This window comes from Hyperolius riggenbachi, chromosome 1, assembly GCF_040937935.1.
Source record: "Hyperolius riggenbachi isolate aHypRig1 chromosome 1, aHypRig1.pri, whole genome shotgun sequence".
NCBI lineage: Eukaryota > Metazoa > Chordata > Amphibia > Anura > Hyperoliidae > Hyperolius > Hyperolius riggenbachi.
In genome coordinates this window covers 16,246,134-16,318,222 of record NC_090646.1, presented here as the reverse complement: position 1 = coordinate 16,318,222, position 72,089 = coordinate 16,246,134, and the positions used below count along the sequence as shown (strand labels likewise).

General features: G+C 47.1%; 4 protein-coding genes across 5 annotated transcripts in view; 1 reads left to right on the top strand and 3 right to left on the bottom strand.

Moving 5' to 3' along the window:
* The window catches only part of LOC137545051 (probable N-acetyltransferase camello), a 47,103-nt gene extending 40,410 nt beyond the window's left edge, over nucleotides 1-6,693 (bottom strand). Inside the window, exon 1 of the mRNA XM_068266159.1 lies at nucleotides 6,410-6,693. The gene's annotated coding sequence lies outside the window, so the exon portion shown is untranslated. The remainder of the gene's footprint in view (nucleotides 1-6,409) is intronic.
* A 5,223-nt stretch (nucleotides 6,694-11,916) lies between these two features.
* On the bottom strand, nucleotides 11,917-18,726 carry LOC137545037 (probable N-acetyltransferase camello). The gene is made up of 2 exons (XM_068266143.1): nucleotides 18,444-18,726; nucleotides 11,917-12,789 (listed from the first exon to the last, which is right to left on the bottom strand). Exon 2 carries the CDS (start codon nucleotides 12,760-12,762, stop codon nucleotides 12,103-12,105), a length of 660 nt encoding a protein of 219 aa, XP_068122244.1. The 5' UTR covers nucleotides 12,763-12,789; nucleotides 18,444-18,726; the 3' UTR covers nucleotides 11,917-12,102.
* Nucleotides 18,727-26,287: 7,561 nt separating this feature from the next.
* LOC137545026 (probable N-acetyltransferase camello) lies at nucleotides 26,288-45,799 on the bottom strand. Of its 2 annotated transcripts, none has more exons than XM_068266140.1 (2): nucleotides 45,749-45,799; nucleotides 26,288-27,173 (listed from the first exon to the last, which is right to left on the bottom strand). In XM_068266140.1, exon 2 carries the CDS (start codon nucleotides 27,143-27,145, stop codon nucleotides 26,486-26,488), a length of 660 nt encoding a protein of 219 aa, XP_068122241.1. In that variant the 5' UTR covers nucleotides 27,146-27,173; nucleotides 45,749-45,799; the 3' UTR covers nucleotides 26,288-26,485. The 2 variants fall into 2 exon arrangements, with proteins under 2 accessions (XP_068122241.1, XP_068122238.1); XM_068266137.1 differs by lacking the exon at nucleotides 45,749-45,799 and adding an exon at nucleotides 30,881-30,970.
* Nucleotides 34,965-36,290, top strand: LOC137545022 (uncharacterized). The gene has a single exon (XM_068266133.1). It carries the CDS (start codon nucleotides 35,038-35,040, stop codon nucleotides 36,133-36,135), a length of 1,098 nt encoding a protein of 365 aa, XP_068122234.1. The 5' UTR covers nucleotides 34,965-35,037; the 3' UTR covers nucleotides 36,136-36,290.
* Nucleotides 45,800-72,089: the final 26,290 nt, after the last annotated feature.

The following is a 72,089-nucleotide window of genomic DNA, read 5'->3' as shown; positions in this document are numbered from 1 at the left end:
GACCTGCCCGGTGACTCCGGCTCCTCTAGAGACGTCGTTGTCACTCTTCTCTGCTCTCCGTGGACTTTACTTCATCTTCCTGAGGCCTCTGTTGTGTCCTGACTCCTGGTGACTCCGGCTCCTCTACAGACGTCGCTGTGTCACCCTTATCTGCTCTCCGTGGACTTTACCTCATCTTCCTGAGGCCTCTCTATTGCCCTGACCTGCCTGGTGATTCCGGCTCCTCTACAGACGTCGCTGTGTCACTGCGTGTCACCCTTATCGGTTCTCTGTGGACTTTACCTCATCTTCCTGAGGCCTCTGTAGTGCCCTGACTGCTGGCCATATCACATTACACTGCCTGGGAGCTGTGTGACAGCAACAGAACGCATTTTCATACCTGATTTCCGGTTTCCCTTCTTATAAATGTGCTTGATGGGGCAGAGGTGGCCTGTACATGCAGACAGGCACCCAGTATAACGAGTTAGAACTCTTTACTGAGGAAAAACATGCAGATATATATTGTACACCACCATCAGGAAACACAGCTTACTGAGAACGGAGAGGCACACAGAGTGAACACAGGAAATAACAATACCAAAGAGATCATCATCACATTTTAAAGACAGTGACATCTAGTGGCCGTCTTACTATACTGCAGTTTAGGTAATAATCCGTTTCTACTTTCAGCAGTGCTTACAGATGGCTTCTGTACTGTAATAACAGCAGAATTACGTTTTATGCAAATCGCACAGGGTCCCAAAACTCAAACATTTGTCAAAAATGGATTTACACTTTAATTTTTATAGATACAGTCCCCGCCTCCTTGCTCTTACTGGTCCTCCTGTGTGGAGGGGCTCCCTTGTGCCCCCCCCCCCCCCGCTTGTGCACGGGAGACATTTATGGAGCACGCATGCACAGAACGCCCCAGCCATGGCTGCTTTGCACAGTGGGGGTGTGGCCATACAGGGAGGGCGGAGTGGACGGAGCATGCTCTGCTTCTTTGTCTTCTGATCCACTGTCTCCAGTCACAGCTGCGATTGGGGAGGGCGGGTCAGAAGGGTAGCATAACGTGTCAGCGCATAAAGCAGTACAAGATATTTGGCTTCATCGATGCTCACTTGATTCCTGATAAAACCTACTGAACTTGGGCAGGTGGGAAATGCAGAAACAATTACAACAGACGTGACCTGAATCTCTTGCCCTAACAATGTGCATGGTTAGTGGGCGTGTTTGTGGATGAGGGAAGTTGTTGATATTTATATTGTGTGTGTGTGTCTGCCAGCAGTAAAGATGCTCACCAGGATCAAATAACATGAATGAATTATATATTATATATTATATATTCTCTAACTTCTCGGTTTGCAACAAATGGATTATTTTTTTTCCCCTCTACTACTACCTTTCAGTAAAAGTCCTTTTTTAGCATTCATAAGTTAGTGGGTAATGTTGGCTGTTGGGTCAATTCTGTTGCAAAACACAAGAAGTACCGTATATACCGGCATATAAGAGAACTGGGCGTGTAAGACGACTCGGCGTATGACGACCCCGCAACTTTTCCAGTTAAAATATAGAGTTTTGGATATACTTGCCGTATAAGACTCTTCAAACGCACACCAAATAAAAATTTAAAAACATATACTGGTGCTATGTATGAACAGATACTGGTGCTGTACTGTATGTGGTACCCAGTATATAACAGTATACAGGCGACTGACTGGTTGGATTGGTCAACTCTCCCTCTCCCTAAGTGGATTGGTCAGCTCTCTGGGTCTCCCTGTTTATCAGAGCGGTATGGAAGAATAGAACGTGCCGTGCCCATAAAACACGCCTCTTTCACCCGTCTGGCCCCGCCCTTGTATCCTATTTACCTCCTTCTCTGCCTCTCAGATCTCGCACATATGCGCCTGCGCCGCTTCACTACAGTCCTCAGCAGCGAGATCTGAGAGGCGGTAACAGGATAAGATCTCGCACATGTGCGCCTGCGTCGATTCACTACAGTCCTCAGCAGCGAGATCTGAGAGGCGGTAACAGGATAGGATCTCGCACATATGCGCCTGCGCCGCTTCACTACAGTCCTCAGCAGCGAAATCTGAGAGGCGGGGTAACAGGATAGGGCGAATCACCCGGCATCAATGACACCCCCTGACTTTTCAGAAGATTTTCAAGGGTTAAAAAGTAGTCTTTTACACCAGAGTAAACAGTAAATGCTCACTTCAAGAACAGAAAATTGCAATTTAAATTTGTCAGCAGACAGCCTGTCAGCCAATGAAAAGATGCAAATACTTGCACCGTGTCTGAGGTACTAAATCTAGCAAGAGCTGAAAAATATGGCCATAGACAGGAGAGGGAGCTCAGTCGCACACAATCATAGTATATTATGTGACCAGCAGGGGGCACCGTGTGCAGGTATCCCTCTCACACACCCCTCCCTATCACTGACCTGCACACGGGGAGGCTTGAAGTATCTCACATTGCATGTAAGGAGTCTATTTCACTGATTAGTTTCACCTTTTAAGTTGAATTACTGAAAAAAATTGACTTTCAAACGATATTCAAAGTTTTCGAGTTTCATCTGTATATGAAATAACAGAGAGCCAGTGTCCACTATAGCAGTGTGCCCATCCTAGGCTGCCTATGGCTGGCTGGAGTAAGGATTTCACACTGCAGTCCTGATTCAATGGAGAATCTCAAAATGGCTCCAGAATACATAATACAAGTTTATTCTGCGTTATTTATCATCAGGGCCCATCTTCTGATATCTACGCCACACCTTTGTTATGTAACAGCTACACCGTGACGGACTGTTTGCTCTGATACGGATCATCTCCTGATCCAAAGTCCACCTTGTCAGTGACTCTGCGGCACCGAGCCATCAGTGAGGGAATCTGAGGTCACACGGAACTCGTCACTATTTATTCAGCCTTGATTGTGCTACAGAGTATTTAGCTGAGCCATGGAGAACCAAAGTCTCTAAGATTTACAAAGGGGCCCAGAAAGGACCCACAGCTCCTGATGTTGGACTACAGTGGCTTGCAAAAGTATTCGGCCCCACTTGAAGTTTTCCACATTTTGTCACATTACTGCCACAAACATGAATCAATTTTATTGGAATTCCACTTGAAAGACCAACACAAAGTGGTGTACATGTGAGAAGTGGGTCGAAAATCATACATGATTCCAGGGGCAAACCCAGGATTTTCAAGGGGGGGATTCCTGAAAGGTCTCTTTTGGCAAGCTGTGCACTACAGCGCATGCGTTTTCCTACAAAATACACACGATGGGCAGTGTTTCCCTACAAAATACACACGATGGGCAGTGTTTCCCTACAAAATACACACGATGGGCAGTGTTTCCCTACAAAATACACACGATGGGCAGTGTTTCCCTACAAAATACACACGATGGGCAGTGTTTCCCTACAAAATACACACGATGGGCAGTGTTTCCCTACAAAATACACACGATGGGCAGTGTTTCCCTACAAAATACACACGATGGGCAGTGTTTCCCTACAAAATACACACGATGGGCAGTGTTTCCCTACAAAATACACACGATGGGCAGTGTTTCCCTACAAAATACACACGATGGGCAGTGTTTCCTACAAATACACACGATGGGCAGTGTTTCCCTACAAAATACACACGAATGGGCAGTGTTTCCCTACAAATTACACACGATGGAGTAGTATTTTGCCGAAATATATATAACCTGCCACCTAAACCCTAAATTAAAGTAACCCTGTGGTGGAGTGTTGGTAGGCATTGAGGATCTGCACGCAAGGCGGACATCTGAACCATAAAAGTGACTGGTGGGGGAGGGGCATGTGGGGATATGCATGAAAGATGAACTTGCAGCCCAGTATCTAAATCCTAAAGTGAACCTGTAGTGTGTGTGTGTGTGTGTGTGTGTGTGTCTCCCCACTCCCACACACTACAGGGTCACTTTTAGGGCTATATAAATGCATAATAATATGGTAGGACATTACACTATGACTATGGTAGGATTAGACTGAGCTCCTCTGAGGACAGTCAGTGACATGACTATGTACTCTGTAATGTGCTGCAGGAGAAGTCAGTGCTATATAAATACATAATAATAATATGGTAGGACATTAGACTATGACTATGGTAGGATTAGAGTGTGAGCTCCTCTGAGGACAGTCAGTGACATGACTATGTACTCTGTAATGTGCTGCAGAATATGTCAGTGCTATATAAATACATAATAATAATATGGTAGGACATTACACTATGACTATGGTAGGATTAGAGTGTGAGCTCCTTTGAGGACAGTCAGTGACATGACTATGTACTCTGTAATGTGCTGCAGAATATGTCAGTGCTATATAAATACATAATAATAATATGGTAGGACATTATACTATGGTAGGATTAGAGTGTGAGCTCCTCTGAGGACAGTCAGTGACATGACTATGTACTCTGTAATGTGCTGCAGAAGATGTCAGTGCTATATAATACATAATAATAATATGGTAGGACATTATACTATGACTATGGTAGGATTAGACTGAGCTCCTCTGAGGACAGCCAGTGACATGACTATGTACTCTGTAATGTGCTGCAGGAGATGTCAGTGCTATATAAATACATAATAATAATAATATGGTAGGACATTAGACTATGACTATGGTAGGATTAGATTGTGAGCTCCTCTGAGGACAGTCAGTGACATGACTATGTATTCTGTAATGTGCTGCAGGAGATGTCAGTGCTATATAAATACATAATAATAATAATAATAATAATATGGTAGGACATTAGACTATGGTTATGGTGGGATTAGATTGTGAGCTCCTCTGAGGACAGTCAGTGACTTGAATATGTACACTGTAAAGTGCTGCTGAAGATGCCAGTGCTATATAAATACATAATATTAATATGGTAGGATACCATATATGACTATGGCAAGGACATGACTATGTACTCTGTGAAGTGCTGCTGAAAATGTCAATGCTATATAAATACATATTAATTATATGGTTTCATATTAGACTAGTAACACAGTTATGTACACTGCAAAGTGCTAGGGACATGTGCTTGTTTAGATGCATTTACAATGAGCCATTGCTGATTACTTTTTTCAAGATGGGGTGGGGGGGGGGGGGGCAATGGGAGGAGGATTGAGGAGGGTATAAGAGAGATAAAAAGAAATGGACAGAGTAGAGGAAGATAGTAAAGGTAGCCATACATCAGGCAACCTGTCGATCGACCATCCAATTAGATTATTGATTCAGATAAAAATCAAGAGCGTGTTCGATCGACGGACGATGTGTCCAATTTCTGTCCCAAATTGGTTGCATCTATCGGTCGGACATGCTGCATGACATAGGGCTGACATACTCGATCAGGTGCGTAACGGTATGCAATATCGGGATGAGCAACAAAACCCCCCTAATGTAAAAAGTGCCCACCCCATTCCCACCCCTGCAGTATACTTTACTTGGCGGTGTCCGCCGCTGGCTCCGGGTTTTGTCCTCAGACACACAACCCGCGTTGTTGCTGGCATATTTGTGACATTACACGCGCCCACATATATGCCGGCAACCACGTGGGGCGTGTGTTTTGGAGGCAGACAGAGCCATCGGCAGAAAACCACAAGTAAAGTATACAGCATGGGGCCCAGAGGGGGGGCACATTTTACCTCAAGGGTGGGGACAACGGTGAGGTGGCGGATGCAGCGTCACGAGGATGATTCCTAAGAGATTTCATACTGAAATCGATCAGAATTTTGGCCTGTGGTGTGTGGGCAGATAACAGATCTTTCTCCGATCAGAGAGAGATCTGTCTCTTGTCTTGGCCGCTCTGCCCATACATTGGCACCTCAATAATAATAATAGGGACTGTGTGAAAGTAAAGAGATATGAGAATTGGGAGGGAGATAGATGTGGAAAAGAGAAAAGGGGGGCATAAGAGAGAGGGGAAGATAAAGTTGAAGAGACACAAGAGAGCTTGAGAGGGAGATGAATAATGGCAGGGCGATTTCTAACCAGGCTCAGTCTTCAGCTCTCTAGGTCCGTACACACGCCGGACTTTAGGCAACGACGGGTCCGTCGTTGCCTCCCGCTGGATGGGCGTGCCAGCGACAGTCCGGCGTGTGTACGCTCTGTCGTCAGACTGATACGGCTGTTTCTGAGCGATCGCCGGGCGGATCGCTCAGAAACAGCCGTATCAGTCTGACGACAGAGCGTACACACGCCGGACTGTCGCTGGCACGCCACCCAGCGGGAGGCAACGACGGACCCGTCGTTGCCTAAAGTCCGGCGTGTGTACGGACCTTCTGTTTGGCTGGGACATGCAGAGGAAGCTAATTAAGACATGAAAGAGAGGGAGGGGGTCAGGGGGACACAGGCAGAGATAACAGATTAAAGTCAGACTGCAAATAAACAGTTAATGATCCAGCTTACACAGCGGGCTCTGCTCGGCTGTCACCTCTCCCTGCTAGAGACGCTCCCAGCTGCAGCACAGCACTCCCGACCATCTCTAACCCTTCTGCTCTGCAGATCCATTGCTAGACGAGCGAGTGGCTGTCTCTCAGAGAAATCCAAACTTGCCACTCTGCAGCCAGACGGGGGAGGGGCGTCACACAAAGAGCAGGAATTAGAACAGAGCTGAGCTGTGCTGTGCTCTGGCTGCGATGACTGTGACATGACCTTCTGGTCATACTTCATGGGCCCCTTTACAAAATGATCTTGCTGCACAGCCGTTTGTCTGCCCTGGGAGGCGATGCCCCATGGCTGCATACACGGCAGCCCCACTTCCGGTCTAAGTACAGGGGGGAGGTTCCAGACACCCGGAACAACCCCTTCGGTGCGCCAGTGGATTCCAAACATTTTTTACAAATAAATAACTGCAAAGTGGTGTGTGCGTAATTATTCAGCCCCCTTTGGTCTGAGTGCAGTCAGTTGCCCATAGACATTGCCTGATGAGTGCTAATGACTAAATAGAGTGCACATGTGTGTAATCTAATGTCAGTACAAATACAGCTGCTCTGTGAGGGCCTCACAGGGCCGGCCCGCTCATGAGGCGGGGTGAAACATTTGCCTCAGGCGGCAGATCTGGGGGGGCGGCACCCGCCCGTCCATGGACGCTGGGGCCGCCCACCGAGCTGGAGGGGTAGCGGGCAGAAAGGGGGTATTGGGCCTAGCGGCGGGGAGGGGGGTCGGACCCCCCCCCTCCCTCGCCTGGGTCCCCCGATCTGCGCTCCTCCTCCAGCGTAAAGTACCAGCCAGCGTGCATATGAGAAGAGGCAACGGGCGGGGGAATCACTCACCTTCCACGTTCCATCGCGTGCTCCACTGACGTCACTTCCGGCAACGCCGCCCACTGTATTGTAAGTGGACGGCCTTGCAGGAAGTGACGTCGGTGGAGCGCACGATGGAACGCGGAAGGTGAGTGATTCCCCCGCCCGTTGCCTCTTCTCATATGCAGGTTGGCTGGTACTTTACGCTGGAGAAGGAGCGCAGATCGGGGGACCCAGGCGAGGGAGGGGGGGGTCCGACCCCCCTCCCCGCCGCTAGGCCCAATACCCCCTTTCTGCTAGCTACCCCTCCAGCTCGGCGGCACCACCACCCCCCCCCCCCCCACCCACGGGGGGGGGGGGGGAGCGATTTTTTTTCTAATTTTGCCTCAGGCGGCAAAAAGTCTAGGGCCGGCCCTGGGGCCTCAGAGGTTGTATAAGAGAATATTGGGAGCAACAACACCATGAAGTCCAAAGAACACACCAGACAGGTCAGGGATAAAGTTATTGAGAAATTTAAAGCAGGCTTAGGCTACGAAAAGATTTGATTTCCAAAGCCTTGAACATCCCACGGAGCACTGTTCAAGCGATCATTCAGAAATGGAAGGATTATGGCACAACTGTACACCTACCAAGACAAGGCCGTCCACCTAAACTCACAGGCCGAACAAGGAGAGCGCTGATCAGAAATGCAGTCAAGAGGCCCATGGTGACTCTGGACGAGCTGCAGAGATCTACAGCTCAGGTGGGGGAATCTGTCCATAGGACAACGGTTAGTCGTGAACTGCACAAAGTTGGCTCTTATGGAAGAGTGGCAAGAAGAAAGGCATTGTTAACAGAAAGCATAAGAAGTCCCGTTTGCAGTTTGCCACAAGCCATGTGGGGGACACAGCAACCATGTGGAAGAAGGTGCTCTGGTTGGATGAGACCAAAATGGAACTTTTTGGCCAAAATGCAAAACGCTATGTGTGGTGGAAAACCAACACTGCACATCACTCCACACCATCCCCACTGTCAAATATGGTGGTGGCAGCATCATGCTCGGGGGCGCATCTCTTCAGCAGGGACAGGGAAGCTGGTCAGAGTTGATGGGAAGATGGATGGAGCCAAATACAGGGCAATCTTGGAACAAAACCTCTTGGAGTCTGCAAAAGACTTGAGACTGGGGCGGAGGTTCACCTTCCAGCAGGACAATGACCCTAAACATAAAGCCAGGGCCACAATGGAATGGTTTAAAAGAAACATACAGTATGTGTTAGAATGGCCCAGTCAAAGTCCAAATCTAAATCCAATCGAGAATCTGTGGCAAGATCTGAAAATTGCTGTTCACAAACGCCGTCCATCTAATCTGACTGAGCTGGAGCTGTTTTGCAAAGAAGAATGGGCAAGGATTTCAGTCTCTAGATGTGCAAAGCTGGTAGAGACACACCCTAAAAGACTGGCAGCTGTAATTGCAGCAAAAGGTGGTTCTACAAAGTATTGACTCAGGGGGCTGAATAATTACACACACCCCACTTTGCAGTTATTTATTTGTAAAAAATGTTTGGAATCATGTATGATTTTCCATCCACTTCTTACATGTACACCACTTTGTATTGGTCTTTCACGTGGAATTCCAATAAAATTGATTCAGGTTTGTGGCAGTAATATGACAAAATGTGGAAAACTTCAAGGGGGCCAAATACTTTTGCAAGCCACTGTATATATAATATAAATATTATTTGGACCCATCTGGACTGCCCTTGGCTTTGTCCCCTTTGAAACTGGTCCAACATGGCATCAGGCCCATCTGATAAGTCTGACTCGTTGATCGTCTCCAGTACCACGCTGCACCGTGTAATGGTGCATTATGGTGGTGTGCATTGCGGGGCAGAGTTAGAGTGTGCGTTTTGGCAACATCTTGAGTGATAGGTCACCTTCTCTCACTGGTACAAAGAAGTAGAGACCCCACCGGCTCTCCCTTGGCACAGCGTCTCATCAACACCTCCCCACACAGTGTATGGAAAAGGTAGAGCTGAGGAGATGTGGATGATGCTTGACATGGATTGGAGAGGGTCAATGTATAGAGGAAGACCACGGTTGCAGATGTTGTCCTACTATTTGCTTGCTGTGTGCACTAGAAGGCGGACCCACCAATGAAATAAAGGGGCTGTTCTTTAGAGAGTGGAGATATGAAAATAATTTAGGGAAAAGTGTCCACTGGACCTTCTGCAAGCTGCACATTCCTGAGGCAGAATAATGGCTCCAGGAAGGCCGAAGACCAGTGCTCTTCAACTTTCTATTAGACCCTAAGTTCACCACACATGGCACGTGTACCCCGAGGGGTTATTTAGTAGGCCTTGGGGGGTACTTGAACTTGTCAAAGTCAATCAACTATTTTAAGTTTTGAAATTGAAAAACATTATAAACCATATAAAAATTATCCTAAATAAGTCTTTATAATTAATTCATAGCATCAATGAATGCTTGAAAATGTCTTACACACAATTATAAAGTACTCCTAAGTACTCCTAAGCAATATGTATGTGTCAGGGGGTACTTGAGAGGATGTTGCTTAAAACAGAGGGTACTTGGCCAACACAGTCATTAATAAAGGGGTGCATGCTGTAATAATTGTTGAGAAGCACTGTATTGACAACCTGAATGCTGTTATTGTAGCTACAGACAAGTATGAAAAATTACGCTTTTCATCAACATTTTTTTATTTTTTTGTGCGATTTCATCATAATAATTATCAAAGTAGGGAAGTGAATTATTCTACTATATTTTTAAAGTGTACCTGAGATAGGGGTGGAGGGAACATTCATACATACCTGGGGCTTCCTCCAGCCTCCTTCAGACCTTGGCTCCTTCGCCATCCTCCCGGGCCACCTCGATCCTCCCCTAGTGTCCTCTGAAATTCCTCCAGTCGGGGCCAGTTGGTGCATGCGCAGTTCGGATGCATGTACACCCCCCTGCAGGTGCAGTACTCTCCTGGCAATGGGAGGGTGCTGGGACATGTGTGTGCGACCAAGCCACGTATGCTCAGTATGCCCCTACTGGAGGATTAAGGTAGCCTGGGAGGACGGTGAGGGAGCCAAAGATCTGAAGGTGGCTGGAGGAAGCCTCAGGTATGTATGAATTTCCCCCCACTCCCACCTAAGATTTCCTTTAAGGAATTAATTTGAAATGCACCAACAAGGTAGAACTGAAACAGGTGGAAACCGAATAAAAGTGGCCCCAATATGTTTAAATTAAGACAGGAAGGGAATTATTAGCAGGTGATTTCTGAATAAAATTATGTTCACCAATATCTGGTTACACAAGGCAGTGTTCTCCCCAGAGATTTTTTCCAGCCGGGTGGCATGCAAAAGTAGCCGGGTGGGGCCATATGAGAGAATGCAGAGTCGGTGCTTCTGTGCGCAACTCTGCTTACAGCATAGGAGGAGGTGAGCCGATGACAGCCAGGTGCTCACCAAAACTAGCCGGGTGCAGCATCCGGCTAAAAGAGCCTGGGGGGGGGGGGGGGGACACTGCAAGGACTAGGAGCCCTACATTTCACACAAAAGTATCTTAAAGAGACTCTGTAACCAAATTTTCAGCCTTATTTCTTCTATCCTATAAGTTTCTATACCTGTTCTAATGTGGTCTGTGTTAATGCAGCCTTTTCTAGTTGCACAGTGGCTGTGTTATCTCTGTTATATGATCTAATCTTCTCTCTTCTGTTGGGTCTGTCGGGCTGAGGCTGGAATGTGTGGAATGTGCTGCACTGCTTGTCATTGGCAGAAGCTATACACACCCTCTCCAAGCTCTGTATGAGTCAGAGACTGAGCTACTCTCAAGCCTATCACACTCTAGTTAGAAGCCATGTCTTTTGTTTGTAAACACTGCCTACAAATGGCAATTACAAGCCAGGATTGCAGCAGGGAGTGGCAGAAACAGCACAGAGGGGCCCAGGAGAACATAAGGAATAGAATGGTATGCTTTTTATTGTAAGAATTTTAGAGTACAGATTTTCTTTAAGGCCTTCCCAGCTGGAGGCAGTGAGGACTTAGATAGAAACATGGCAAAGACTATAAATCTACAGCTGATGTAAGGCGCATACACACATCCAATCTTGCTTGATCTTAATTGGCCAATTTTCCATTCCCATATAGTGTGAGAGCTTAAATATCCGAAGGGCCCAATCAAATTTACCTTTTCTCCTAAGTGATATTTTCACACCTTATCAATAAAAGAAAATAGTCAAAATAATTTTGACACTACTTTTTCACCTACTTGTTGGTACTTTTCAATTGCACAATGCTGAAAAGTTATTTTAAACAGAAGATAAAAAATGAAAAAGTGAATTGGTTTGGGCCCAATCTGTTCAAAGCATTCAAAATCAGTTGGACCTCATACTACATGGAAAAATGGTAAAATTTGCTTATCAAGATTGGATGTGTGTGCCAGGCCTTAGTGTGCAATTTTTTGTGAGACCTGGAACCCTCAGCTTGATCCCCTCCAAACCTTATACCTTATTCCAGAGCGTTGACTAGCTCACACAACTAGATAGAGCAACCAAAAGAAGTCCAGAGGTTCTGCCAAACTGAGACAATATTTGGAGGGAGTCATTGGACATCATTGCTTAATTCCCTAGCTTTTCAAATTCTTTGTTGGCATCTTCAAGATAAACAGACAAATTTAGAGGCACTCTTGGTAGTCTCATCATCTCATTTTAATACGGCCTTATAATACACTGGTAAAAGTGTCAGAACATTGTGAAAGCAGCTAATTACGCATTTTGAACATTTTCCATCTTCATATAAAAATAAGATCATTATAAGAGATACATAGATATTACTGAACAGGAAATCCTTTATCTGTCTCTATATCCACTGCTTAGTCATGAATTTTGAATTCGTAAGTCAGGACAGAAAACTTGGCAAATTTTCCAAAGAGGGTTGGAAGTATCTGAACGCTGGTCTTCCGAAACCCCATATTTTCATACAATCTTTGAGCAGCATATTGGACCATCGAGGTCTCCAGAGACACAGTTTTGTAGCCACGTTGACGAGCAAAGTCAATAACCTTTCTACACAAAGCTTTGGCGATGCCTTTTCCCCGCTGGTCCCTGGCCACCGACATACGCCTAAGCGTCATCACCTCGTTAGATAGCAGGGCTGACTGAGCTCCAACCATCCCAACAACCCGGTCATTGGACTCAGCCACCCAGAAGCAGGAGTTATCATTGGCCATGTAGGACTTCTCAATGTCCAGCAGGTCCTCCCTCTTACACTGCTCCACATATTCCTGGAACTCCTTGTTAAGTTGCCATCGGCCAGCCAGAAACAAAATGGCCAGGGTGACCAAAGACAGCAAGTAGGATTGGGAGACGAAGAGGACCCCGAGGAAGGAGATGAAGAAGAAAAACTGCACCTGAAATAACTTCAGCAAGTGGGTGCCAGTGGCTGGAAGATGCTCCATCATCCCTTCACCGAACATCCTCCGCACAGCATCGTAGTCTCTGTTCTTGTATTCCCGGATGGTGAAGTCAGCCATTGTCCCGAGCTCTGTAAACGGCCTGTCCTGCAAAGAGGTAACACACCCTATAAGATGGGGCATTACAGCAGATTCTGCACCAGAACTATGGGGAGCCTAAAAGTCCTCATAGACATGATACTTTGGATAACTGAAATGGACAACCAGTAGCAGAGGTGTAGTTAGGGTTTTCAGCAACCAGGTACAAAAAACGTTTTTTTGAGTTGTGACCCACATGCAAAAAAAATGGGTGTGGCCACATATCAAAATGTGGGTGTGGTCATGATGGGCAGAGCCAAATGTACAAATGCTGTTTAGATAGCCAAATGTGCCCCCTTTCCCCCGTTCAGATAGCTAGATGTGCCCCCCCCCCCCATTCCTTTTACATAGCCAGATGTTACAGCAGAAGACTCACTGGCTCCAACATTACATGGATTATGTCATTTCTCCTCTGTAGCACCCAGTGTCCTTTCCTTGGTAACAGTGGAGTCTTTTGTCTCATGACGTCGCTGTTACCAAGGAGAGGACAAATGGAGCTGGTGAGTTTTCTTCTGATATTAATGTTTCTGCACTCCTTTGCAGAGGGAGAGAAGCGGGGCGTGGCCAGCGTGCCATACTTCGGGAAGGCACTGAAGCAACCTGCCTCTCATGCATAGCATCCTCGAAGTGCTGCACCTGAGGATATATGTCCTCCCTTGCCCCCCAATAGCTACGCCTCTGAATAGGAGCAGCCAAAAACCAAATCACTAGACAGTGGCATAATCACTGAAGCACAGTTGGCCACCAGGAAGGACACAACGCCGCACAGAGGATACTTTGTTTTAGAATAGTTTTCCATCCCCTATGAGTCCCACAGGACCCAGTGGAACAGCGAGGACTGGAGGACCTGTCAGAATGTTCTGCATGGGCTAGTGTAGAGTGGAAACATGGATGTGACGTGTCCAGCTGCCAACCTGCTGTTGCGCATTTTCCTCCTTGTCTGTCATGGAAGGTGGAGACCCCAATATTCCGAGGAGATTGGGAGAAACTGTATGACACTGAGTGGGGGGTTTCTGCCTGAGGCTCAGGAGTGTAATCTGCTTGGCGCTAAGAAAGACACGTGGAGATTCTTCCTGACACCAAAGTGGACAATGGTGGAGCAGCCTAACACCAATGGGGATACCGAGGACACTAAAGACTCATACACACATATGAGGAATGTTGCCAGAGAGGGATTGGGATTTGGTCCACGGCCGAAGGTCCCGCTGTACTCTCACTAGGTTCTTGGCAAAGGCAGTCATTATTGGCCATGTCAGCTGAGTTTCATCGTAGTGTGTGTACACGCATTGTGCAAAACAAGAGGAACAGAGTCAGGCACCTTCCATGCAAGTAGCTGCTGCCGTTACCAATTCCATCCAGAGCAACCAATCACAGCCATGTGCTTATGCTAACATCGTGCTTGGAGACAGTGAGGGAGGAGGTGGGTGCACCGGGCACTAGGTGGATGAATCCTTCGCATCTATGCACACACCTAGTCATGTTGACAGGCCAGATAAGGATGTGAACTGCCAATGTGACCGAGCGTCTGCATAGACACAAAATGATCGTTGTTCGTCCACCTAGTGCCCGGTGCACTAACCTCCTCTCCCATTGTCTATCCAAAACACAGACTGATGCAATCGATAATACAATCGAATTGGAGAATCGATCATCCAAAGAGTCATATCTTTAATGGCCACCTTAGTAGTTACCTGTCTCGGCACCACCAAGATCATCCTAACTCTGTTGCACAGTTCATCAGTCTCACCTCTATGCCCCTCTAGTGGTGTCTCTCATTACTTGCACCACTGGAGGAGTCAGAGAGGAGAGGGAGGGACTGTTCAGAGAGGAGGAGTGGGAGGGACTGTGCAGCAGGTTGTAGAGGGATCCTGGCAGTGCCAGGCCAGGTAACTATTACAGAATGCTCTGCTTACCCAGCAGCTCTGCATATGCACAGGAGAAGATGGGTGAGGGGTCACTTAGCACCGGGGGAATACAAGTGACATTGGGGAGGGGGCTTCCTAATAACGGATAAACACCTGACGATCTATACTTTGAGGGGGGCTTCTTAATACTTGGTGAATATCTCATTATTATTTAGTAGTAGCTGATTGCCCAGCGTTGCCCGGGTATGTATTTGGCTGGTTTTGGCTACACCCACTTTTTCTAACCCTAACACACAATTACTCAATGACCAAGTTTGTGCGCTTTGTGGTCTTTGCATCAGTAATTTGCATTGAAATGAAACAAATCTGATTGGCTGTTTGTGGCTCCACCCCCTTTTCTGAATTTTAACGCCAGTCACCCAATGACCAACTGTACCAGATCTGAGGCTTGTGCCATTAACAGTGCAAGAATGGCAGCAATTAAATATTCCCCTTGAAAAGCAATAGGTGAATTTTGATTGGCTTTTTTAGGCTCCACCCACTTCTCTGAATATTAATCCATTCATCCAGTCACCAACTGTGCAAAGTTCGAGAACCCTACCATTAACAGTGTAAGAATGGCTGCTGTTTACTTTTTCCCAGAAAAATTTGTATTTGCCTCCGCCCACTTTTTAGTTATGGGAATAAAAAGTATCCTATACTTAATTCCAGGTAATGTACTATGTGTTTGCCAAATTTCATTCAAATCCGTTCAGCCATTTTTGTGTGATCAAGTAACAAACATCCAAACATCCGAACTTTCCCATTTATAATTAGGATTAGTAGGATTTACATAGCACTGACATGTTCTGAAGCACTTTACAGAGTACATAGTCATGTCACTGACTGTCCTCAGAGGCGCTCACACTCTAATCTCTACCATCAGGGATATAGCGGGTGCAGAGGTTGTGACCGCATTGAGGCCTTTGGGCCTGAGAGGCCCTCCCTCAACGGCAGTATTAGCTCTCTATTGGTCCTGTGTTTATAATAATCACTTCTATAGATACTTTGCATAGTGGTTATTATAAAACTGCTCCCCATCCCCTTCTTGCACCTCTGACACTGTAGTTGCCATTGGTAGGTTTTGGAGCGCTGTATCAATTGTTATGTATAGAGTGGTTGGGGGGCCCCAATGTAAACTTGCATCGGGGCCCACAGCTCCTTAGCTATGCCACTGTCTACCATAGTCATAGTGTAATGTCACTGACTGTCCTCAGAGGAGCTCACAATATAATCCTACCAAAATCATAGTCTAATGTCCTACCATAATATTATTATGCAATTATATAGCACTGACATCTTCTGCAGCACTTTACAGAGTACATAGTCATGACACTGACTGTCCTCAGAGAAGCTCACAATCTAATCCTACCAAAGTCATAGTCTAATGTCCTACCATAATATTATTATGCAATTATATAGCACTGACATCTTTTGCAGCACTTTACAGAGTACATAGTTATGTCACTGACTGTCCTCAGAGAAGCTCACAATCTAATCCTACCAAAGTCATAGTCTAATGTCCTACCATAATATTATTATGCAATTATATAGCACTGACATCTTCTGCAGCACATTACAGAGTACATAGTCATGGCACTGATTGTCCTCAGAGGAGCTCACAATCTAATTCCTACCATAGCCATAGTGTAATGTCCTACCATATTATTATTATTATTATTATGTATTTATATAGCACTGACATCTTCTGCAGCACTTTACAGAGTACATAGTCATGTCACTGACTGTCCTCGGAGGAGCTCACAATCTAATCCTATTATAGTCATAGTCTAATGTCCTACCATATTATTATTATGTATTTATAAAGCACTGACATCTTCTGCAGCACTTTACAGAGTACATAGTCATGTCACTGACTGTCCTCAGAGGGGATTACAATCTAATCCATCCATAGTCATACTGTATGTCCATCATAGTCTAGGGCCAATTAAGGGGGAAGCTGATTTACTTATCTGTATGTTTTTGGAATGTAGGAGGAAGCTGGAGTGCCTGGAGGAAACCCACACAGACATGAGGACAACATACAAACTCTGTGCAGATAGTGGGATATCTATCTATACTGGGCGGGGTCTACCTAATACTGGGAGCACATCTGGCTATACTGGGTGAGGGTCTTCCTAATACTGGGGGCACATCTGGCTATACTGGGCTGGGGTCTTCCTAATACTGGGGGCACATCTGGCTATACTGGCTGAGGGTCTTCCTAATACTGGGGGCACATCTGGCTATACTGGGTGAGGGTCTTCCTAATACTGGTAGCACATCTGGCTATACTGGGTGGGGGTCTTCCTAATACTGGGGGCACATCTGGCTATACTGGGTGGGGGTCTTCCTAATACTGGGGGCACATCTGGCTATACTAGGCGGGGGTCTTCCTAATACTGGAGGCACATCTGGATATACTGGGTGGGGGTCTTCCTAATACTGGGAGCACATCTGGCTATACTGGGCGGGGGTCTTCCTAATACTGGGGGCACATCTGGCTATACTGGGTGAGGGTCTTCCTAATACTGGGGGCACATCTGGCTATACTGGGCGGGGGTCTTCCTAATACTGGGGGCACATCTGGCTATACTGGGCGAGGGTCTTCCTAATACTGGGGGCACATCTGGCTATACTGGGTGAGGGTCTTCCTAATACTGGGGGCACATCTGGCTATACTGGGTGAGGGTCTTCCTAATACTGGGGGCACATCTGGCTATACTGGGTGAGGGTCTTCCTAATACTGGGGGCACATCTGGCTATACTGGGTGAGGGTCTTCCTAATACTGGGGGCACATCTGGCTATACTGGCCGGGGGTCTTCCTAATACTGGGGGCACATCTGGCTATACTGGGTGAGGGTCTTCCTAATACTGGGGGCACATCTGGCTATACTGGGCGGGGGTCTTCCTAATACTGGGGGCACATCTGGCTATACTGGGTGAGGGTCTTCCTAATACTGGGGGCACATCTGGCTATACTGGGTGAGGGTCTTCCTAATACTGGGGGCACATCTGGCTATACTGGGTGAGGGTCTTCCTAATACTGGGGGCACATCTGGCTATACTGGGTGAGGGTCTTCCTAATACTGGGGGCACATCTGGCTATACTGGGCGGGGGTCTTCCTAATACTGGGGGCACATCTGGCTATACTGGGCGGGGGTCTTCCTAATACTGGGGGCACATCTGGCTATACTGGGCGGGGGTCTTCCTAATACTGGGGGCACATCTGGCTATACTGGGCGGGGGTCTTCCTAATACTGGGGGCACATCTGGCTATACTGGGCGGGGGTCTTCCTAATACTGGGGGCACATCTGGCTATACTGGGCGGGGGTCTTCCTAATACTGGGGGCACATCTGGCTATACTGGGCGGGGGTCTTCCTAATACTGGGGGCACATCTGGCTATACTGGGTGAGGGTCTTCCTAATACTGGGGGCACATCTGGCTATACTGGGCGGGGGTCTTCCTAATACTGGGGGCACATCTGGCTATACTGGGCGGGGGTCTTCCTAATACTGGGGGCACATCTGGCTATACTGGGTGAGGGTCTTCCTAATACAGGGGGCACATCTGGCTATACTGGGTGAGGGTCTTCCTAATACTGGGGGCACATCTGGCTATACTGGGTGAGGGTCTTCCTAATACTGGGGGCACATCTGGCTATACTGGGTGGGGGTCTTCCTAATACTGGGGGCACAATAGTTACCTATACTGGGACAGGCACAATTTGGGGGGTGCACTGTGTAATCTCTACCTCTGTTGTTGGCTGTCCCGGTCCCTCTGCTGGGTCACTGTGGGATGTTCTTCCCCTGCTGATAGTGAGCTTTGCCTCTTGCAGTGCTTGCCTCCAGCTCGCTCTTCCTGATCCTCGGGTCTATCATGTCACTCTGCCGGGGGAGGGAGACACAGACATCGCCGTCAGCTTCATCTGCACCACAATCTCCTGTGTATAATATATCCTGGCTAATACAATATTCCTGTGATATCCAAGAGGCTCCACCTCCTTGGCTGCTGTGACCGCAGTCAGTGGTGCACAAGTCATACTGTAATGTGGTTGGGAGGGAATGATCGCTTCCTGAGCCTCGCAGCTTCCTGTGTGTGTTGTGAGGCCTGGGCTCTGCAGCAGCATGACATCAGCACTTGTATAACAATCCTATAGTGTGCCCAGACCTGCCTGCAGGGGGGGAACTCAGACCTTATTAGCTCCAAATCTGTGCAGCTTGGGGGAACTGACTGACAGCGAATTCAACTCCAGGAGTCAAATTTCAGCTGTTGGGAAACATTCCCTTTTCTTATCTAAAGGAGGAAGTTTTGAATCAGGATGATACCATTTATTGGCTAACTTAAAGTAATACTGTAGGAGGGGGTCGGGGGGAAATGTGTTGAACTTACCCGTGGCTTCTAATGGTCCCCGCAGACATCCTGTGCCCGCGCAGCCACTCACCGATGCTCCGGCCCCGCCTCCGGTTCACTTCTGGAATTTCAGACTTTAAAGTCTAAAAACCACTGCGCCTGCACGGCTGTGTCCTCACTCCCCCTGATGTCACCAGGAGTGTATAGCACAAGCCCAGTACGCTCCTGGTGACATCAGGGGAAGCGAGGACACAGCCGTGCAGGCGCAGTGGTTTTTAGACTTTAAAGTCTGAAATTCCAGAAGTGAACCGGAGGCGGGGCTGGAGCATCGGTGAGTGGCTGCGCGGGCACAGGATGTCTGCGGGGGGCGGAGCATCGGTGAGTGGCTGCGCAGGCACAGGATGTCTGCAGGGGGGCGGAGCATCGGTGAGTGGCTGCGCGGGCACAGGATGTCTGCGGGGGGCGGAGCATCGGTGAGTGGCTGCGCAGGCACAGGATGTCTGCGGGGGGCGGAGCATCGGTGAGTGGCTGCGCAGGCACAGGATGTCTGCAGGGGGAGGAGCATCGGTGAGTGGCTGCGCAGGCACAGGATGTCTGCGGGGGGCGGAGCATCGGTGAGTGGCTGCGCAGGCACAGGATGTCTGCGGGGGGAGGAGCATCGGTGAGTGGCTGCGCAGGCACAGGATGTCTGCGGGGGGCGGAGCATCGGTGAGTGGCTGCGCAGGCACAGGATGTCTGCGGGGGGCGGAGCATCGGTGAGTGGCTGCGCGGGCGCAGGATGTCTGCGGGGGACCATTAGAAGCCCCGGGCAAGTTCAGCTCATTCCCCCCTGACCCCCTACAGTATTCCTTTAAAGGGAATACATAATTATATAAAAAAAAAAAGATACTCACCTCGGGAGGAGGAAGCCTCTGGATCCTAAAGAGGCTTCCTCCATCCTCCTTAGCCAGCCCAGATCCAGTACTAGCATCCAGAGGTATAGCTAGAGATCATGGGGCCCCATAGCAAAACTATAATGGGGCCCTCAGATGTAGGCGGTCTTATGCAATGCCACCTGGGCCCCATTATTATTATTATTTAGTATTTACTGTATATAGCGCTGACATCTTCCGCAGCGCTGTACAGAGTATATTGTCTTGTCTCTAACTGTCCCTCAGAGGAGCTCACAATCTAATCCCTACTATAGTCCTATGTCTATGTACGTATCGTGTAGTGTATGTATCGTAGTCTAGGGCCAATTTAGGGGGAAGCCAATTAACTTATCTGTATGTTTTTGGGTGTGGCAGAAAACCAGAGTGCCCGGAGGAAACCCACACAGACACGCAGAGAACATACAAACTCCTTGCAGATGTTGACCTGGCTGGGATTTGAACGAGGACAGGGGAGGACTGGCCCAGGGGGACGGGGGGCAATTGCCCCCCGGGCCGCCCGAATCTTAAGTAATTAGGGCCGCCACTGCTATACGCAGCGGCCGCAGACATACCACAGGTGACAGGTTCACAGTGGGGATCACAACCTCGCGCGATATTTCCCGGCAAGTTGAAGTATCCAATCAAAGAAGGGGCTGAGGCGGCCGGCCGTGGTGTGCCATTGTGCATGGCTGCGCCTGCGGTGGATGTGAGCAGCACAAGGACACAAATAGCTTAGGTCCTCTCCGCCCCCCACCTGGAGCCATTGCCGCCCGCAACATGCTGCTGTGCCTGCGGTGTCATCGGAGTGAGCTGTCTCACTCTTCAGCTTTCTGTGCTGGGGGGGCTGGGGGCCTAGAACTGTGGCTATGAGTGGCTGGCTGTCCTGGCTGGAGGAGTCGGACACAGTCCTCCCCTGTGCTGCTGTGCCTGAGGTGTCTTCGGAGTGAGCTGTCTCACTCTTCAGCTTTCTGTGCTGGTGGGGCTGGGGGCCTGAAGCTGCGGCTACGAGTGGCTGGCTGGCTGTCCTGGCTGGAGGAGTCGGACACTCTGGGGGCTGGGAGTCGGAGATGCCACCTATAGCTGCTTGCTGCTGTGGAGGAGGAGGAGGTGTAGGACTGAGGAGACAGGAGGATAGAGGAGGTCGGGTCCAGGTTGCCAGAGGAGAAGGTGGTTTTTATAAATTTTGTCTCTGTACTTCTTCTCCCTTCTTGTCACTGAGTTACTCACACTTTGCTGCCTGCCTGCTACTCCTGCCAAATTCATTTCTCTGCCCAGGCCAGTGCCCTCTGAGGTTTTTTTGTGTGATAATCATCCCCATTCTGACCCTGGCCTGAGGGGGAACGTTTTTTCTTCTTGTGGTGTGATTGGCGGCAGGGGGGGGGAGGCAGGCAGTTAGGCACTGTCAAACAGGTAGTTGGAGGGGGGGGGTGTCAGACAGGTAGTTTGTATGGTGGGTGGGCAGGAGTGGGGTTAGGCATCACCAGGTAGGTAGGTTTGTGTGTGTGTGTGGGGGGGGGGGGGGTTGTTTAAAGGAGTTATCAGGCATTTTTAATGAAATAAGTGCTACTTACCAGGGGCTTCCTCCAGCCCCACGCTCCCAGCATGTCCCTCGCCGCAGCTCTGCAGTCAGCCATTCGCTGCCGCTGCCTCCCAGTCCCCGGCGATGGCACCAGTCCGACTTGGATGTCGGTCTGTACTGCGCCTGTGCGAGCAGCACTGTCAATCACCGCCACGTGGACCGGAGTGTACTGCGCATGTGCAGTAGTTCTGCGTCTGCACAGTACGCTCTGGTCCATGTGGCGGTGATTGACAGCGCCGCTCGCACAGGCGCAGTCGGGCCTGACGTCATCGCCGGGGGCTGGGAGGCAGCGGCAGCGAACAGCTGACTGCAGAGCTGCGGCGAGGGACATGCTGGGAGCTTGGGGCTGGACAAGCCCTGGGTAAGTAGCACTTATTTAAAAAAAAAAAAAAGCCTGATAACTCCTTTAAGGTTAAGCATCAGACACAGACAGGTAGATTGTGCGGAGAAATGTGGTTAGGCATCAGGTTGTGTGTGTGTGTGTGTGTGTGTGTGTGTGTGTGTGTGTGTGTGTGTGTGTGTGTGTGTGTGTGTGTGTGTGCGCGTGCGCGTGCGCGTGCGCGTGCGTGTGCGTGTGCGTGTGCGTGTGCGTGTGTGTGTGTGTGTGTGTGTGTGTGTGTGTGTGTGTGTGTGTGTGTGTGTCTGGGGCTGTTAGTCATCACAATTTTAAGATTTGCACACAAGAAAGATATGGCTTTGGGCTGGGGATGCCGTGAAACGGGCCTCTAGTTTGTGTTGTCCCCCAGGCCAAAAGGTCCCAGTCCTCCCCTGAACGAGGACACCCAGCATTGCAAGGCAAAAGCGCTCACCACTATGCCATCAGGTTGCTATGGCTATTGCTAGGCCCTTGCTGGCACCCCTCAACAACCAATAGCATATAACGGTGGCCTGCCTGCGCAGGCGCACTGATGGGTTTTTGCTCGGTCTCTGGCGGAAATAGCTAATCCCGATTGGGTCCGTTCTACTGCTCAGGCACAGAATTGGGCGGAAACCTGCTACTGCACATGCACACAGCGCCTGCAAGCCCTTGTCACTGGACCTTCGGGGGCCCCACCACTGAAGCGGGGCTGAAGGGGAGGGCAAGGGAAGCAGCTTTAGGATTCAGAGGCTCCCTCATCCTGGGGTAAGTACCCCGGCCGGGGGCATTTTTCTCACTTTAGGGTAACTCTAAGAGAAAAGGAATAAGCTTTCAGCTGATGAGGCATCTTCAGACTCTGTCCCTGTAGGCTGACAAGATGTTAGAGCACACAACATCGGACATCAGAAGAAAGTGCAGGGACTTTCTGCAAATATCAATAAATGTCATACAGGTGCCTGAAAACAAAGCCGATGTGAACCTCTGCTGAAAATGCCCCTCCCCCTCTCCTCCCCCCCCCCCCCCCCCCCATCCTTCTTGGATGCTGCTCTATTCACAGGCCAGAAGCTGTAGCTGCCAGGGCTTGATCTGCCTGTGATACACCAAATAGCATTTTGTGGATCATTTTCATTATTTTTAAAAGCACCTCCAGATTGCAGTGATCACAGTTTTCAAAAAATTGCAAACGCTGCAATTTTGCCACAGTTTTACCAGGATTTTAATGTAAGTCAATGGAGGCATTTTAAAAGAAAACTAAAATGATACACAAAGAGCTATTTGATGTGTCTAGGCCCTTAGGTGGACTGGTATTATCTGAGTTTCTTCTTGCAAGGCTTTTAGCCAATTAGCAAAGGATGTTTGCTAATTTTATGACAAACTAGCTGATGACCCGTCGTTGCCCGGTTATATAGTTGGCTGGTGTTGGCTCCGCCCACTTTTCTAACCCTAACACACAAACACTAAGGCCTAGTGCACACCGGAGCGTTTCCGCTGCGGTTTGCGATCTGCTTGCGGGTGCGGATCCGCTAGGGTAATGTATTTCAGTGGGCTGGTGCACACCAGAGCGGGTGGCGTTTTGCAGAAACGCATACTCCCGGGCTGCTGCAGATTTTGGATTGCAAAGCCGTTTCTGCCTCAATGTTAAGTATAGGAAAACCGCAAACCGCTCTGAAAAACGGCACTTCAGAGCGGTTTGCCAGGCGTTTTTTGTTACAGTAGCTGTTCAGTAACAGCTTTACTGTAACAATACATGAAATCTACTACACCAAAAACGCTACACAAAACCGCAAAACGCTAGCTGAAACGCTGCAGAAAAATAAGAAAAAGCGTTTCAAAATCTGCTAGCATTTTGCGGATCTGCTAGCGGTTTTTGGTGTGCATTAGGCCTTAGGGCTGGTGCACACCGAGCGGCTTTTTGGGCGTTTTCAGATCCGCTTGCGGCTGCGGATCTGCTTGGTCAATGTATCTCAATGGGGTGGTGCACACCAGAGCGGCAGGCGTTTTGCAGAAACGGAAAATGCCTGGGTGAGGCATTTTTTGGATTTCGGATGCGTTTCTGCCTCAATGTTAAGTATAGGAAAAACGCAAACCGCTCTGAAAAACGCCTGTTCAGAGCGGTTTTGCAGGCGTTTTTGTTACAGAAGCTGTTCAGTAACAGCTTTACTGTAACAATATATGAAATCTACTATACTGAAAACCGCAGCAGCAATCCGCAAAACACTAGCAAAACGCCATAGAAAAATAAAAAAAAGCGTTTAAAAATCTGCTAGCATTTTGCGGATCTGCTAGCGGTTTTTGGTGTGCACCAGCCCTGAATGACCAAGTTTGTGAGCTTTGTGATCCTTGGCATCAATAATTTGTATTTTCCCATTGAAATGAAACAAATCTGATTGGCTGTTTGTGGCTCCTCCCCTTTTCTGAATTTGAACCCCAGTCACCCAATGGCCAACTGTCCCAGGTTTGAGGCTTGTGCCATTAACAGTTCAAGAATGGTAGCAATGAAATATGCTTCTTGAAAATCAATAGGCAAATTTTGATTGGCTTTTGTAGGCTCCACCCACCTTGGTGGTTAATTGCAAAGCCCCCTTACATGCTAGAAACACCAAAGTTGAAGGATATGTTAAGAAGAACAGTGGAAACAAGGGGAATTTTTTTTTCTGAAAAAAAACCTTACAGTTTTTGAAAAAATCGATTTTAAAGTTTCAAAGGAAAAAAGTATATATCTAAATACAGTAAATGGCAGTTAATGTAGCAAACCTGACGATAGTGTAATTTTACATATAGCAAAAGAAAGAGCAATCAATTTCCTGACAGGGTTTCCAGGGGGTCCATACACACCTCCAGAGCCGCAGCACTTTGACCACAGATCGCTATACAGCTGCAATATGGCTGTATAAAAATCCCTGGCAACTTTTCCTGTTTTTTAAACTTTTTCTTTTATATTTAGAGAGTGGATAATTAAAAAAAATAACATGGTCCCCCTCCCGATCCATTTTAACCCCCTGTCCCCCATGCAGGCTGGGATAGCTAGAATGTAGAGCCCCGGCCAAGTGGGGCTTCACACCCTGAGCTATACCAGCCCACAAGGTATGGGGAGCTCCCCCCCCCCCCCCTCACCCCCCAAGCCAATATCCTTGGACAAGGTCCCACACCAATACCCTCTATCTTGCGGCCTTGACTGAAGATACTGCCGTGGTCGGATTTACTCGAATCCGTGATCGGGGGTATCCGAGGACACCACTATTCAGGGGCTATGGCTAAAAATATTAGAGGCTGAGAATCAGCTAGTTAGCCAGACAATCTGCATTGTTTAAAAGGAAATAAGTATGGCAGCCTCCATATACCTCTCACTACAGGTGCTCTTTAAAAAAAAAAAAATTCAGAGACGAGCAGAGTCAGCAGCGGGTAGTGTAAGAAGACAGGTACTGCTTTGCACCAGGACCCACTAGGCACCTGCCTACCACTACCATGCCTTTTGGTTAATCTGGCCCCCTGAGCCATACTATGCCAGGGGGAAAAAAACACATATATAAGTAGATAAATACTTGATCTACTTGCATAACATATGTATTGTACTGTCCACATTTTGATTTCAGTGAATGTTCTATAGTAAATGAAGAGAATTCTGTTCCTGGTGGGGCCATGTCTTTTGCCCACAGTTAAGGCTAAATCCTGATGTCATTTCTGCCCTTTACTTTTTTTCTTGTCTCCTCCAATCGCTGAGTCGCCTCAGCCTTGCTTGTAAACACAAGTGAGCAGGGGATCGTGTTTCAGATCAGCAACTGGCAGGGAAATAAAGGGAAGAGGAGGAATAGATTATAGATAAAAAGAACCCTCAGCATGCAATTCTTTGGCACCGACTACTAAAGGGTCAGTGCTCCTTAAGTATGTGATAACTCCAAATTATAACAGCAGAAAAAGTTTTGAAAGTTTTGAATGCAGGATTAGCATCTTTATCACTTAATACACTCAGACCAGTTGCTGTTGAAATTTGATTTTTATGGTGACGATACTGCTTTAAAGTTAGGATTAGGCATGCTTGAGGGTTAACATTCACCTGTCTGTATCATCAGAACCAGGGTTAGGCATCGGCAAGGGTTTGGTTAAGATTAGGCATAGGTAAAAGGAGGGTTCAGTGTGAGAATAATGTTAGGTTGGGTTTAGTTTTAGTAAAATATCAGTATCCTCCATCTGTATTCTACTACCCGATATTTCCAGCGCCCAGATTTTTGGGCAATAATCACGCTCAAATTTAATTGCAGCTTTTTTTATCCATATGCGTATTGAAAGCTCATTATCACAACTTTGATAAAACCAGTATTAGTGCCGATCTCAAAACTTTTGGCCATCACTGTAAATGCAGAGTATTCGCACCTTTACCAAAATTAATAATAAGCATATTACACGGTAGCACGTAACAGGCAGACATTTTTAATGTACGCAGTGATAAAAGTTCTAGAAAACTTCAGGTGGTCCTAAAATAAATAAATATAACATTCTCTCCCCATGCTCGTCCCATCTTGATGTAAAAATAAGCTTAATCGTGATAAATAAATATTACTGAACAGGACAATCTCCACAGTCTCTATCTACAACGCTCAGTCCTTAATTTTATATTCATAAGTCATGATGGAAAAGTTGGCGAATCTTCCAAGCAAGGAAGGGAGGACGTTATCATCCATCATCTGAAACCCCAGACTTTCATACAATTTCTGAGCAGCATTCTGCATCATGGATACCTCGAGGGAGAGAGTCTTGTAGCCACGCTGCCGAGCGAAATCAATGACCTTTTTACACAGAGCTGCGGCGATGCCTTTGCGCCGCTGGTCCCTGACTACCGATAGACGCCTCAGCAACATCACCTCACTTGACCGCGGGGCTGCCTGGGCTGCGACCATACCAACAACCCGGCCGCTGGACTCGGCCACCCAGAAGCAGGAGTTATTACTGGCCATGTAGGACTCCTCGATGTCCAGCAGGTCCTCCCTCTGACACTTGTCTACATACTGGTGGTACTCTCTGGTCAGTAGTCGTCGACCCGCTGTGAATACAATGGCCAAGCTGACCAGAGAGAGAAGGTAGGACTTTGACACCAAGAGAAGGCTGATGAAGGAAATGAAGAGGATGAACTGGGCCCGGGGCAGCTTCAGTAGGTAGGCACAGGTGGCCGGAAGATGCTCCATCATTCCCTCAGCGAACATTATCCGCACTGCATTGTAGTCTCTGTTCTTGTATACCCGGATGGTGAAGTCAGCCATGTTCCCTCAGCTCCGCCGAGAACCGATCCTACAAAGACAGAAGACAGAAGTCGGAAGTGTTACAGCTGGTTGTGTGCCACGGCTGTGAACATGCTAACACACTTCCGTGCACATGTAACTTTGTTCTACTGGGCATGCCCTACCCTTACACGCACATGCCCAGTCCGCATGCACTCATTTACGGCTGGGAGTGTGGCCAGAAAATGAAGAGAAAAGCAGCCCTGGAATGGTGGACTCTATGAGTATCCAGGAAGCCACTGAACATCCAGAGACCTTCAACTGCTGAGGTAAGTATCTAACTCCTCCCCTACACACAGGTGAAAATGTTGTGATTTCTTTGGGTGGCAGTTTACCACCCAATCTGTGTACAGGTGTGCCATTAATGTCTACCCCAATCGGGCCATTCTCTTTTATGGAGAGGAGAGATGGTCAATGAGATACATCCCATCCTACTAATATAATAAATGGGAAAGTTTGGATATTTGGATGTTTGTTACTCGATCACGCAAAAACGGCTGAACGGATTTGAATGAAATTTGGCACACACATAGTACATTACCTGGAATAAAGTATAGGATATGTTTTATTCCCATAACCAAAAAGGGGGCGGAGACAAATACAAATTTCACAGAGAAAATGTAAACTGCAGCCATTCCTACACTGTTAATGGCAGGGTTCTCAAACTGTGCACAGTTGGTCACTGGGTGACTGGGATTAATGTTCAGAAAGGTGGGAGGAGCCTACAAAAGCCAATCATAATTCACCTATTGATTTTCAAGGGGAATATTTACATTGCTGCCATTCTTGCACTGTTAATGGCACAAGCCCCAGACCTGGTACAGTTGATCATTGGGTGACTGGGGTTCAATTTCAGAAAGGGGGTGGAGCCACAAACAGCCAATTAGATTTGTTTCATTCCAATGCAAATTATTGATGCCAAACACCGCAAAGCTCACAAACTTGGTAATTGAGTAATTGATTAATTGTGTGTGCGGGTTAGAAAAGTGGGCACAGCCAACACCAGCCAAATACATAAGCAGCCAACGCGGGGTCATAAGTGGGCGGAGACAAGTACAAATTTTACTGGGAAAATGTAAACTGCAGCCATTCTTACACTGGTAATGGTAGGGTTCTCAAACTTTGCACAGTTAATTACTGGGTAACTGGGATTAATATTCAGAGAAGTGGGTGGAGCCTACAAAAGCCAATCAAAAATTACCTATCGATTTTTCAGGGGAATATTTCATTGCTGCCATTCTTGCACTGCTAACGGCACAAGCCTCAAACCTGGTACAGTTGATCATTGGGTGACTTGAGTTTGAATTGATAAAAGGGGGTGGAGCCACAAACAGCCAATCTTATTTGTTTCATTTTAACACAGGTTATTGATGCCAAAAACCGCAAAGCTCACAAACTTGGTCAATGAGTAATTGAGTAATTGTGTGTTAGGGTTAGGAAAAGTGGGCGCAGCCAACACCAGCCAAATACATAATTGGCAATACCGGGTCATCAGTGGGCGGAGACAAATACACATTTCACTGAGAAAATGTAAACTGCAGCCATTCTTACACTGGTAATGGTAGGGTTCTCAAACTTTGCACAGTTGGTCACTGGGTGACTGGGATTAATATTCAGAAAGGTGGGTGGAGCCTACAAAAGCCAATTAAAATCTACCTATTGCTTTTTAAGGGGAATATTTAATTGCTGCCATTCTTGCACTGTTAATAGCACAAGCCTCTTGCACTGTTAATCACCTGTACCTGGTACAGTTGGCCATTGGGTGATTGGGGTTCAAATTCAGAAAAGTGGTGGAGCCACAGCCAATCAGATTTGTTTTATTTCAATTCAAATTATTGGTACCAAAGACCGCAAAGCTCACAAACTTGGTCATTAAGTAATTGTGTGTTAAGGTTAGGAAAAGGGGGCGGGGCCAAGACCAGCCAAATACATACCCGGGCAACGCTGGGCATCCAGCTAGTATAATAATAAAACCCCATTGTTCCTGCATCACCTGTCCCTGCATACCCTGTCCCTGTGTCTGTGCTTTTTGCCAGCGCGCATGCGCAGCACATGGACGTTACAAACAAGAGGACGAGGGCAGGGGTCTGCCGTTGGTGCGCGTGGCAGAGAGCGTGGGAGGGAGATAGAGCGGGGGGACGACACATACACGAGGCTGCCGTGCACATGAATGTGTCACGGCACACGGGTTGGGAAACTGTGTGGTAGAACTTTAGACTATGGCTATGGTAGGATTAGATTGTGAGCTCCTCTGGGGACAGTCAGTGACGTGACTATGTACTCTGTACAGAGCTGCAGAAGAGGTCAGTGCTATATAAATACATAATAATAATATGGCAGGACATTGCACTATGACTATGGTAGGATTCCAGTGTGAGCCCCTCTGAGGACAGTCAGTGACATGACTATGTACTCTGTACAGTGCTGCAGAAGATGTCAGTGCTATATAAATACATAATAATAATATGGTAGGACATTACACTATGACCATGGTAGGATAAGAATATGATCTCCTTGTAGGACAGTCAGTGACATGACTATGTACTCTGTAATGTGCTGCAAAAGATGTCAGTGCTATATAAATACATAATAATAATATGGTAGGACATTACACTATGACTATGGTAGGATTAGATTGTGAGATCCTCTGAGGACAGTCAATGACATGACTATGTACTATGTAATGTGCTGCAGAAGATGTCAGTGCTATATAAATACATAATAATAATATGGTAGGACATTAGACTATGACTATGCTAGGGATTAGATTGTGAGCTCCTTTGAGGACAGTCAGGGACGACTAAGCACTCTGTAATGTGCTGCAGAAGATGTCAGTGCTATATAAATACATAATAATAATAATATGGTAGGACATTACACTATGACTATGGTAGGATTAGAGTGTGAGCTCTTCTGAGGGACAGTTAGTTACATGACTAAGCACTCTGTATAGTGCTGCAGAAGATGTCAGCAATATATAAACAGATAATAATCACACACATGGCATGGGGAGGGGGGTACAGAGGGTTGCAGATATGGCACAGAAGGGAAAAGTACAGGGGGTACACAGAGATGGCACAGAAGGGGAGAGTACAGGGACTACACAGATATGGCACAGGAAGAGGAAGCACAGGGGGATAGCAGAGTTGGCACAGGAGGGGAGAGTACAGATGGTACACAGAGATGGCACAGGAAGAGGAAGCACAGGGGGAAAGCAGAGTTGGCACAGGAGGGGAGAGTACAGATGGTACACAGAGATGGCACAGGAAGAGGAAGCACAGGGGGAAAGCAGAGTTGGCACAGGAGGGGAGAGTACAGGGGGTACACAGAAATGGCAAAGGAAGGGGGAGGAAGCACAGGGAGATATTTAGAGATGGCACAGGAGGGGGGGGGGGGGGTACACAGAGATGGTACAGGAGGGGAGGGGGGTACAAAGAGATGGCACAGGAAGAGGCAGCACAGGGGGATAGCAGAGATGGCACGGGAGGGGAGAGTACAGGGGGTACACAGAGATGGCACAGGAGGGGGGAGGGGACTCGCAATGTGAGCACTGCTGGATATGGTAATGATACAATGTAGCAGCCTCCCAGTGCTGGGGGAATACACAATACAACACATTGTAATAATAATAGAACACACATGGTCACATAGTAATAATTATAATAGAAAACACACATGGCCACATAGTAACAGCAATGACACAACACAGAGACATACGGGTGTCACACAGAGCAGCTGCTGCAGCCTGGAATATCCTCTCCCTCTACAGCATAGCCAGCCAGTGTCTCCCAGAATCCTGAGGATCTTCTACCCACAATGCAGTGCAGTGAGACATGCTCAGCCCAGGGACCCCCTCCTCTCTCATACACTCAGCTACAGCTGCTGGCTCCATTACTGAGACCAGCCAGAAATCCCAGCCTTCCCAGAGGGGGACCCCGACTCTGATCAATCCCAGCCTTCCCAGAGGGGGACCCCGACTCTGATCAATCCCAGCCTTCCCAGAGGGGGACCCCGACTCTGATCAATCCCAGCCTTCCCAGAGGGGGACCCCGACTCTGATCAGCCCAGGGACCCCCTCCTCTCTCATACACTCAGCTACAGCTGCTGGCTCCATTACTGAGACCAGCCAGAAATCCCAGCCTTCCCAGAGGGGGACCCCGACTCTGATCAATCCCAGCCTTCCCAGAGGGGGACCCCGACTCTGATCAATCCCAGCCTTCCCAGAGGGGGACCCCGACTCTGATCAATCCCAGCCTTCCCAGAGGGGGACCCCGACTCTGATCAGCCCAGGGACCCCCTCCTCTCTCATACACTCAGCTACAGCTGCTGGCTCCATTACTGAGACCAGCCAGAAATCCCAGCCTTCCCAGAGGGGGACCCCGACTCTGATCAATCCCAGCCTTCCCAGAGGGGGACCCCGACTCTGATCAATCCCAGCCTTCCCAGAGGGGGACCCCGACTCTGATCAGCCCAGGGACCCCCTCCTCTCTCATACACTCAGCTACAGCTGCTGGCTCCATTACTGAGACCAGCCAGAAATCCCAGCCTTCCCAGAGGGGGACCCCGACTCTGATCAATCCCAGCCTTCCCAGAGGGGGACCCCGACTCTGATCAATCCCAGCCTTCCCAGAGGGGGACCCCGACTCTGATCAGCCCAGGGACCCCCTCCTCTCTCATACACTCAGCTACAGCTGCTGGCTCCATTACTGAGACCAGCCAGAAATCCCAGCCTTCCCAGAGGGGGACCCCGACTCTGATCAATCCCAGCCTTCCCAGAGGGGGACCCCGACTCTGATCAATCCCAGCCTTCCCAGAGGGGGACCCCGACTCTGATCAGCCCAGGGACCCCCTCCTCTCTCATACACTCAGCTACAGCTGCTGGCTCCATTACTGAGACCAGGCAGAAATCCCAGCCTTCCCAGAGGGACACCCGGACTCTGCTCAGCCCAGGGACCCCCTCCTCTCTCATACACTCAGCTACAGCCGCTGGCTCCATTACTGAGACCAGCCAGAAATCCCAGCCTTCCCAGAGGGGGACCCCGACTCTGATCAATCCCAGCCTTCCCAGAGGGGGACCCCGACTCTGATCAATCCCAGCCTTCCCAGAGGGGGACCCCGACTCTGATCAGCCCAGGGACCCCCTCCTCTCTCATACACTCAGCTACAGCTGCTGGCTCCATTACTGAGACCAGCCAGAAATCCCAGCCTTCCCAGAGGGGGACCCCGACTCTGATCAATCCCAGCCTTCCCAGAGGGGGACCCCGACTCTGATCAATCCCAGCCTTCCCAGAGGGGGACCCCGACTCTGATCAGCCCAGGGACCCCCTCCTCTCTCATACACTCAGCTACAGCTGCTGGCTCCATTACTGAGACCAGCCAGAAATCCCAGCCTTCCCAGAGGGGGACCCCGACTCTGATCAATCCCAGCCTTCCCAGAGGGGGACCCCGACTCTGATCAATCCCAGCCTTCCCAGAGGGGGACCCCGACTCTGATCAGCCCAGGGACCCCCTCCTCTCTCATACACTCAGCTACAGCTGCTGGCTCCATTACTGAGACCAGGCAGAAATCCCAGCCTTCCCAGAGGGACACCCGGACTCTGCTCAGCCCAGGGACCCCCTCCTCTCTCATACACTCAGCTACAGCCGCTGGCTCCTTTACTGCAGCCAGCCAGAAATCCCAGCCTTCCCAGAGGGGGGCGCTGATCAGCGCTGTGTACGCCACTCACCGGGCTCTACCGCGCAAGAAGAAAAGGGCAGAATCTTACACATTTATAGATACAATAGTGAGCTACAGCTAGCAATACGGATAACAGACTGAAGCACAATACATATATTCCTATAAGCAGTGACCTGTTTTACAAATTAGACAAAAAGTTTACATGTTTCAAAAAGTTAAGCAATAAACTTATTTTATACAGATTTATAAATAAAATCTAAAGACTCATTCATAGGTGTTCAATCGTTGTCACCGTTAACAATCGTTAAGTCGCTGGGAACAATTTATGTCATAGCCAAGCAGCGTGTTCATTTATAAGTGTATTTATCAAGGGGAGGGAACCTCAACGCTGGTGAAGGGCTCCAGTACAGAATGTTGTTGCATGCAATCCATTTTAGAAATCTAATATCCTCCATTTTTGCGAACGAATACAATGTTGCAACCTAGTTGTTTTTATCTCTACCAGTGACAAGCCGAAATCTCACGTTTTATAATTACAACAAAAAAATTGCAATTATGACACAAGATTGTAATTCGTAATTATCAGAAAAATCATAATTCGTCATTTTATAATTTGTAATTTCATGTTGTAATTTCCAGTTGAATCATAATTCTGTGTTTCATTCACAATTCCACAATTTATTGGAATAATGAAAATGACAGAAAATTACGGGTAACACTAAATTACGGAAATTACGGGTACCACAAAATCATAGTTTTGTGCTCTATACAGAAATGAATCCCAAAATTGATTGGTAATTACAGAAACGATCATAATTATGGAAAATGTGTGTATGGTCGTAACTATACGAAGTGTGATTATGATTTTTCCACGATGCTCATAATTGTAATTACAAAAATGATGCAAAATTTTGAGAATTGTAATTACATGTTTAGATCATCCCTGGTGGCTACTGCTCTGCTTCCCAAAAAAATAAAGACATCCCCTGAAAGGAAGCCCTAGCAGGAAGTTCAAGCATGCTTGTAATATAAGCCCTACCCTGAAAGTAAGCCCTAGTGGCAGAAAGGGGAAAAAGTATGGCCACTTGTTTTATTACTGGAGCTGATGGTCTTCAGGTGGGACTATGGCTCCATCATTGGGCCAATCACTGCACTTGCTGCTACTCAGCGAGTGCAGTGATTGGCCCAATAATGGAGCTAGGGTCACGCCCGTGAGACAATTGCCTCCAGCAGAAACACAAGTCACCATACTTCTTCCCATAGGCTGAAGCTGAGGAGCACAGTGGCATGGAGCTGGGGTAAGAGGAGGATGCAGGAGGACATTGGAGGACACAGGGACAGAGGGGGACACCAGGAGGGCACTAAAGGTACAAGGGGCACACAGAGGCACACAAGAGGTGGAAGCAGCAGAGGAAGAGGTATCACAGTGGGGAAGGCACTAGGACACACAGCACAGGAACTTGTGTGTTCATAGAAATATAAGACATCCCGTAAGAATAAGCCCGGCACATTTTTTATTAGCAAAAATTAACATAAGACACTGTCTCATTTTTGGGGAAACACAGGAAGAAAAACGTTTTAGCCATTTATTTAGGAAAGGGTTCTTTACAGTTAGAGTGATTAAGATGTGGAATGCATTGCCACAGGAAGTCGTTATGGCAAACTCTATACCTGCATTTAAAGGGGGCTTAGATGATTTCCTTGCGTTGAAAGACATCCATGGCTACAATTACTAGGTAATGCCTAATGATGTTGATCCAGGGATTTTATCTGATTGCCATCTGGAGTCGGGAAGGAATTTTTCCCCTTTTGGGGCTAATTGGACCATGCCTTGTAAGGGTTTTTCGCCTTCCTCTGGATCAACAGGGATATGTGAGGGAGCAGGCTGGTGTTGTACTTTATACTGGTTGAACTCGATGGACGTATGTCTTTTTTCAACCCAAATAACTATGTAACTATGTAACAGTAGTGTTCCAGCTTGCTGTGAGCGTTGCAAGTGCAGAGGATTAATGATTGTTCATACCCAGTCACCCACATCGGTACTGCCGGTCCTGGATTATAGCCATGGATTACTGGGTTACTGTCTATTTGCACAGTGACCTGTTGCTGCCAGTGACCCTCCTCGGCTGTATATAACATCGTACACGCCTTGCATCCCGAACACTTGAGGAAAAAAGAGAAATAAGGAACGAGAGACATGGAGTCTGATGCTGTGGCAGGTCCTGGTGTTCCTGAGATTCCTCACAATACAGAGCTGTGGAGATTTTCTACATCAAGAGGAAAAATATACAATTATGGACTTGGACACTTTCTAACTATCCAGCAGATTTCCACCACCTTGCAAAATAAGGACCTCTTTATTGAAAGTGAGGCAAGAATGCTTGAAAACCTTGAAAAGGTGAAATCTCATCACTTTCCGCACACACAGGTGCCACTTCCAGTCTCCAGCCTGCAGCACGTCACTGAGGAGGCCCCCTTGACTCGTATTCTTGAGCAGGGGTGTTTTAGAATAACAAAAAGTTCTGAGGAAAGACCTGAATTCCGGGACCTCTTATTCTGGAGCGCAGACATCTCTTCACCTGACATTGAGAAGGCTCGACAAGAGATGTACGAGGCTGTGAGGAGGGTGATTACACCAGGTGATGCTCGCAAATTTGAAGGAGAATTAAAAGAACAATTTGCCACCTCACCAGCTTTTAATAAATCAGCTTCTCGTTATGGTAATTTCAGGTTCTCCTTCCCATTGTCAGAGCTTCTTTCTCTCTACAAGACTCAGCACTGTGATGGTGGAGAACCACAGCTGAGGATTCTGGGTACTGAAGTCTACCGCCAGAAGATCGCCCATTACATAGTAGTGCACAGTCCTCATACCAACAAGTATGATGATTTCCCGACGGTACCGAGCATCCAGCTTAGCAGCTCTGAACCTCTTCCCTTTGTCTACCGAGATGGAGAAACATTGTACTGGAGACCAGAGTCCACCTCCATAGCTCTGAAGGTGAAGATATCTGAAAATGGCCAAGTCCAAAGTGAATGCTACAAGCCGTGTGAGGTTTATGAGAGATATGGGAACTGTTGTCATCTTCATGATGGGACTTACAGTGTGTGGAACCACCTGACATTGGCTTTTCATCTTCCTGAAGGTGGTCATCTGAACATTCCTAGAGGCCAACTTCTGGACCACCTGACCCCCTGTGATGGAGATGAGCCATTTTTGGGAAAAGACCGCCTGACAAAGGAGGAGGCAGAGGAGGTTATCCAGGGACTGAGGCAGCAATACAATCTGCATTATTAATCATGGGATAATAATTTCAGGGATTTTGTTGACTGCTAGTTTTGCCATTTTCAGATATATTATTTACTGCTTATACATCTGCCATATTAATCATGTGATGGTGATTTCAGTGATTCTACTGCTACTTTTTTCAATAAAATGAAACACAATGTTTAGAGGGAATTGTACAGAAGTGTTGTCTGAATTTTTTTATCATTTTAAGACACTTGTAGGAAAAGTTGATATGCAGAATTACTTTGAATTCCAGAATTTCAGAAAAAAACCAGAATACTGTTCAGAAATATTCATTGTGGCTGCATGTAAAGCCGGGATTAACAAGATTTGTTTTTTAGCCAGATTACTTTATTGTCATGTGCTGAGAACACGGTGTTTGGAATGACCGGTACCAAGGTTTTCTGGAAGGCAATGTTTTACATCATCCAGGTTGTGACAATTAACAAATTAAGTCATTCACAAAGCGGCACCATGCTGTTGGGGCTAGTAAAAAAGGGCGCACAGGGATAGTGGTCAAAAAGGGCGCCGCCATAGACTGCAATGCAAAATATCGGCTATTCGGCGCCCGACAGGAAAAAAGGGCACACGAGAAATAGCGGTTACAGGGATCGGGTAACAAAAGTTTTCGTTTACAGGATAAGGTTTATAACAAATATCGTTTACAAGTTCGTTTTGACTTTGTGTTATACTTATTTTTTTGTTTTTCAAATTTCGCTTATAGGAGTTTTACGTATCTTTTACGTTTTAAAATTTCACTTACAAAAGTATAACAACTAAATTTTCGTTTACACTTCTTTTATCATTTAAAATTCGTTTTCATATGTATAATGCTTAAATACCGTTTGTCACCCTGATTGTATTAGAAATACATTGTTTATGGTATTAACTTTCTTTTTACACTTATAATGCGTTGATTATAGTTACTAAAATATCGCTTTTAATATTACTGTTATTTTAAGATTTCTAATGCATACATGATTGTAAGGTTACCTATTGTATTGTGTATATATATACCTTTTTCTACCTATAATATTATTCATGTATACGTGATTTTAAGGCTAGTTATTCTATTACAAATATATAAATTATTTTATTCATGTTATTTGTAGTGAAGTATTTTAAGGATTAAATATATTATTGTTTATATGTGTTTAGTGTGTATGTGCGGTGGGGATGGTTAGGGTTAGGCATTACCAGGGGGGTCTAGGGGTTAGGGATAGGTACAGGGAGGGTTAGGTATAGTTACAGTGCAATACACACCACCAGGGGGGGGGGGGTAGGTTTAGGCACCACCAGGGGGGTGGTTAGTTTTAGGCACCACCAGGGGGGTCTAAGGTTTAGGCACCACCAGGGGGGTCTTAGGTTTAGGCACCACCAGGGGGGTGGTTAGGTTTAGCCACCACCAGGGAGGTCTTAGGTTTAGGCACCACCAGGGGGGTCTTATGTTTAGGCACCACCAGGGGGGTCTTAGGTTTAGGCACCACCAGGGGGGTCTTAGGTTTAGGCACCACCAGGGGGGTATTAGGTTTAGGCACCACCAGGGGGGTCTTAGGATTAGGCACCACCAGGGGGGGTCTTAGGATTAGGCACCACCAGGGGGGTCTTAGGTTTAGGCACCACCAGGGGGGTCTTAGGTTTAGGCACCATCAGGGGAGTATTAGGTGTAGGCACCACCAGGCACCACCAGGGGGGTCTTAGGTTTAGGCACCAGCAGGGGGGTCTTAGGTTTAGGCACCACCAGGGGGTCTTAGGTTTAGGCACCACCAGGGGAGTCTTAGAGTCCGTACACACGCCGGACTGGAGGCAACGACAGGTCCGTCGTCACCTCTCGCTGGGTGGGCGTTCCAGCGACAGTCCGGCGTGTGTACAGTCTGTCGGCGGACTGATACGGCTGTTCCTGACCGATCCGCCGGGCGGATATCTCTCCTTATCCCTATCCCTAACACCTAGACCCCCCCTTTGTGTAAATACACATAATGTAATCAATTGTATATATTACATATATTGTACTGTAACTATAGCTAACCTTACTCTCACACAGAATCCTCCCTGTACCTATCCCTAACCCCTAGACCCCCTGGTGGTGCCTAAACCTAAGACCCCCCTGGTGGTGCCTAAACCTAAAGGTCCGTACACACGCCGGACTGGAGGCATGCTGGATTGAAGGGACACAGAGAGCTGAGCGGTGAGTGTAGCAACTTGCAAGAAGCCGAGTGATACACACGCTGCTACACTCACCGCTCAGCTCTCTGTGTCCCTTCACCCCGGCATGTCAGCTATAGATAGGCTGTGTGCAGACAATGGAAAGCTGCTAGTTCTTCTCGTGTATGAAGATCACAGCCTCTCTGCTATGCACGTTTCTTTACTGGTCGCTTATTTCCCTCTGACCTATCACCGGCATGTCAGATTTATGGTAGCAATGTCCTGACAAATAAAATCAGCTGCATCCTCTCCCCCGACAAAGCTCACAGCCTCACCGCAACTCACACTGCTATATTAGCGGCTCAGCGATCTCTCCCTTCACCCAACATGCCAGAGTAGGCAGCGGGCAGACAATGAACACATAATTACCATCTTCTCCCTGCAGGTGGACCTCACAGACTCTCTGTCTCCAGTATCCTCCGTGAAGTTGCCGCGGAGACAGTGGACCAGCCTAAATTTGTAGCATTTGGACTATAAGACGCACTCACTTTTCTCCCTCCAATTAAGGGGGAGAAAAAGTGCGTCTTATAGTCCGAAAAATACGGTACACATTTAAAAACCCGCCAACTTTAACGGTTAATAGCAAATCCACCTTAAATGCTAAAAACCCCAAATTTGCAGGATATGTTAAGGAGATCATTGGGAATAAGATGAAAAAACTATTTTTCAAAAAGACCTTACAGTTTTTGAGAAAATTGATTTTAAATTTTCGAAGGAAAAAAGTATACTTTTAAATGCCTCCTGAAACTTTTTAACCCCTTGTCCCCCATGCAGGCTGGGATAGACAGAATGTGGAGCTCCGACTGATTGGGGCTTTACACCCTGACTATACCAGCTGCAAAAAGTCCCTTAATGTCGATTTTTGTTCCGGGGTATCTGTCGTGCAGCCCCCCAGGTTTATTTTGCCCTGGGGTCCCATTGTTGCTAAAACCGGCCCTGTGCACATGAACGCACAAAAATTGCCAAGCCATTGAAATAAATGCGGCAATTGTGTTTTTGAAAATTGTAAACCTGACATGACTTCTAACAAGTGTGGCCTTGCCTGGGTTCCCACGGCTCTCCTAGCAATCAGAAAAGCCCTTGGCAGACTTCAGCAGTGCTTTCCAGCGATTGCTTTCCTACAAATCCATAAGCAAGCTCCTTTTTCTCTTGGATATATCATAATGGTACATGCTAGGCTGGCTTCAGCATGTAGCATTGTAGTGTGTTGTGTTGGTGGTATAATGGTTAGGATAGCAGCCTACCATGTGGTAGGCCTGGGTTCAAGTCCTCGGCCTGCCCAATGTATGTGAGTTGGCTTTTAAAATCCTACAAATCTATAAGCAAGCTCATTTTTCTCTTGGATATATCATAATGGTACATGCTAGGCAGGCTTCAGCATGTAGCATTGTAGTGTGTTGTGTTGGTGGTATAATGGTTAGGATAGCAGCCTACCACGTGGTAGGCCTGGGTTCAAATCCTGGGCCTGGCCAATATATGTGAGATGGCTTTTAAAATCCTACAAATCCATAAGCAAGCTAATTTTTCTCTTGGATATATAATAATGGTACATGCTAGGCTGGCTTCCGCATGTAGCGGTGGTCTAGTGGTGAAGAGAGCTACCTATCGAGCACTAGACCTGGGTTCAATTCCCGGCCAAGACCTAGATTCAATTCCCGGCCAAGGTATGTAAGCTGGCTATTAAAATTTGAAAATTCCCTGAAAGACAAGACCCTCCTCCCTCCAGGTGTGATGGAGGAAGGGAACAGTGTATAGGGTGTATGGGATAGCATAAACAAGGTTCCATTTGCGATTATTTTAATTTTTACGTCGGAATCCGGAATTCCGCGGAATTTCGTAAAAATCCGGCTGAATTTTTATAGCGACGGAATTTAGACCTGCCGGAATCCGCAAATTCCGGTGAAACAGAATTTGTTCGTTCTGATCATCCCTAGTAACCAATAGCAACCACAGCAATGGCTACCTCGCAAGGACAGGACTAGGAGAACAGAGGCTGACAGAATGAATGCTTGCTAATCTAGTCACTGCCACAGTGACAGCAAGCATTTACAAAGACAAGAGTGAGGTAACCAATAGCAACCGCAGCAATGGCTACCTCACAAGGACAGGACTAGACTAGCTAAGCACGGGTGATCACACTAAGCGCAACCTACCGAAACATGCTAAAAACTGACTAGCTGAACACAGGATATCAACAGTTTGAATACGTATATATCAGCGGCACTGATATATCACCGTAACACGAATACAAGGAAAATAACAAACGCTGAATAGAATATGTATATATTGGCGATGAACCAACATATAACATAAGCAAGGACACTAGCTAGGTCTGGACTGGAGCAATACAGCGAACTAACTAGGCAATACAAACAATACAAAATCTCTGCACTAGAAGGAGTACGTATATATGTCCCCGTGGGAAATATATAATCGTAGCTCCACAAGATAACTGAACTAGAAGGAATATATTCACAGTATAAAAGCACCCAGTAACAACTTAGACAGAGCTGAAACTATGACGGGCGAGGTCTAAAAGGGGAGGCAGACTTTTATGCTGGCATCAGCCAATGGATGCAAGCATGCAAATCTCCACACAGCTGAATGGTAATCATTCAATCCTGAACTGGCCTGATTACCATTTGCTAGCTGAAAGACTATCTGTACCAATGCATACAGTCCTATGCAACAACATGCATGCAGGAAATCCAGAGCTATCTGGCTGCAGCTCAGCTGTAATAAACCATTGGTGGAATGATGACAGCATTCTGAGCTGCCCAGAACTGCAGCGCAATTGCAAATGACAATATGACTCATTGCGAATGCACAAGCGAATGCAGGCTGACAAGCCAGAACTGTCCGTTTGCAGCTCCACCGCAATGGACAGAACACACCACAGGAGGAATCCTTACAATGACAGGGCCAGGAGCCAATGAAAACAGCTCCTGACCGGCTCACAGTGCTCTGCAGGGTGAACAAATTGCGGTGGGGACAGAGCTACGGTAAAAGGCAGGTACACGCGGTCAATGTGACGTAGAGTCTACGTCCAGTCAGGGGCGCAGCACCACCTGCTGGGCGTAGATTCGTACTGTGTCGGTCCAAGAGCAGTTAAAGACCTGAGACCTGTTAAATTTATGGTTTGTTTGTTTTTTTCTAGGAAATGACAGCAACATTTTCTGTGTTTTTTTTAGAAGCAGCAAAGCATTGTTCTGTGTTAGCCATTAGTGATAAAAGCAGGATGTTTTGAAACAGAATGACAACTGAATTACATTTATTTATATTTACAAAACAATGTATGCATCTCCTGCTGACTGTATACATAGCTGTGTGCCCTAACATCTTGTACACAGGAACAAAGTCTGAAGATGGCTCATCAGCCAAAGGCTCACTGTTTTCTTTTCAGTTAGCCAATCAATGGTATCATTCTGTTACAAAACTTCCTGCTGACTGATTTTAAGATCTGGCTTAAAGGGGAACTGAAGAGAGAGGTGTATGGAGGCTGTCATGTTTATTTCCTTTTAATCAATACCAGTTACCTGGCAGCCCTGCTGGTCTATTTCTCTGCAGTAGTATCTGAATAAAACCAGAAACAAGCATGCAGTTAAGGTAGCCATACAGTGGCTCGATTCCCGGCCGTTTCGACAGCAGATTCGATCCTGGGATCGAATCTGCTGCCAATCGTTCGCAGTAAACGCAGCCGCCGATCCGATTCCCTCCCGGAATCGGATCGGTCCGTCGATCGCGCCGTGCGGGAAATTACCCTCGATCGCCCGCCGGTAAAGTGCGCATCGCTAGCGGCGGCCGATCCGATCAGGTATACATTACCTGAGGCTGGCTCCCGGGCGTCTTCTCCGTGCTGCACGGCTCTGTTCCGGCTCCATCCATCCCGGCGCTTCCTGTGTCACTGCAGTGACCAGGAAGTTCTAATAGAGGGCGCTCTATTTGAACTTCCTAGTCACGGAGTAACACAGGAAGCGCCGTAATGGAGCCGGAACAGAGCCGTGCAGCGCGGAGAAGATGCCCGGGAGCCAGCATCAGGTAATGTATACGGGGGGGGGGGGGGGGGGGACAGGCGGCAGGAGCAGCTCAGCAGATGGTGAATCGGTTTCAGGCTGAAATCGATTCACAATCTGTTTGCAGTAAAGGCAGCCATACGATCCCTCTCTGATCAGATTCGATAAGATAGGGATCTGTCAGCTGGTCGATCTAATGGCACATCGACCAGTGTATGGCTACCTTTAGTCTTGTCAGATCTGACTTATAAGTCTGAACCACTGAAACACCTGATCTGCTGCATGCTTGTTCAGGGGCTATGGCTAATAGTATTAGAGGCTGAGGATCAGCAGGGCTGACAGGCAACTGGTATTGCTTAAAAGGAAATAAACATGACAGCCTCCATACACCTCTCTCTTCAGTTCCCCTTTAACTTGCCGTAAGTGCTAAATTGTCACTGTGTAAAGTACACCTGAGCTTATGTTACGGTACACACGATGCAATTTCTGACAGATTTACTGTCGGATCGGCTATTTCCAACATGTCCGATCTGCTAACCGATAGATTTTCTGAATGATTTTTCACAGAAGTGAAAGGAAAATCGATCAGAAAATTGATTGGAAATCAGATCAGACATGAAGGAAATAATTGATCTGACAGTAAATGTGTCAGAAAATTGAATCATGTGGGGGCGTGGCTGGCGCGCTAGAGAGATGGCTGCTTTCTAGACCCGCTCAGCGTGGCCGGCTGCTACAGCTAACTGTTCCAGCTAACTCAGCAATTGCTGCTAACCCTTTCCACCCCCTACGACCTCCCGAGACACCAGAGCAACAATGGGCCGAACATCTAAGGGATCCCGAGAGGGCTCACCTCATTCTCAGGCTTCTTCACCCCGGCGCCGCTGAGGCCAGTCAAGCATGGCTTCCTCGGCCTCCTCCTCACGTTCAGACGCGACCGTGGCCTCCCGACCTCACACTAGAGTAAGAAGGTCAGAACATTCATCATCGGATCCCACATTATCCTGGACACCGAAGGATGCTCTTCTCCTAGATAAATTTAAAGCACTCCTCCATAAAGAACTAGACGCTGTAGCCAATAAATTAGCCCGACAACTTAAAAACGACATCAAGGATCTTACCTCCCACATGGCGGAGTTTGAAGACAGATATGAGAAGACTGCGACGGTGGTCGATGCACACGACAAGGAACTGGCAGAAGTCAAATCTGAATTAGCAGACACAAAACTGAGGCTAGAGGACTCAGAGAACCGCTCCCGCCGCGGCAACTTAAGAATCCGTGGGCTGCCGGAAACCATCTTAGATCTGAACTCCACTGCCACAGCCATGTTCCAGGAGCTTACTCCTAACACTCCTGTGGATCGTCTAGAATTCGACAGAATCCATCGTGCCTTGGGCCCAAAGAGAGCAGATGGCTCCCCCCGGGATGTTATCATCAAATTTACATACTACCGCACAAAAGAGACGATCCTACAGGCTGCAAGGGAAAAGGAGCCGTTAAGCTTCCAGGACCACCCGTACCAGATCTTTGCAGATCTCGCTCCTGCAACCATACAGAAGCGCAGAACCATGAAGCCCTACACTACCGCACTACAGGCCAAAAACATTAAATACAAATGGGGGTTCCCGTTTAAAATGATTTTCCCATTGTCTGGGAGAACCTACTCCGTCACCTCTCCTGAAGAGGCACAAGAGCTGTTTGAGCGCCTGCATATGATCCTGCCCTCCGACAATGCTAATGCATCTGCTGGAACCTCTTCGCAGCACCCCCCGACCTCCCAGAACACATGGCAGCGTGTCTCTCCTTCCAGGAAATCTACCCAATCAGCACCGGCTATCCGAGATGTCTCCCTGACCTGAGGACTACTCACAGCCATTCTTCTGACCGCTCAGCACAGAGCCTTCCTGTGCTCACTTTCACGACAATGAATACGTGCCTTGAAAACACTGATTTCATCTGCAGATCCCCTCTGTCCCATGTTCAGTTTTACCCGGGACCAACTATAATACCGTTCATAAGTCTACAGCTATGCCTTGTTTCTTTTCAGCTTAGACATCCAGTTCTTGTCTACCTCTTCTGTTTGCTCCCAGAGAACTTTACACTTTATGGGAGACCCTACGGCAACAGACTTCTCTGATCCGCCGTCTGTTTCCACGGTTGGGTAAGATGTTGAATATTCTTTTTGCCTTAAAAGAGATACCTATTCCCGATATTTGCTATCCTATTTGAGGTGATCTCTCAATAGCCCTTCCCGACCTCCAAACTCCTCAGATGGCAGACTTTGGAATAACTGTTATATACATTCCACGTTTTGAACTTATGCAGATCTTCCCCCTCAGCCCAGACCCTTTGTATCTCGGAACGTTCCCCGAGAGTGATATACTACCCCTGGATAACTTTCTATCAGCCACCCGGTTTATAGACCCGCGTTCAATAACAGGACTGAACTCTATCACACGTGAATAAGTTTAGCTTAATTAATGTTCGTATCTATGTTAGATTTGTAACTGAATATTTCATGTCTAAAATGTACCCGTCCCTGATTATACTTAAGATGACGCTGCATTTTTCCATAGACAAACTTATCTGTTTCTCCCTTATAATCCGTAAGTTCCCTACTGCAGATATGTACCCCTATCCCTCCACCCCCCCCCCCCTTCCGCTCTCCCTACCTCCCTCCCCTCCTCAATACTCCGAGTGCATACCTTGGGATTACCTAAGAATATGTCTTGTCACCGTGCCGTCTCCCCCATCCCCCCCCCCCTTCCTCCTCTTCCCTACCCCCCTTCCCCATCTGGCTCATCTTACCTACTGCCTAACTGATCTAGATTACACAGAATACCTTATCAACTAGATTGATTGCATGAATGTCATTACCGTATACACTCTAACGTTCTCCTACATTCATTGGACTAATCACCAGGTCTCTAATCACTCAATTTGTAGTCCCAGGTTCAATAGCGAGACTGCACTCTGGTTTGCTTAGATAAATTCAGTTTACTTATTGTTCATATGCACGTTAAATACATGTTGGAATATATTATGCTTAGAAGACACTGAGATTATGCTTCAGATGATGTAGCATTGTCTCACAAACTAAATTGTTTCTGTCTTTTCTTTGCACTCTGCTCCTCTCTCATTACAGACAAGTATTTCCAGGCTCCCCTCTTTCCCCTGCCCCTCTTCTCACCTCCCCGTCTCTTCCCTCCCCCCCCCTCCTTAATTTCCCAGGTGCAGATCTTAAGACCACCTAGGAACATCTTTCAACATTACGCCGTCCCCCCCCCCTCCCTCCCCTTCCTCCTCTCCCTGTTATCCTTTCCCACTTGGCTCATTCTAATTACTGTCTATTTGATTTAAATTGTATAATATACCCCATCGAATAGATTGAAACTATGATAATTACTGTTTGCTTTAGCCTCCTCTTGCATCCATCGGAGTGATCATTAAGTCTTCAGACTTCGCTTAGTCCCTAAATTTACTGTGAGCAGTAACTGTTCACACAATTCTATCTAATATGATACTACCTTTCTCCACTTGAGGGCGACAACTCCACACAATTGGTTAGTCATCTTTATTTATAGATTTGACTAGCTACGTTCTTTCCCTCTGCACAAATGATCGAAACTAGATCCAATAATTATAAAGACCAACGAAACACCTCTAATATGTTAATTAAAATACTCCCCTCCCTTTATATTTCTATATGATGAATATCCACTCCAATGTATGCAGGAGGATAATACTATATACTGTCTTGAGCTGACTTTATGGTTGGTTTCTATGTATACCAAACTACTTGGTGTATATGGAAACCAGCCAAACCAACCAAACTACCCCCCCCCCACACACACACACACACACACACCTTCCTCTTGCTCCTAATAGCTGGGATTTATACCCCAAATTTCACACAAGAAATACGCCAGCATAGCAGTCGGCCAACACATGTCCCCCAATGACTTGGCCGGAGCCCCTCAATTGTTGGGACTCTACTCCTCTCGAGTACCCCTCGCATCCGACCCCTCCAGGGTCGTTCATCCAACTTGCTACAGTTCCCTTGTTACTAGGAACTGGGTTTCTCTTACTTTCCTATACTTTCTCTTTTCCACAATTGCTTTACTATCTCTCTCTTGTTCTCTTCCCTTTTCTACTCTTCACCTTGGAAATCTCCACCTCACAGTCCTCCAAATTAGCCCGTTCACATATACTGACCCTCCATGACTTCCTCATTTTTTAAAATTTTCTCCCATAACGTCCAGGGTTTTGGATCCCCACATAAACGCTCCAAAGCATTCAATTACTACAAAGCAAGCCAAGCTGACATAGTATGCCTACAAGAAACCAGATTGGACCAAACCACCTGCCCCAAATACTTGAACCGCCATTACCCTGCTGTCTATTTTGCATGTGCCCGTACAAAAGTGCAAGGAGCCCTAATAGCTCTTAAAAATAATTTTCCCTTTACGTACAAGAAACATATCGCTGACCCTACTGGCAGGTATCTTATTTTAATTGGCACCATCTATGACAGAGAGATTACTTTAGCTACATACTATGCCCCTAATGCACACCAATCTAATTTCTACTCACATTTCCTCCAGGTTCTTACCCAGCACGGCGAGGGCCAAATCATAATAGCTGGTGACACAAACGCCACTCTCAACCCTAAAATGGACAGACAAAAATCCACTGGCCCTAACCCTGCTTCAGACGCAAAAGACTCCCAAGGTACCAGAATTAAAGAACTATTAGATAAATATGGCTATGTGGATGTATGGAGAGAGCTACACCCCTCCACCAAAGACTTTACCTTTTATTCCAACGCCCACGACAGCTTCAGCAGAATTGATCATATATTAGTCCAGCAACACCATCTACACCTCGCCCCAGCTGCTAAAATTCATACGACCCCTTGGTCTGATCATTCCCCGATTTCCATCTGTTGCTCTGCTTTGCTTCCAATTAACCGAGTTTTTCATTGGCGCTTGAATGACTCCCTGCTATCCAGGGCAGATATCATTGACCAACTGAAAGGGAGAGTTAAAGAATACTTTGCTGATAACACAGGCTCTGTAGCTTCATCTCTAATTTTATGGGAAGCGCACAAAGCTACCATAAGAGGGACGTTAATAGGAATAGCTAGTGCTATTAAAAAACAACGGAATCAGAAAATCGAAGAATTATCCCTCAAACTGGATCAAGCAGTCAATGAGTGGAAACGTACTCCCTCCCGGATTAATAGAATTATTAAGGATCGTATAAGCACAGAACTAGACCTCCTATTAACAGATAAAGTCGAGCAGCAGCTTAGATGGCGTAGACAATTATACTATTATAATGCCAACAAACCCCTTGCCCTACTAGCTAAATGCCTAAAAAACAAACCCTTATTCCCGACTATGCTAAAACTCCGCAACGGTTCGGGACAGATCACCGCCAATCCCCGCAAGATCGTGGACATCTTTGCTAAATTTTTATCTGACTTATACTCTAACACTCCCAACGCTTCTGACCAAGATGCTCAGGGCTTCTTAGATCAGATTCCTCTTCCAAAGCTAAACCTAGAATCCATAACTAATTTGAGCGCCCCTATCTCCACTGCTGAAGTTCTTTCAGCTATTAAAACTCTAAAACCCAATAAGACCCCAGGCCCAGATGGGTATTCGGCTCAATACTATAAAAAACTATCAGACCTTCTAGCTCCAGAGTTAGCGAAATGTTATAACGAAATTCGCGATGGCAAGTCCCCTCCAGGTTCCATGCTTACGGCTCACATCTCAATGGTCCCTAAGGTGGAGCAGGAACATCACGCAGTCCATCAATTTCGCCCCATATCCCTTATCAACGTAGACTTCAAACTATTAGGTAAAATATTAGCTCTGAGGTTAAACAAAGTTCTCCCGGCCCTGATTCATCGGGACCAAGTTGGATTTGTTCCAGGGAGGCAGGCTGAAGATAGCACCAGGAGGGCCATCCTTTTAACCCATTATCTCCACTCACGCAGAATCCCAGGGGTAGCCCTATCTTTAGATATTTTTAAGGCTTTCGACACCCTTTCCTGGTCCTACCTGAAACTTGTCCTCCATAAATGGGGCCTAGACTCATGCTTCCTGAACTGGATCCAAGGGCTGTACACTAACCCCACGGCTTCTGTAAGATTTTCCGGTCATAGCTCTCAGACTTTCGCTATAAAACGGGGCACGAGGCAAGGCTGTCCACTTTCTCCCTTGCTTTTCATCTTAGCTTTAGAGCCCTTTGCATGTTATCTAAGAAATAATACTGAGATTAAAGGTATAGACTGCGCTGGACTATCCCACAAACTTCTTATGTTTGCAGACGATACCTTACTCTTTTTAACACAGCCCCACATCTCAATCCCAAATGCCCTTTTAGCCTTTGCCCGCTTTGCCCGAATATCCGGTTTACAAATCAATGTGGAAAAATCAAAGGCCATGGGAGTATCCTTGTCCGCCTCAGATCTTAACCGATTGAAGGAATCCTGCCCCTTTCAATGGGTCCAATCCCTACCCTATTTGGGAGTTACCCTCACCCCTAACTACGCCTCCCTTTTTGCGGCTAACTACCCCCCCGTTATTAAAGTCACTGTCGGCACTGACGGATAGATGGTCCCATTCCCCCCTATCATGGTTAGGGAAGATTAATGCCATTAAAATGTCTTTTCTGCCCAAGCTCCTTTATTACTTCCGTACCCTCCCAGTCCAAGTCCCCAGCCACTATTTACGCATATTCCAGAACAGAATTATGGAATTTATATGGGGTCGCAAATGCCCTAGAGCAGTGTTTCTCAACATTTTATTGGTATGTACCCCTTTTAAAGCCCTATACTCACCAAGTACCCCCTAGCAAAATAAACATTATCACAAGTACCCCTTGACAAATATATATTTAATTGTAGTATGTGATAATTGGTTTTAAACAATGTCCAAGCATTTACTATTGCTTTAAATTAGCAAAAATACTAATTTGGTGTTGTTTAATTAAGATGTATCATTTTCTAAAACTCCAAATTTGTTGTTCTTGGTTAAGTGTATCAAGCCTGAGTACCCCCTGGAACCATCAGAAGTACCCCCTGGGGTACGCGTACCACACGTTGAGAACCTAGGCCCTAGAGTTCGCAAAACAACTCTTTTCGCCCACAAATTCGACGGAGGTTTAGGGGTCCCACAGATCACGTCATACTACCGGGCAGCAACTATAGCCCATCTTACTCGTCTGATCCAAACACAAGATACCCCCCTCTGGGTCTTCCTAGAAATACCGAACAGTGCTCCTTTGCTCCCTAGTACCCTCTTATGGCTCCCCCCGAAAGCAAGACCCCCTTCACTTAGCCCTCCCATGACCCATTGCCTCCACTCTCCAGGTATGGGACTCTATTAGCTATTCATCGAACCTTCAGTCTTCATTCTTACCATTGCTTCCAATGGTCAATAACCCCCTGTTCCCACCAGGCTGTGATGACCCAGTAGCATTCTCATGGTGGAGCTCGAAAGGCCTCTCCAATGTCACAAACTTCCTTACATCCAGGGGTATTCTTTCCTGGGCAGACATACAAGAGAAATTTCAGGCCCCTCCCAGAGAACTCTTTCGTTATCTACAAATAAGACACTGGGTTAAATCACTTATTCAGGACAAAGAACCTCCATTCACTGTAACGCCCTACGAAAATATCTGTCTCCATCGCCCTAACACCAAAGGTTTAATTTCTAAAATATATGGCCTTTTGACCCGCCCATCCCCCCCCATAACACATCTCTACACCTCCAGATGGGAAGCCGACCTCAACAGCCCTAAAGATAGAGAGGACTGGCTGGATATCTGGAGCAGAATCTCCAGTTGTTCCTGTAACTTACACATAGTTGAAGCTGCCTATAAGATTATGACCCGTTGGTATCTAGTCCCTGCACGCATAGCCAAAGTATTTCCATCTGCAAACCCATATTGCTTCCGAGGCTGTAGAGTACCCAGTGACATGTTACACACTTGGTGGACCTGCCCACGACTCACACGTTTCTGGTGCCAAGTATATAAGTTACTTTCCTCCCTCTTTCGTCAGCCTATAGCTAGAGACCCCTGGCAAGCTTTATTACATGGGAAAATAGGATCCCTTACCTCAACACAAAATAAACTAGCCTCAGTAGTACTCTCTGCAGCTACCATGACAATTGCACGAAATTGGAAAAAGCCCTCGGTCTCCATTACTGAAGTAAAATCTAGAATTAACTCAATTATGGTCAGCGAGAAGCTAACCAGTATCCTCAGAGATACCCACAAGAAGTTTGAGAGAATTTGGGATCCCTGGATTCGTCTAGAACATCCAAGTCTGGAATCTTCTTTCATCACAAGGCTGTGAGGTGGACCTTTCCCCTTGTCTTCTCTTCCTTCTCTATTCCTCTTTCCTCTTCTTCTCTTTCTCTCTCCCCCTTCTTACCCAGATGACCCCCAAATGAAGCTAATTGATATAACCTTTCCTGGCCTGCTTGTCGATCGCTGGACGACGGGCACTCAGGATTGTAATTGAATGGCCCGCTACTTGTTTGGGCCCTCCCCCATCCCTTCGATTCTCTTTAGCAAGCCCCAGATAGCTGGACTATGTCCTCTGAGGGCTATTTGAAGTTTCCTGATGGTAGTGTTTAGATTTTAATGATACAAATGACTATCTAGCTGTACTACTGATTATTACCCCCTTTCCCTCTGTTATGTAATGTTTATATGATGAGCATACCTGTTCAAGATACTCCTTTTGTTCCCTTTGTGCTGATATGTTATGCACTGTTCGAATTGTTTAAAACCTTAAAACTTCAATAAAACTTTGAAAAAAAAAAAAAAATTGCATCATGTGTACCTAGCATTAAACTACATCTATGTCAGCGTGTGTAGTGTCAGATCCTTCTACTTACCTGTTCTCTGTTTTGGATGGGTTTCTCTGCATTGTGCTGCTACACTGTCCCGTTTGTGGCTGTGACGGCAGCCAGTTGCACAGAGGACAAAGAAGCAGCGCTGTCCACTGGGGCTCCTTGTGATTTTGTGCTCCTGTATGGATGTGCACAGCAGTCGGGGCCCGGCTGGGTGTGTGTACTTGACAAGTGCTGCCTATACATGACCATCATTACTGAAGTATGCAAGCCCAGAACACTATCGGCTGCTGTGCATCCAGGCAGCAGTGCAAAATCACATGGAGTGGCCAGAGCATGCATTGCTTCTTTGTTGAACAGAGCAGCAAAACAGAGGGGAGCCCCTTTAAACCAATGATCACTAGTCAAAGTTAGACAGAATGGGGAGGGGGGTGGGGGTTGGTAACAGCGGGCCTAGGGCGCTGGACAGTACAAATCCGGCTCTGGCGGCACCAGTATTCCAACAGTTCAGCGTACCCATCAAAATAGCATACAAATGCTACTGAGCATGTGCAAAGTCATGCATGCCATAAATTAACCCCATAATGTCCATCAGCAGCACTAACCTTGCAACCTGATATGGCAGCCTGGGTCCTGGTGTGCAATGTCCACTATCCAAGTGGACATAGAGTTAAGAGGGCCATACACTAGCCAACCAACCAACCAATCGACCATCCAATTCGATTACTATAATCGAATTGGATGAAAATTGGTGCTACCAAGTGCATGCCCGACCGACAAAGCAACCAATTTTGGGACAGAAATAGGCCGCACGGTCGATCGTGCATGTTGGAAAATGTCGGGCTGAAGTTGGTTGGTCGGGTGCGCGGCGGTACGGTGGCCAAATTGCGAACGAGCGATGAGATGGTGAAATCCCCGCCGCTGCTGCCGCAATGTATAAATGTATGTAGTGTAGTGCATTTATACATTACCTGTTCAGTGTCAGCCTCCACGCGGTTTCCGTCCATCTCGCCGGGTTCCGCATACACGCCAGCGGCGCTATGTCTGGCGTCACGAAGGCGCATAGCGTCTGACATCAGACGCTATGCGCTGCTAGCGTGTATGCAGCTACCGGGCGAGATGGACGGACACTGTGCGGAAGCTGCTACAGGACAGGTAATGTATAAATGCACTACACTACATACATTTATACATTGCGGCGGCAGCGGCGAGGAGGACGCAGCGGCTCAGCCGATTCCCTGATGATTTCATGCTGAAATTGGACGGGAATCGGCCTGTAGTGTATGGGCAGATTCGACTAGAGACAAATTTATCTCTAATCAGATTCGATTAGAGATAAATTTGTCTCTTGGTCGAATCTGCCAATAATCGTTCTAATGTATGGCCACCTTTAGAATAAAAAGTTGTCCAAGCGAAGTGAGCAGGCAAGGGGACAATGATTCTACTAAAAAGGAGAATATCACTTTAAATGTATGCTGTTTAGTCAATGTATGCTGCTTTGTTTGAACACCGGTGCCATGCTAACTGGTGCCAGCATCATTGTTAAAGCTAGAGAGGGACCCCCAGGGGATTTTCCCGTCCCAACCCCCTTCCCCAGGTGCCTCAGCCCTTGCTCTGCTCTATGTATAGTCTCGCTCCTAGATACCTTACATCTCAGACTCTTCAGGAAACAGAGAAAAATACATCTACAATAACATGGAGAACCCAGCCGGGGCAGGTCCTGACAACACCCAGGATATGGAGCTGAGGAGATTTACTACATCAAGAGGAGCAGAAGGCTCCTATGTACTTGGACGCTTTTTATCTATCCAGCAGATTGCCCTGCTCTTGCAAAACAGGACACCACTTAATGAAAGTGAGGCAAAACTGCTTGAAACCCTTGAATGGGTGAAATCTCATCACTTTCCGCACACACAGGTGCCACTTCCAGTCTCCAGCCTGCAGCACGTCACTGAGGAGGACGCCTTGAATGATATCCTTGAGCAAGAGTGCTTCAGAATCACAAGAAGAGCAAGATCTGACCAAAGACCTGAATTCTGTGACCTCTTATTCTTGAGCGCAGGGATCTCTCAGGAAGACACTGAGGTGGCTCGAGAACAGATGTACGAGGGTGTGAGGAGGGTGATCACACCAAGAGATGCTCGCACCTACCAAGAAAAAATAAAAGAACAATTTGCCACCTCTCCAGCTTTCAGTGAATATTCTCACTACGGCAATTTCAGGTTCTCCTTCGCATTGTCATATCTTCTGGATAAGTACAAGGCTCAGCACTGTGATGGTAAAGAACCACAGCTGAGGATTCTGGGTACTGAAGTCTACCAACAAGAGATTGCCCATTACATAGTAGTGCACAGTCCTTCAACCAATAAGTATGATGACCTCCCCATAGTGCTGACCACCCAGTCTAGCAGCTCTGAACCTCCTCCCTCTGTCTACCGAGATGGAGAAACATTGTACTGGAGTCCAGAGTCCACCTCTGAAGAGCTGATAATGAAGATATCTGAAGATGGCAAGGTCCAAAGAGAATGCTACAAGCAGTGTGATTCTTTCAGGGAATATGGGGGTTGCTGTCATTCTTTTTACACTGCTTGGAACCACCTGATATTTGCTTTTCATCTCCCTAATGGTCGTCAGCTGAAGATCCCTAGAAATAAATTTCTGTATTGCCTGAACACCTGCGTTCCAGATAAACCATATTTGGGAGAAAACCGCCTGAAACGGCAGAAGGCAGAGGAGGTTGTGGAGATGCTACTGGGAGAAATATCTGATGAAGAAGAACCTATCTGAGGAGACCAGTTTGTGGTACCATTTTCAGATATATTACTTACTACTTATACATCCGCTTTATTAATCATGTGATGGTGATTTCAGTGATTTTGTAGACTGCTACTTCTTTTCAATAAAATGAAACAAGATGTTTTGAGGAAATAGTAAAGAAGATGTTGTCTGATATCATTATTTGTAGACGATGGCCATAGAAACTGATGTACAGTTCCAGCGCTGCAGAAGATGTCGGCGCTATATAAATACTCAATAATAATAATAATGATAATAATATACAGGATTGCTTTGATTGCCAGAAGGTTATAAGGAAGAGAATATTCAGAATATCTCCATGCCATCATTGCAGCTCCATGTAAGGCTCGGTTCACATTGGAGCCTAAATAGCTTACGTTCCGCTCCTATGAGCGGAACGCAGCAGCGGAAGCAATGCTTTCCCGATGGGAAAGTTCACATTGCTGCGCTGCGCTCCCTTTTGCTCCCTGTGTTCCGCTCACTGGAGCGGATGTTCCCAACATGTACGATCCTTCCGCTTGCGTCGCTTTTTTTTAGGCAGATGACTTTATTGCCATGTGCTGATAACACAGTGTTTGAAATGACTGGTACCAAGGTTTTCTGGAAGGCAATGGATTACGTCGCCCAGGTTCTGATAAGTAACAGAGGAGGTGATTCTCAATGTGGCATTGTGCAGTAACATGTGGATTTATGGTGCCCAAACATCCAGCAACTCATCAGCTGATCGTCTGTCCAATTCAATAATTATTATCGAATCGGTGCTGCCATGTGCATGCCTGATTGACGATGTGACCTATTTCTGTCGATCGGACATGCTGCAAGATGTTGGGCCGTCACGGTTGATCGAGTGCGCGAAGTCAACGGCAAGTGATATCAGAACGAATGCGATGGAACGCCCGGTGCTGTTCCCCCAGTGTATAAATGTGCATGTATGTGTGAATTTAAACATTACATGCGCTTTGAGTCCTATGGGAGAAAAGCGCTTTACAAATGTTATTGTATTGTATTGTATGTCTTGTGTCGTGGTGCCCGTCCGTCTTTCGAATCCAGTAGCGGTATACACTCCACTGGCGCATAGCATGCCTGCATACACGGCCGTGGCTCGTATAGGGCTAATACAAGAGCGTTGGATTCGGAAGATGGACAGGCACTGCGACACTAGACAGGTAATGTACAGGGGCGTAACAATAGGGGATGCGACCACTTCCCCTGCAGGAGGGGGGGGGGAGGCCCTGGGGCTCCCTAGGGCATGCTCAGGGCCTTTTTGGGGGGCAGGAGGGGTCGCAGCATAAGAGGAGAGTGTGGCAGATCGGTGGGGAAGGGGGACATTCCCCCCCCCCCTCCCTCACCTCGGGCTCTCCTCTCGGCGCCCCCCCCTCCTGCAATCATTAGTGGCAGCGGGCGGCGGCAGGCTGAATACATACCTCCATCGCGCAGGAAGTCTCCGATCAGTAAGTGCTTCATGTTACTTCCTGTGTAAACAGGAAGGAGCATGAAGCGCTTAGAGATCGGAGACCTCATGCGCGATGGACGTATGTAATTAGCCTGCCGCCACTTGCTGCCACTAATGATTGCAGGAGGGGGGGCGCTGAGAGGAGAGCCCGAGGTGAGGGGGGGGGGGAATGTCCCCCCTCCCCGTCGATCTGCCACACTCTCCTCTTATGCTGCGACCCCTCCTGCCCCCCAAAAGACCCTGAGCGGGCTGGGGGGGCCTGGACTTTTTTTTTTTTTGCAAGGGGACCCGGGGATTTCTAGTAACACCCCTGGTAATGTATAAATGCGCACATGAGGGGCACATTTATACACCGGAGGAACAGCGGCGAGGCGGCGACGCGGCCGATTCTCAAAAGATCACATGCTGAAATCGACTGGGAGTCGGCCTGCGGTGTATGAGTAGCCAACAGATCTCTCTCTAATCAGTTTCATCTTGCAGTAGAAATTAAGGATGGTTGGCACCAGGTGCTGGCTGACCACAGACTTAAAGTGTTCGCTCCTTTTCCTTAGAGTTGTGCTCACAGGTAACTTGATAAAACTTGTAGTAAAGAGAAAAGAAGGGCGTACGTTAAAAAAGGGCGTCGGGAAAAAAGGGCGCAGGGTTTTAAACGATAAGCATAAATAACATTTAAAAAAATATTGTGCTATATTTCGTTTAAAAATGTTTTATAAAGTTATAAATCATTAAATAATGTGTATGAAATCGACAATTGTAAAAACATTAATCTTCCCTGTTTAAAAAGTGAAATGTATAATAACATTTTATAAAAGATTAATAAGAATGTTACTAAAACTATACCTAACCCTACTCTCACACAGAACCCTCCCTGTACCTACCCCTAACCCCTAGACCCCCCTGGTGGTGCCTAAACCTAAGACCCCCCTGGTGGTGCCTAACCCTGAGACCCCTGTGGTGGTGCCTAACCCTAAGACCCCCCCTGGTGGTGCCTAAACCTAAGACCCCCCTGGTGGTGCCTAAACCTAAGACCCCCCTGGTGGTGCCTAAACCTAAGACCCCCCCTGGTGGTGCCTAAACCTAAGACCCCCCCTGGTGGTGCCTAAACCTAAGACCCCCCCTGGTGGTGCCTAAACTTAAGACCCCCCTGGTGGTGCCTAAACCTAAGACCCCCCTGGTGGTGCCTAAACCTAAGACCCCCCCTGGTGGTGCCTAAACCTAAGACCCCCCTAGTGGTGCCTAAACCTAAGACCCCCCCTGGTGGTGCCTAAACCTAAGACCCCCCTGGTGGTGCCTAAACCTAAGACCCCCCTGGTGGTGCCAAAACCTAAGACCCCCCCTGGTGGTGCCTAAACCTAAGACCCCCTAGTGGTGCCTAAACCTAAGACCCCCCTGGTGGTGCCTAAACCTAAGACCCCCTGTGATAAGCATTAATAATGTTTTAAAAAAATATTGTCCTGTTTTTCGTTTAAAAATAATGTTTTAAAAAATAATAAATCATTAAATAATGTGTAATCCAGAGAAGCAGTTATAAAACATTAAAAGTCTCCGGGCGCCGCTTGTAAAACGTTATTTTTCTCCGGCGTCCTTTTTTCCTGTTGGGCGCCCATTAAACGATATTTATTATGGGAGTGAATGGCGGCGCCCTTTTTGTCCACCTGCCTCATGCGCCCAAATTTCCTGCCTCCAAAAGAAGGAGCACCAACTCTGCTTACTAAGGTTTATTGCAGACACTTTGGCAATACAGGCATACCAGATTGGGGATAGGTGTGGATACCGGCCTAACAGCCGTTTCGCGGCTCCTGCCGCTTTCTCAAAGGCAACAGAGGTATCAACAGTCGGTACATAAGCAGTCAGTATATATACATATAGCATAACAACTTACCACACCCCACTGTCTGCGCATCATCGATCGGTAACGCGCGCTAATTACAGCAGCCGCGTACGCTTCTGGGTATTAGCCTGCCCACGTCTGGGGAACATGTGACTTAGAGACCAATCGGCGTTCAGGAAAAGGGGACCCATCCGACGCTCTGGATGGGAGACCTATCCGGCGCAGCGCTGGAATACCGTCACACTGAGCGTTATAGCAACACCAATCCTGATGCGAGTTGGACAGTGGGGGTGTGCACCTGTAGAAGATAAATACAGATGTAAAAAGGCTACCTGTATAAAGACAATAAAATAACAATATACATTATAAAAACATTTGCTGAACACGGGAACACTGGAACGGATTAAACAACTTAATATGCATCGAGGAAACATTTGTAGTTCATTGCGCTCTTTCAATCCTTGCGCATAACAGGCTTCTGTCAGAGATATTAATTTTGCTTCTGCCTGCAATAGCATTTGCTTGCGATTTCCACCTCTATGTGGAATGGGTACATGTTTTAAACCCATAAATTTTAGTCCACCTGACTTTGCATTGTGGTATTCTCTCATATGTGCTATGAATCTACCTGCCCCTACACCTGTGCGAATCGAATTTACATGTTGCTGAAAGCGGGTTGCCAGTTGTTGTTCAGTTTTTCTTATGTAATATCTTTTGCAGGGGCATAGAATTACATATACCATATAGGTAGATCTACAGTGTAGGTAATCTTTGATAGTAATTGTAACTCCTCCCAGTTGTACATTTTTACCCGGCAGGAATTGTGTGCAATGATTGCATGTCCTACATCTGTGGTTACCCTGGGGACACAGAACTTGAAGCCAGTTTTCCTTTTTAATTTGTCTTAGTTCACTGGGGGTAACGATATCACCCACTGTCTGAGCCCTCCTAAAGGTGATGAGGGTTTTTTCCTTTGCGATGTGACTTAATGAAGGGTCACATTTTAAAGTGGACCAGTGCTTGAGGATACTATTTCTTATCTGTGCAGCCATTGGAGAGTATTCAAAAACCATGGCTATACGTTTGCCATTCGATTGTGACATATGTCTCTTTTTCTTCTCTTTCCACATCAATTCAGAACGATTTTTGGTTTTTGCCTTCAGATAGGCTTTCACTATAAGTTCTTTAGGGTATCCTTTTGCTAGAAAACGCATACCTAACTCATAGCTCTGTGCTTCAAAGTCCTGATCTAGGCTAGTGGGGTGTGGTAAGTTGTTATGCTATATGTATATATACTGACTGCTTATGTACCGACTGTTGATACCTCTGTTGCCTTTGAGAAAGCGGCAGGAGCCGCGAAACGGCTGTTAGGCCGGTATCCACACCTATCCCCTATCTGGTATGCCTGTATTGCCAAAGTGTCTGCAAAAAACCTTAGTAAGCAGAGTTGGTGCTCCTTCTTTCCTCTTTACTACAAGTCTAATCAGTTTCAATCAGAGAGATTTTCCTTCTAGTCAAATCTCCACCATCGCTAGATGTATGGCCACCTTGACACAGGTTATTCTATGCGACTGACAGCGTGTAACGTGTTACTGCTCAAATCGTTTTTTTTATGCAGAGGACAGTTCAAAACTTCACAGCCTGCACTGTAAAATCATTTAGAATGCTGAGTAGTGTGTAAACTGCAAATATTAGAGAATGATGCAATGTTATAAAAAAAACCACTATATAGCTGAAAATAAAAATATGAGAAGATATTCTTTGCTTCTAATGTTCTAGTAATTATCCGTACTACACAACCAATTCATTATATCATATTTTCTTTCACTTCAGTGTCTCTTTAATGCATATACTGTATAGAAGTGGTTATTACCAGCACAGGACCAATAGGGAGCTAATACTGTGGCTGAGGAAGGGCCCCTCTGGCCCTGGTGCGGCTGCAGCTTCTGCCCCCCTTATTGCTATGCAGTGGTGTCAAAGGCTATCGAGTTCAGCAATGATAAGAACCAAATGTAACCATCACAAACAGAAATCAGGCTTTTAAGCAGAGCAGATTGTCCAAATGATGGTGCTATTATGGAAGAAAAGTTACCTACGGATGTACTGGGCTAGTTGGCTGGCATGCTTTCATCCTCACTTGCTAGCAAACTGCTCCTGTGTGGACAGGTCACAGACAATTCATCCCAGCCCCCAGCCTGCGTCTCACAACTCTACAAGCAAGGGAAGGGGGGAGAGGCGGGAGGGAGAGAAACACTGTGGGGTTGATTCACTAAACCGTGCTAACGCATGGCAAGGCCGTTAACACGCCTTATCAGAGATAACACGCCTTAGCAAAGTTAACATGCCTTATCAGAGTAGCATAATGGTTTAAAGAAATGACAATGTAAAAACCATTTTTTTTTGCCTATTTAAAATCAATTTTCTCAAAAACTACAATGTCTTTTTGAAAAAAAAAATATATATACAGTATATATACATATGTAGCAATTTTGGTAGCAATAGCATGTATGGGAGCTGTGCTATTAACCGCCACAAAAGTCGGCACAAAATTACGCGATATTGCGTTAAAATGATAAAATATTACTATTACATACAAAATTAATTACGATTTTCCCTGAAATTTTGCATTACGATGACGATGTGTAAATGCAAATTTCTATGCGAAATTTTGCACATGCAAAATTTCGGCCCACCACTGGTAAAAAAAATGAAGTTAGATATTTGCCTCAGCAGCAGAAAGCCTTGAGGTAATGCAGAGGCTTCATTCATCCTCTGACTGCACCAATTCAGCGCTGGGACCCTTCCAACATATTCAGCTCTCATAGCCTCGCTTTTGTCCTGTACAAACGCACCTGAACAGTAGCATTTTTTTTTACCTGGCTTTGTTCTACTACAGAGGTGTAGTCCATAATTCTGCCTATACAGTGCGGAGTTGCTTGCACAGATGGGTCCGATCGTGAAGAGTGTCTCAGCTAGGAGTGGTGGGCTGCAGGAAGAGAGGAGAAGCCCGCCTGCGAAACTTTGGATGGACAACCCCCCACCCCTTTCCCGCCCTTTCAACAGTTCTGCACAGGTAAATTGAGAAGCAATGTTATTCATTTGGCCAGTGCACACTTGTATGTGTTTTCCCCATGCTGATAACAACAGACAGCAGTGAAGCACTACAGACAATTCCTCTATCAATTACATTAGCTTCTGTGATACAACGTGAATGTTTTCACTCATACAGACACACATGGGGGCCATATGCAATTCGCCTTTTCACCTGGAATTTCTCCTAGGTGATATTTTTAAATTTTTCAGTAAAATTCATTTTAAATTTAAGCCCCCAGCAAGCAAGAAAATGCTCAAAATAATTTTGATAGTCCTTTTTAATTTACTTTTTGGTACTTTTGTAGTTGAAAAGTGCTGGAAAGTTATTTTAATTTGAAGATAAAAAATTATCTGCTAGGAGAAAACTTCTGGTTGAAGGTGAAAAAGTGAATTGCATATGGCCCAAGGTGTGCAAAAAATGCATACAGAAAACTGACAGACGCATGTGCGTGCAGCCTCAGCTTATTACACTCACTCTGTCCACCTATGCAGACTTCTCTAGCATCACTACAGTACACAGCACTTGTGGAGGGGTTGAGAGGTTGGGGGCTGGGCGCTGTACAGAAGACCCTGCTGCACACTGAATAGGGACTGTCTACAAATCTATGGGCTCGATTCACAAAGCGGTGCTAACCCAGTTAGAGACTTTAGGCGTGATAACCATTGCACCACGCTGGTGAAAAGCCAGTTTAGGGGCCTGATTCACAAAGCGGTGCTAACAGTTAGCACCCTGGTGAAAAGCCCTTTATCATGCCTAAACTCAGTTTAGGCATGATAAGTTTAGGTGTGATAAGTTTAGGGGCTCGATTTACCAAGCGGTGCAAAGTGTTAGCACCGTGGTGAAAAGGCCCTCTTCACGCCTAAAGTCACTTTAGGCATGATAAGAAGGGCTTCGCGCGAAGTTTCCGCGCGTAAAGTTTTGCGCGCGCTCCCGCGTGCGTGCGCGCGAAGCGCCCCTCACTTCGCGCGATGCGCCCATTAAACCCTATGGGACTTTGCGCGCGCGCCTGTGCGGGTGCGCGCGCAAAACTTTGCGCGCGATAACTTCGCGCGAAGTGCAGCCAAAAACGGTGCTAACTCAGTGGTGAAGAGGTCATCACGCCTAAAGTCCTTTAGGCGTGATAACTGGGTTAGCACCGCTTGGTGAATCGAGCCCAATAAGTTTAGGGGCTCGATTCACAAAGCGGTGCTAACCCAGTTAGAGACTTTAGGCGTGATAACCATTGCACCACGCTGGTGAAAAGCCAGTTTAGGCGTGATAAGTTTAGGTGTGATAAGTTTAGGCATGATAAGTTTAGATAAGTTTAGATCAAGCGGAAAGTCCCACACGCAAAGCAGCGCCATTAAACTCTATGCGAAGTGCACCAGACTTTGCTAGCGCAAAACTTTTGATCAGCTGTGCACTGCGGTGCTAACGCAGTTTGGGCCATATCCTATTCAAGGTGATAAGTAGCTTGCAGATGTGAGCTACTTATCACCTTGCCATCGCGCGAGAATTACCGGCAAATCCTATTGCCCATATCCTTCGCGCGATGGCCGATCGTTAGGGAGCATTACTCAGGCGAAAGCCTGAGCGATGCTCCCTTTTACCGAGCGATGGGGAGTGAGGTTTACGCTGTGGTGCTGTCCATCAGCACCACGGCCTCACTCCCCACACATGCGCACTCGCCCGCCTAACATCCGCCACCATCTTCCGCCGCAGCATCTGGGAGTCTCCTTTAATAAGGAGACCCCCAGAGCTCCCCGTCGGGTCGCCACACAGTTTAGAAGCCCCTACGCAGCTCTGCAAAGGTTCCTCGTCATACGTACCGCCGCCGATCACCCGCCGCCTCTCGCCGCAAAATCCGTCGTGTAATTACAGTGTATCTAACACTGTAATTACTGTCCGCATAGAAGGAGTCCGGGCAAAGCATCTTTGAATCTGCAGCCGGGCTCCCCATTAGTCCCCTGTCTGAACCAATAAAATGGCTCAGACAGCGGACCAATGGGGAGCCCGGCTGCAGATTCAAAGATGCTTTGCCCGGGCTCCTTCTATGCGCACAGTAATTACAGTGTTAGATACACTGTCATTACGTGACGGATTTTGCGGCGAGAGGCGGCGGGTGATCGGCGGCTGTACGTATGACGGGGAACCTTTGCAGAGCTGCGCGGGGGCTTCTAAACTGTGCGGCGACCCGACGGGGAGCTCTGGGGGTCTCCTTATTAAAGGAGACCCCCAGATGCTGCGGCGACGAGGTGCGTTAGCTAGTTTAGACCTGCTTTTTGCAGGTCTAAGCTAACGCTCATGTCTGCCGGGAAGCATCGCTTCGATTCCGTGGTAAGAACTCGCTGGGCGATTATATCGCCCAAGCGAGTTCTTTTCCGCCTGGGGGGGTCTAAAGTTTAATTAGAGTAGGCGATGCCCCCATCGCCTAAGTTAAGAACTCGCCAGTGCTTAGCGCTGGCGAGTTCAGCAATAGAATATGGCCTTGGTGCTTAAACTTATCATGCCTAAACTTATCACGCCTAAACTTATCATGCCTAAATTTATCACACCTAAACTTATCACACCTAAACGTATCATGCCTAAACTGAGTTTAGGCATGATAAAGGGCTTTTCACCAGCGTGCTAACTGTTAGCACCGCTTTGTGAATCAGGCCCTAGGGGCTTGATTCACAAAGCGGTGCTAACAGTTAGCACGCTGGTGAAAAGCCCTTTATCATGCCTAAACTCAGTTTAGGCATGATACGTTTAGGTGTGATAAGTTTAGGTGTGATAAGTTTAGGCATGATAAGTTTAGGTGTGATAAGTTTAGGCATGCTAAGTTTAAGCGCCAACTGCGTTAGCACCGCAGTGCACAGCTGATCAAAAGTTTTACGCTAGCAAAGACTGGTGCACTTTGTATAAAGTTTAATGGCGCTGCTTTGCGTGCGGGACTTTGCAAGCGATCTAAACTTATCTAAACTTAGCATGCCTAAACTTATCACACCTAAATTTATCACACCTAAACTTATCACGCCTAAACTGGCTTTTCACCAGCATGGTGCAATGGTTATCATGCCTAAAGTCTTTTAGGCATGCTAACTGGGTTAGCACCGCTTTGTGAATCGAGCCCTAGGTGTGATAAGTTTAGGCGTGATAAGTTTAGGTGTGATAAGTTTAGGCATGATAAGTTTAGGTGTGATAAGTTTAGGCGTGATAAGTTTAGGTGTGATAAGTTTAGGCATGATAAGTTTAGGTGTGATAAGTTTAGATCGCTTGCAAAGTCCCGCACGCAAAGCAGCGCCATTAAACTTTATACGAAGTGCACCAGACTTTGCTAGCGCAAAACTTTTGATCAGCTGTGCACTGCGGTGCTAACCCAGTTGGCGCTTAAACTTATCACCCCTAAACTTATCACGCCTAAACTTATCATGCCTAAACTTATCATGCCTAAACTGAGTTTAGGCGTGATAAAGGGCTTTTCACCAGCGTGCTAACTGTTAGCACCGCTTTGTGAATCAAGCCCCATGTCTACAAAACTTTGTATGATTCATTAACAATAACTTTTTTCCCCCCACAAGTTTTGTTTTAAGAAGACCAAAGATCTTTTTTAGTGACTACGCGTAGATAGGGTGATCTAAGAGCGTCATGAAGTGAAAACAAAAAAACTCAGTAGTGTAGTATGTCAAACAATTGGTGGAGAAAAATGGGCAACCAACCACTGTAGTAGGCAGGTGGAGATGCACAAACCAGACTCCACTCGGGTGTCCAGTTGGACTGGAAGTAGTCGCTCTCTTGGTACAAAAATAGCTCTAAATGGTTGTAGGGATGGAAGGCCCTAGCCAAAAAGACTACCCCACTGAAGGAGGGTATGTGACACAAGGGGGCATAAGAGGTGCCCAGATGATGATAAAACTGTGTTAAAAACTGTTAAAATAGAAGAGGTGAGGATTGGCTTACCTAAATGATGACAAGGTCAGATAATGATCTAATCACTTAGTGATTAGTGTCACCTCACCCACCAACCCACTCCATTAAAGTACCCCACTTTTTCACCCGCCCTTTTAAAAAACTTTTAAGTTTACGCCCAAAACATCTAAGATGTCTGGAAGTGGCAGCCAGCGCGGTTTGGGCAAGGGGAAGGGCAGCAAGGGAATCAGGAGGAGAGGGAGCAGCATTGTGGCAAGCCGCGGGCGCGGCCGCGCCACCATGCACAGTTCCGCAGCAGCAGCAGCAGCGTCAGTGGCTAACATTCCGCCTATAGCCACTGGCCGTGGACGCCTTGGGCGCCCAGCAGGAGCATCTGCAACTCACGCTGCAGAGACACAGCAGCAGCAGCGTGTAGCACCTGCTCCTATTTTCCTCCAGCCGGGTCGGAAACGTCCCATTGAGGAAAAGGATGCAGCCACTGTGATGCAACTGATGACGGAGGATGAGCAGCCCGCCATCAGCTCTGCATCCGAGGCCTCCACCCTCACCACCACCACCAAGGAGGCGCATCATTGCAAGCATTGGCAGCAGTAGGCAGGTCCCACAGCCTGCTGGTGTCTCAGGCTCAGCAGCAGCAGCAGCATCTGCCAGTACCACCACCAGCCGCACCCAAGCCCCCCCCCCCCAACCACCACAGGGAGACAGGCAGCAGCGGCTCCAGGCCATAGGGGGTTTTTCTTGTCACCAATCTGGCGATTTTTCACCATGCCCACAGTTTACAGCAAGTACGCCACTTGCAACCACTGTCAGCGGAAGTTGAGCAGAGGTGCAGACCCCTTAAAGTTCAGCACCAGCTCGCTTATCAACCACCTTGCTGCTAAACAGTACCACCAGCATGAGGAGTTCCAGAGGCTGAAGGCATCTGGTGCTGGCAGTGGCACCACACCCATCACTGCACAGCCTTCAGCAGCAGCAGCAGCAACAGCAGCCACCCGCCCTCCTGCTCCTCCAGCACCACCAGCAGGAGTGCGGAAACGCACTGCTCCTCCCCCCTCTGCAACTCCTGCCGCCGACACTGAGGCCTGTTCTGGCAGCCAGTCCTCAGTGGCCTCCTCTGCTGTCTCCGCTGATGATTCCCGTGCTAGCAAAAGGCGACGCCAGAGCCTTTTGAGCGAGTCCTTCCAGGGGGTGGTTAGGGCTCTGCCTCCCAGCAGCCGTCGAGTGCGGCAGCTGAACGGCTTGCTGGCACGGGCCATGTGCTCCCAACTCCTGCCGTACACGCTCATGCAGGAGGGGAGCAACATGCGTGCGCTGCTTGCTTGTGCAGCCCCAGACTGGCAGCTCCCCAGCAGACACCTCTTTGCCCGCAAGGCCATTCCTGCACTGCACCGCTTTGTGATGGCCAATGTGGAGCGAGGGCTGGAGCACGCGGTTGGTGAAAGGGTCCACGTCACCATGGACTCCTGGAGCAGCCGCTTCGGGACAGGCCGCTACCTGTCCTTCACTGTCCACTGGGTCAGCTTGGTGGAAGGGGGTGAGGATGGGAGAGCAGCAGTGGGCACAGCAGCAGCAGCAACACAGTGGGTGGTGCCACCCCGCAGGGTCGGGGGAACTGCAGCAGGTTCCTCCGATCCTCTGCCATCCTCCGGCACACCTGGCCAAACCCCCCGCCTCAGCAGCAGCGTGAAGGCCCGCCACTGCCAAGCGCTGCTGCAGTTGGTCAGCCTTGGGAAGACCAAACTGACGGCAACCCATCTGTTGGCCAAACTCCAGGAGCAGGAGAGGATTTGGCTGACCCCCAGAGGCCTCAGAGTCGGAGAGGTGGTGGCCGACAATGGGGCCAATCTGGTTGCCGCAATCGACAGGGGAAACCTTACCCACATCCCCTGTCTTGCCCACGTGCTGAACCTGGTGGTGCAGAAGTTCTTGCGCACCTACCAGGGGATGGGCGAACTGCTGGAAACGGCAAGGAATGTTGTGCGTCACTTCCGGCGCTCGGCTGCAGCCTGTGCGAGCCTGGAAGACGTGCAAAAGGAGCTGGAGCTGCCACGCCATCGGCTGATCTTTGACGTTCCAACTCGCTGGAACTCCACCCTGGCGATGTTGGAGCGTCTGGTTGAACAGAAGCACGCTGTCAACCAGTACCTTGCCCTGGCCACTGTGTCCGCCGCTCAGGAAAGGGACAAGACCAGCAACATCCCATGCATCGTCCCCGATGACGACTGGAGGCACATGCAGCAGGTGTGCTTAGTGCTGGCTCCCTTTCTGCAGGCCACCAACATGGTGAGCAGGGACCATGCTATGGTCTGCGAGTGGGTGCCCCTGGTTTGTCTGCTGAACAGGGCCCTCGATGATTTGCTGGAACAGGGAGCGGCAGCCTTGGCCCAGCAGGAGCGGCATGCAGCTGCACAGTCCACCTCTGAGGGGGAGGAGGAGGAGGACTTGGTGGAGGTCCCTGACCTTGCTGCTGATGAGTAGCACAGGTACAGAGGCGCCAAAAGTATAAAACAAGATAAAAAAAATTTAAAATGGGGGGGGGGGGGTGATGGGTGGATCCACCTCTCCCACAAGCAAACAAGAGAGAATGTTGATTTTTCAACACATAAAAAAAATTTTATTCATACACTCCAAACAGTTTTGCAACGCATTTCGCGGGTTCAACCCACTTCATCAGGCTATGGAAACGGAGTATAACACTGCAGAAAAAAACAAAAGAGAAGGAAAAAAACATATATATGGATATGGTCACTAAGCTCCCCTATACAGTATTATCCGGGTAAACATAACTATCAGAGATTCATTCATAAACATCGGATTAAAAATTTTTTGTCATGTTTGAAATATTACCAACAGGATGTGGCTCACTCTAAAAAATGGATATTATATGGGTTATGGTTCCGATATCAAGTGTTTGGATATTATCAACATTATTGCTACTGCTAATACCATATAAAAGACATTTCTGGGTGGAAGAACATATAAAATAACCTCCATTGTCAATATGATATAGACATATACCTTTTTATCCTGCTTGAATAGGATAGAAGGCATCTCAGGGTTTGCAGTTCTTACCTTGTGTGCAGGGTTTGTCAGCTTAGCGCCTCTATGCCAAGCAGACGTTTCCTGACACTAATATAGTCACATTAATTGGATTATTGCTGATGATTAACCTATCAGAGTTAAGGTTTGCTCTGATGCTCTTCTAGGGAGCCGGGCGCAGGCCGCGCGTCATGTGACGCGTTTCTGTGGTGCCCGGGTTGAAAACTGTGATGTCCCAGTTGTGTATTGGACACGATGTGGGCTTCACGACCGCTGTCTGGGACCTCCTGCTGTGTTTATTTACAGCCCTGGTATCACCGCTAGGTACCAGGGCTATTATGTCACGCTGCCTGCCTGCTGCCACACTCACACTACTCCTCCATTCCTCCTGCTGCTGCTGCCTGTCTGTGTTTCCCACTGCCAGGGTACACAGAATTACCTTCTGCTGCCACTCTGCCACCAGCTATTACGTCAAACAATAGCTGCCCCTGGTGCCTGTATTTACCTTTAAAAAAAAAATAAAAAAAGGTTTAATTTTTCTGAGGTGCCCGGGTTGAACACTGTGATGTCCCAGTTGTGTATTGGACACGATGTGGGCTTCACGACCGCTGTCTGGGACCTCCTGCTGTGTTTATTTACAGCCCTGGTATCACCGCTAGGTACCAGGGCTATTATGTCACGCTGCCTGCCTGCTGCCACACTCACACTACTCCTCCATTCCTCCTGCTGCTGCTGCTGTCTGTCTGTGTTCCCCACTGCCAGGGTACACAGAATTACCTTCTGCTGCCACTCTGCCACCAGCTATTACATCAAACAATAGCTGCCCCTGCTGCCTGTATTTACCTTTAAAAAAAAAAAAAAAAAAAAAAAGGTTTAATTTTTCTGAGGTGCCCGGGTTGAAAACTGTGATGTCCCAGTTGTGTATTGGACACGATGTGGGCTTCACGACCGCTGTCTGGGACCTCCTGCTGTGTTTATTTACAGCCCTGGTATCACCGCTAGGTACCAGGGCTATTATGTCACGCTGCCTGCCTGCTGCCACACTCACACTACTCCTCCATTCCTCCTGCTGCTGCTGCTGTCTGTCTGTGTTTCCCACTGCCAGGGTACACAGATTTACCTTCTGCTGGCACTCTGCCACCAGCTATTACGTCCAACAATAGCTATATCTCTGTGTAATTTGCTGTAAAAAAAATAAATAAATAAACCATTAAAAAAAAAAAGGTTTAATTTTTCTGAGGTGCCCGGGTTGAAAACTGTGTTGTCCCAGTTGTGTATTGGACACGATGTGGGCTGCACGACCGCTGTCTGGGACCTCCAGTTGTGTTTATTTACGGCCTGGTATCACCGCTAGGTACCACAGCCTATTATGTCTCGCTGCCTGCCTCATTGACTGCCTGCTGCCACACAATCATCCTCCTCCTCCTGCTGCTGCTGCTGAATTTACCTCCTGCTGTGTGTGTGTTTCCACTGCCAGGGAGCACATACAATGGCGCTTCCACCATGCGCCACCAGCTATTTATTATGCTCAAAAATAGCTGCATTTCTTTAAAAAAACGAAAAATATATATATACTTTTTATTAATACTTTGTGATATTATTTTTAGAGGTGTCCAGGTTGAAAACTGTGTTGTCCCAGTTGTGTATTGGACATGATGTGGGCTTCACGACCGCTGTCTGGAACCTCATGCTGTGTATTTACGGCCTGGTACCACTGCTAGGTACCACAGCCTATTATGTCTCGCTGCCTGCCTCATTGACTGCCTGCTGCAACACAATCATCCTCCTCCACCTGCTGCTGCTGCTGAATTTACCTCCTGCTGTCTGTGTGTTTCCACTGCCAGGGAGCACATACAATGGCGCTTCCACCATGCGCCACCAGCTATTTATTACGCTCAAAAATAGCTGCATTTCTTTAAAAAAACGAAAAAAATATATATACTTTTTATTAATACTTTGTGATACTATTTTTAGAGGTGTCCGGGTTGAAAACTGTGTTGTCCCAGTTGTGTATTGGACATGATGTGGGCTTCACGACCGCTGTCTGGAACCTCATGCTGTGTATTTACGGCCTGGTACCACCGCTAGGTACCACAGCCTATTATGTCTCGCTGCCTGCCTCATTGACTGCCTGCTGCCACACAATCATCCTCCTCCTCCTGCTGCTGCTGCTGAATTTACCTCCTGCTGTCTGTGTGTTTCCACTGCCAGGGAGCACATACAATGGCGCTTCCACCATGCGCCACCAGCTATTTATTACGCTCAAAAATAGCTGCATTTCTTTAAAAAAAACGAAAAAAATATATATACTTTTTATTAATACTTTGTGATATTATTTTTAGAGGTGTCCGGGTTGAAAACTGTGTTGTCCCAGTTGTGTATTGGACACGATGTGGGCTTCACGACCGCTGTCTGGAACCTCATGCTGTGTATTTACGGCCTGGTACCACCGCTAGGTACCACAGCCTATTATGTCTCGCTGCCTGCCTCATTGACTGCCTGCTGCCACACAATCATCCTCCTCCTCCTGCTGCTGCTGCTGAATTTACCTCCTGCTGTCTGTGTGTTTCCACTGCCAGGGAGCACATACAATGGCGCTTCCACCATGCGCCACCAGCTATTTATTACGCTCAAAAATAGCTGCATTTCTTTAAAAAAAACGAAAAAAATATATATACTTTTTATTAATACTTTGTGATATTATTTTTAGAGGTGTCCGGGTTGAAAACTGTGTTGTCCCAGTTGTGTATTGGACATGATGTGGGCTTCACGACCGCTGTCTGGAACCTCATGCTGTGTATTTACGGCCTGGTACCACCGCTAGGTACCACAGCCTATTATGTCTCGCTGCCTGCCTCATTGACTGCCTGCTGCCACACAATTATCCTCCTCCTCCTGCTGCTGCTGCTGAATTTACCTCCTGCTGTCTGTGTGTTTCCACTGCCAGGGAGCACATACAATGGCGCTTCCACAATGCGCCACCAGCTATTTATTACGCTCAAAAATAGCTGCATTTCTTTAAAAAATATATATATAAAAGAGAAATAAGTGAAGAAGAAGAAGACGATATAGAAGAAGAAGAAGATATAGAAAAAGAAGGAGAAGAAGAAGAAGATATAGAAAAAGAAGAAGAAGAAATAGAAAAATAATAAGAAGAAGATATAGAAAAAGAAGATATAGAAAAAGAAGATATAGAAGAAGAAGATGAAGAAGAAGAAGATGAAGAAGAAGAAGATGAAGATGAAGATATAGAAGAAGAAGATATAGAAGAAGAAGAAGAAGAAGAAGAAGAAGAAGAAGAAGAAGAAGAAGAAGAAGATATAGAAGAAGAAGAAGATATTGAAGAAGAAGAAGAAGATATAGAAGAAGAAGAAGAAGATATAGAAGAAGAAGAAGATATTGAAGAAGAAGAAGAAGATATAGAAGAAGAAGAAGAAGATATAGAAGAAGAAGAAGATATTGAAGAAGAAGAAGAAGATATAGAAGAAGAAGAAGAAGATATAGAAGATAAAGAAGAAGAAGAAGACGTATATACAGTACTGAACAGAATTTTGGACACAACTTCTCTGTCCACCTTTTTTTTTTTAAAGGAACATCCCCACATAATCACTTGCTGTTGTTACTTGGGAAAAAAGATGTTTCTTGCATCATTCACCCCCAAAAGAAGTGTTGGAAGCTATTTAAGGCCAATTCGAATAGTCAGCTCGAATAATGAGCTCGAATACCGACTCGAATAGTGAGCTCGAATTCCGAGGTCGAATCGAATAGTAAAAAATATTCGAATCGAATATTCGACCGAACTCGAATAATTTACTATTCGAATTCGACCTAACTCGAATAATAAAAAGGGGGACCCGAGCACCACTGCGTGACCCATCATCTGAGGCATACGAGAGGATTCGCCACCGGGAGACTTGGGCGCAGGATACACCCGGTATGGCATATCCTGCTTGTAATGATCGCTGCTGCAGCAGCTATTACTGGAAGTAGTAGTGCTGCAGCTCAGGCAGTTCTGATCTATTTCCATGCAAGCTGCATAGCTTTGTCTGTCTTTCCCTGCTGTCAGCTTGTGACTGATTATCATTCACCTGTGTGGGAATCTGCATGTCTGCTCCCATTGGATGACCTCAGTATAAAGATCTGCTTCCTGCAGGGTTTCCTGGGGTTTTCATAGCTTCAGTGTAAGCTAGTCTTGCTGTCGCTTTAGCCCCCGATCGTGTTTCTTGTTATAAAGATACTTTGCTGGTCTTTGCATCATATATTGGTTCATTGCCAATATATATGCATACCAGCACGTTTATTATTTTCCTTGTATTTGTGTTACGTTAATACATCAGTGTCGCTGATGTATACGTACACGAACTGTTTATATCCTGTGTGCAGTTAGTCAGCTTCCAGCACGTTTTGGTAGGTTGCGCGTACCGTGACCACCCATGCTGAGGTAGTTACCCTGCTCCTGGTTCTGTTTGTGGATTGCGTTCATCTCTGCGAAGAGATAACGAATCCTTCTGAATCCTGTCCTGTTACCGTTTGTGGATTGCGTTCATCTCTGCGAAGAGATAATGAATCCTTCTGAATCCTGTTCTGTTACTGTTTGTGGATTGCGTTCATCTCTGCGAAGAGATAACGAATCCTTCTGAATCCTGTTCTGTTACCGTTTGTGGATTGCGTTCATCTCTGCGAAGAGATAGCGAATCCTTCTGAGTCCTGTTCCCTGTATTAATCCAGTCCTAGTCAGCGTTCCTGCTTATGTCATATATCGGTTCA

Coding starts and splice junctions, on each gene's coding strand:
- LOC137545037 (XM_068266143.1), bottom strand. CDS start 12,762: ATGGCTGACTTCACCATCCGGGAATACAAGAACAGAGACTACGATGCT.
- LOC137545026 (XM_068266140.1), bottom strand. CDS start 27,145: ATGGCTGACTTCACCATCCGGGTATACAAGAACAGAGACTACAATGCA.
- LOC137545022 (XM_068266133.1), top strand. CDS start 35,038: ATGGAGTCTGATGCTGTGGCAGGTCCTGGTGTTCCTGAGATTCCTCAC.